Source organism: Muscardinus avellanarius (assembly GCF_963383645.1).
Source record: "Muscardinus avellanarius genome assembly, chromosome: 8".
Lineage (NCBI taxonomy): Eukaryota > Metazoa > Chordata > Mammalia > Rodentia > Gliridae > Muscardinus > Muscardinus avellanarius.
The window spans coordinates 90,480,200-90,552,288 of record NC_137794.1 but is presented as its reverse complement, the minus strand read 5'-3'; positions in this window follow the sequence as shown (position 1 = coordinate 90,552,288).

The window sequence follows — 72,089 nt, the reverse complement described above, 5'->3', positions numbered from 1 at the left end:
AAGAAGAAAGATATGGCATCAACCCTGCGGAAAATGAGAGCTTGTGGGGGAAATGGAGAGGTGTGTCAAGCTGACTGCTGATCAAGCAAAGAGGTGGGTCAACAGGAACAACGAAGGAAAGGGCCAAGAAGCAAAGAGACCAGAGAGGATATGAAAGATCTATACTCTTTGTATGTGGGTGGAGTTTGAGTGGGACAAAGCTAGCTGTGGTGCCGCACAGATTAGCCAGCTGCCAGGGGGCATTGCATCCATTCCCCCATCTCCTCAACATACACTTTCTAAGTTCTTACTATCGTGCTAAATAGATTGCTTTCACATTTATTAACTCATCTAATCATTGCAACGATCCTATGAGTTAAATACTATTATTATTCCAGCTGTAAAGATCAGGAAAACCAAGGTTCAGAGATGTTGGGTAAGTTTCTCAAAGTTACATAGCTATTAGGTGACAAGAGTGGGATTGAAACTCAGGTGGCCATCTCCAGTCTCCATACTCTCCATACAATACCCAGGGGCATTGTATCTCCGAGCTACACCCCCCAGCCATAGTTTTTAGCCTTTTTATTTTTGAAACAGAGTCTCACTGAGTTGTGAAGGGCTTCGCTAACGAGCTGAGGCTGTCCGTTAACCACCATCCTCCAATCTCCACCTCCCAAATGCTGAAATTACAAGTGTGCATCACCGTGCCTTTCCATGGCTTTCCAGTATCCATACTCTTAACTATTAAACTAGATTGCTTCTGGGGATAAGGCTTTCTGTACTTATCCTGGATAAGAGAAAATAAGCAGGAGGACAACAAATAAATAAACAAGAGAAATATAAAAGGTATGAAAAATACCAAACCGCATGACAACTTGAGTTTGACTTGGTTAATTAAATTTAGCTAGGGAACTCAGGGAGGGATCCATTGGTGGGGGACTCATGTCCTATGACACGAAGGACAAATATAGGCCAGAGAAATCCAGGCTCTGGGAATTAGCAAATGTGGGTTAGATGCTTGGAGACATGATAGCTAATTTTATATGTCAGCTTGGCTAATTATTGGGCCTGGTTGTTTGGTCAAACACTATCTAGATGTTGTTGTGAAATGTATCTTGTAGATGTGATTAATATTTAAATCAGATGATTTTAAGTAAAGACAGTAATTACAATATGTCAGTGGGTCCCATTCAACTAACTGGATACCTTAATTGCAAAGCACAAAGTTTCCTAGAAAGAAGAAATTCTGTTTCAAGACTGTAATGTGAAAATTCAGACTGGGTCCCCAGACTGCCAGCCTACCCTACAAAGTCCGGACTGTTCAGCCTCCTCAGTTCATGAGCCAGCTCTTAAATGTCTGACTCTCCCTGTCCCTCCCAGCATTCCGATTGCTTCTTTTTCTCTTGGAAACCCTGCCTGATAGTGATAATCAGCGAAGAGAGACTCAGACCCTGCCTGCAACACTTTCATAAAGCATGAAAAAGATGTGGAGACCACAGATTACACAATTCAAAATTGAATCCCACGAATAGAGACTATTTCTTTATTCTTTAAATGCAGGATAAGCCTGGCTAGAGACATGGAGAAAGTACCTACTGGCCAAGGGAACGGTATTTGGAGTCAGGAGATCAAGGTTCCAGTGTTAGTTCTGTCCCAGCAGAGCTGTGTGACCTGGACTAACATGCTTAACTCTTCTGAACCTGTAAAGTGAGAGCATTAAAATAAATATTTTTACAGTGCTTTTATTTTGAATCATCTGTGATTCTTTGAGAGCAAGTAAAAGGCAGATAAAGGTAGATAGTTACCTATCTACTGAAGACACCAGTGCATGTCAGTAAGACAGTTCTAGGAGGCAGTTCTTGTTAATCATACAATATGCACAGATAGCATGGGTCCCCAAACTCTCATGTCAATCTTCAGCTACTGTCAACCTCAGTGTGTGTTCCAGTGAATTGTCCAGAGTGAGGACACTGGCTCTATCCAAGGGCCCCACCAGGTATCCCTACCATGTGTCAGCTCAGGTAGTGGTGACAGACCAGATGTTAGCAGTAGGTCTGCTCAATGCCTCTGTTCCCTGGAGATCCATTATAGTAGTTTCAGCCTCCCAAGTATTGGGTGGTGGAACATGCTTGTAATCTGAATACTAGGAGGCTGAGACAGGAGGATCGCAGGTTCAAGGCTAGCCTCACCTACATGATGAGGCCCTCTGTAACTTAGTGAGACTCTGTTTCAAAATAAAGAATAAAAAATAGGGCTAGGGGTGTAGCTCAGAGGTAGAATGCCCCTGGGTTCGGTCCCCAGTACTGCAAAAAAAAAAAAAAAAAAAAAGACATTTATTCCTGAAGGCAGAGCCCTACCAAAGTCCTCAGTCATCTCCCAAAGTTGCTGCCTCTACATACCACTGTAAGGAGAGCCAAGAGTCAACATGAATTTTGGAGGGGACACATCCAAACCATAGTATTATTCAAGCCAGCACACTCACCCAGGATTTAGCCCTTGAGCTTGAGCTTGTTCCATGGGTGCTCAGGTGGAGAGGGTCTGAAGGACTTGAGAGGGTGGTCACTACTTCACAGCACGGAGATGCTGATGTTCTGTTCCAGCCAGGAACCCTTTTATAGCTCTATGGACCAGTGTGTGTGTGTGTGTGTGTGTGTGTGTGTGTGTGTGTGTGTGTGTGTGTGTGTGTGTATTGAACCCAGGGACATTCTACTTCTGAGCTATATACCCTTTTTATTTTTTTATTTGTTATTTTGAAAGAGAGTCTTGCTAGATTGCTCACTGCCTCACTAAGTTGCTGAGCCTGGCCCTGAATCTCCAATCCTCTTGTCTTAGTCTTCCAAGGACTGGAATTGCAGGTGTGCACCACCATGCCTGAGCACTTCTTTTTCTGTGAGTTGATTATGCACTCTCTTGATTGAGCCAAATCAAGCCTTGTTTATTTATGTGTTTGTTGGTTTGGGGTGGGTGAGCTGAGAGGAATGGAATGACAGATAAAGAAGAGGATTAAACAGTGAGGAACACACTTTATTCTTCCTTACATTTGAGCACATACGAGCCACATCTGACCTCCTCTTGAAATGGGAAAGGATTAGAAGAAAGTCCTGTTGAGAGTCTCACTAAACCAGTTCTTACAAAAATAGAAGAGCAGCCCATGCAGAGTACTTTCAGGTATTTAGAACTACAAATAGAATGTTTAAATGAGAGCCATTTTTTCTTCCTGAATGAATATTGGAAGGAGAAACATTGGGATTATTTCTTTCTATTATGAGATTAAAAACTCACCTTTTCTCTATGTTTGAATCTTTAATGTTTCTCAGAATTTTACAATTTTATGTCAGCTTGAATAAGTTCCAGAAGTTCCAGCCTCTAGAATTGCACACTAGAATACACTAGAAGTGTGTATACTTCTTTTCTTTTACCGAGTGTGGTTTTTCTTATCTTCTTAAAACTGAGAGCAAAGAGGAACATTTTCCTATTAAATAATAAATATTTGGGGGACATTTGCTATGCATTGGGTTCTGATCCAGATTATAGAGAAACCATAGTGAACAACATCAACCAAATTTCCAGGTCTTGCAAAAGTTATAATCTGGTGTTGTCATTACAAAAAACATTTCCTTTGCAGAAATTGTCAATTTATATTTGTTACCAAATTATCTATTACAACCCCAAAGATTTTTTTTTCGGGTCTGGGGATGGAACCCAGGGGCATTCGACCTCTGAGCTACACCCCTTGCCCTATTTTTTATTCTTTATTTTGAAACCGGGTCTCACTGAGTTGCAGAGGGCCTCACTAAGTAGCTGAGGCTGTCCGCGATCCATTATCCTCCAGGTCTCATCCTCCCAAATGCTGGGATTACAAGCGTGTGCCACCACGCCCGGCTCAAAGATTTTTTAATAATCAACTTGTTAAATGTTTCTTGAAAGGTAAGGAATCTTTTCTATAAAGTATCTTGCCTAGTTTGTGATTTGTCTTTTAATTTTTTTCTTTAATGCATCAAAGATTAACTGCTATATGTAGCTATATCCATAAATTTGTTTATTTGTGATTCCATTCATGCTTTAGCAAGGCCTCCTGTACCCACATAATTAAAAGTCAATGGTGTTTGTATCAGTAATTATATAACTCAATTTTAAATTCTACCACTAAAAGAACTGAGCTTTTAAAAAATTATTATATTTATCCTCAAAAACACTCTCTTGAAGTGTCCTCATTTCTGAATGAGTAACAATTATGGATAATGCTTAGAGAAACAAACAAATTTCCCCAATTTAAACAGCTTTCACCCACATTTGAGCTCTAGGGCCTCCCCCTTGGGAATTATTTACTAGTATAGCACAGGAGGAGAACCACAATTGATTTTTCTCTATGCATGAATAGCTGCATTGCCCCAGAGGACGTATTGATTTTTCTTTCTCTTTTCCATTGATTGGGAATATCTCCATAACATGTTAAACATGTATTGTAGTAAAGAATTCCTTTTATGTAATAGGACGTTTTTACATGTAGTATACACATGTTTATCTGTATATGCCTGTGTTCCTTCTGCTGTGTTTTGTTTGGTTGTTTTAGGGTTATGGGATGTAAAAAATGTGTTTAAAAATATTTTTTATAAAAAAATCTCCACTTTGTTCCTTTTTAAATTTTCCTTCTTACAGACTATTAAAAACCTTTAGGTATAATAGCTGCATTCAAATTTAACTTTTAAGAAGAAAATGAATAATCATTTTAGGTTAATTTTGTGGATCCTTCCTTTAACGATGACTTTGAACTTTTAAAAAGATACTGTTGGGCTCTTTAACTGTAACCATCAGATTTCTAAACCAATTTAAAAGTGTCTAGAAAGTTGGGTGTTTGGTGGAAGGCCTTTTGCCGAAGTTTAGAAGCAAGGTTAAGGTTCATTCTAATTTCTACTCTTTCCCAAAGAGGGCTTGGTGAAGTTGAGGCAGCTTTGTGTAGATGAATAGTGTAAGTGACCCAACAGTGTCCCCTGGTTCAAGCCCCACCTCTTTTTAACCTCATTAATCTTCAGCCAAAACAAAATTACTGCCATAGAGAGGAGGTAGTCAGCATATGACAGGCTTGAAAGGAGGCAGCTGAGAAAGCACTTCCCCCCTCAGATACATATGAGGGTGTTTCTGAAGCCAACTGGAAGAAATGATGGGGCCTCAAAAGATAATTTTGGTACTAGATTATCTAGTTTTAGTTTTTTCTGGCATGAACGTTGGATAAGAAGTGTGTCTTCAACTGTCCCTATGCATGCCTATCACCATGGTGTCCAGGGGCCTTTTCTGGTAGTTAGAAGTCTTTCGCATTTTCAGGTATAATTGGAGACCAGCCACCCACGGACCTTTCTGTGGACCTCTCAGCCTTCTCTCACACTTCTGTCGTGTGTAGATTTTGGGCCTAATTCCATGCCAATCTACATGCAAATAATTTAACACTTAATTTGATTAAAAAAGTAACAAAAACAAACATGTCTCTTAAATCTCTCATTCTAAAAGACTGCTTGTTGTAGAAAACCAAGGAAGTAAGGACATTAAATCTCATTTTCTTGTTTTAAAAGTGCTTTACATATATCACCACCAACCAGCTTGTAAATTTTAGTCAATCCTCAATCCAGTCCTTTAAAAGAGCTGAAAAATGTTCCTGTGCCCTCAAAGGACACACCTGTTATCTGAAACAGTTTTTTACCAGCTTGTTAAGCAGCTTTGACAGATCAAAGACCCCAGACAATAGACACAAACTTTAACAATAGGGTAGCCTTGAGCAAAAGGTCCTGTCAAAGCCAGGCTTGTGCCCGTGGCATTATGGCCGGCAATTGAAAATAAATTTTACTTGAATAAGTACCTCAGCCCGATCAGAGGCTCTGGGCTGCTGAAACAAAAGCAGTTGGGGATAAGTTATTGACTCCAACGACAGCCTGAATGAACTTCATTATGCCAGCCCACTCTTGGTAAATGTGTCAGGTTTTAAACTGAATTAGGTGGCAGGTGCATGGACCATTTCCCTGCTCCCCTTGAGACAGCCGACAGCCAATCATCACCTGACTCTACAGACAAATGTTTAGATTTGTTTTTCATATTGCATGGCCATAAGTGAAAGCACATTTACATCTTTTTCCCTTGTCCTCCATCGCTGATGCGTTATGTTCCCAGGAGCAGGTCGTACCCATGCTCCGGTGTAATGGGATTCATAAAGGCTTGGGCCCCCACCTCTGTCCCTCCCCTCCCTCTGAGGCACAGATTTCAGGGATAATCTGGAGTCTTTGCTCATGGTTATTGGATTTTGGCCTCAGAACAACGGCTCCTCTTCTGTTCTAGGAGATTAACATGCGAGGACACACATCAGCCATCTTGCCTGTCATAAGACCTTTGAAAAGACATCAGGGTGGACATTCCGATAGGTATTAGATAGAAAGATGAAGAGGGACTGACTTTTCAGTTGGGAGTTAGATTACACAACTCAGGTATTGTAATCTATATAAATTATTCCCCTCTAGCAAACCTGGGAACCCCTGCCACTTCCCTAGAGTTCAAGCAGAAATCAGTCATTCAGGCATTTTTCTACTGTGAAGCATCTATTTATCTATATTTGCTTGTATATTTGGCTTTAAAACATTGTTTTATGATCTTCCCTAGGCCTATAACGATAAATGCAAAATCAGCTGAACTTCAGATACTTTGATGCCAGCTCTCATTACTTAATCATGAGACAGGACTATTAAGACTCCTAAAAATGAAAACCCAGACTTCTGACCAGAGAGGGAGAAGGTTGGCATGCACCATTGGCTGCGGCATTCCTTATTAAAGTTAATGAGCAAGAAGATGCCCTTTTGTAAGTGTCTGAAAGACCAACTCCTTTCTCCCAGTGAAGTATCTTTTGCTTCTGTGATTCAGGACAAATAACTGTACTGTTCTCAACATACATCTTCAATTGCATAATAGAACTTTCCAGAAATCGTCAACTCCATCTTCCATGAATGAACAATATTTTGTAAAAACCTTATATGGAAACATCAGATTTCTTTCAGTCCAGTCTTTGTTGTCCTTTTGATGATGGCCAAGCACAATTTGGCTCAAGTCTCCAAGGGGACTTTATTCAGCTCTGAACTGTATTTGTTCCACAATATTGTTTGGCTAGATTCCGAGGTTTCATGTTTGCATTTTAATAGAAAGATAGATCTGACTCTTTTCAGTCCTTGAAAAACATTCGCATCCTATGATTTATGTACATATGAATCTGGGTGTCATATACTGTCCAGGACTACAGAGCCGATTGTCCTGGAGGGCCACCGAGGCTGCCCCCAGTTAACACAGGGAGGGGCTCTACAATGCCTCTCACTTGCTGGAGCTGTTCCTCCCCCAGCCACAGCAGATGGCGTTTCATAGTTGGTCACAAATGGCTGTCAGCGAGTGTTTGTCTGCCTGCCAGTAACCTGTGGTTTGGGGACTCCCTTAGAGAGTGTACCAGCTCTGACTCTGCTGGTAACAGCATCTGAGAAAATGATCCGTCCTTTCTTGTCAGGCACAAAATTAGCCATCTCACTTTCAAACTGTTGACAAGGGGGATATGAAAGAAATAAGGACAGAGCCAGCCCAGCTGATGTTTCCTCGGCTCTGGTTCTATGGGTCTCAGGCAGATGAATCCAAAAGCAGACTTTATGACCATGGTTGTTACCAAATAGACGGTCTTGCAGCAACCCTAGCTCTGGTACCAGTCAGGGTCTCCTGCAGAGACTTGCTTGAACTCTCCTTTGCACCAGAGCAAGAGAATTTTCTTACCCTGGGGTCTCAATCAGACTTCCTGCCAAAATGACCTTCAGTGACATTGCCTTAGGTGCAGGGGGAAGGAAAACTGAGGATGGTAGCAACTCCAAGCACCCATCCTTGTGGCTCTTGGCACACCCCCAGTTGGAAGGCAGCGCGCCAGCCCTAATGTCTTTGTGGATGCAAACTGCTACGGAGTTCATGGGGCAGTCACTAGTGAGCCAAAGATGAGGGACAAGGAAAGAGCAAAAATGAGAAAGAAAGGAGGGGAGAAAGAGCCAGGAATTTGGAAGCAGCTAACGTTTCTTGTGAACCTATTATGGGCTAGACAGGCTGCTCCTGCTGTTGATGTATTAAAGTGCAGTTCTTCCAGCAACATCTTAAGTTAGTAATCACCATCTGTGTTTTACAGATGAGAAAAACACAGCTCTGAAAACTTAGTATTGTCTTTGGGGTCAGAAAATTAGAATATGGTCGAACTAGTATTCCAACTGTAACCAATGCATACTTTTGAGAGTAAAGGGCTAGATGATGAACTGGGTGTGGTGGTGCATGCCTGACTATAATCCCAGTGCTTATGAGGCTGAGATAGAGAGGTCAATGGTTTGAGGCCAGCCTCAGTAACTTAGCGAGATCCTGTTTCAAATTTTAAAAATTAAGTAGAGAGGGCTAGAAGTGTAGCTCAGAGGTAGAATGCCCCTAGGTTCAATCCTCAGCACCACAAAAAGTGTGCGTGGGGGGAGCAGGCTCGGTGATACATTTAGATTCCTGACTTAAATCTGGCTTCCTGATCTCCCAGCTGTGTCAAATTGAGCCTGTCAGTGTTTTATTTGTAAGATGGGGCTGTTAATATTACCTATTTCTTAATGTCATTGTAGAGGATGGAATAAATTAACATATACATAGTTTGAAGAGCCCTGAACAAGCTGGGTGCAGTTTTATAATCTGTAATACCAATATTTGGAAAGCTGAGATGGGAGGATCACAGGCTAGAGGCTACCTCAGCAACTTAGTGAGGCCCTGTTTCAAAACAAAAATTATCAAAAGGACTAGGGGTATAGTTCAAAGGTAAAATGCACCTGGGTACAGTCTCCAGTAAGCATTCTACTAGAGTGGGTTTTATTTGCAGTTTTTGTGTTATTTATTTATTTATTTATTTATTTTTGGCAGAACTGTTGATGGAACCCAGGGTCATTCAACCTCCAAGCTATACCCCCAGCTCTAGTTTTTATTCTTTTTAAATTTTATTTATTTATTTATTTATTTATTTATTTATTTATTTTTGGCAGAACTGTTGATGGAACCTAGGGTCATTCAACCTCCAAGCTACACCCCCGGCTCTAGTTTTTATTCTTTTTAAATTTTATTTATTTATTTATTTATTTATTTATTTATTCTTGCAGTACTGAGGACCCAGGAGCATTCTACCTCTGAGCTACACCCCCAGCCCTATTTTTTAGTCTTTTTTATTTTTTGAAGCGATGTCTCACTAAATTGCAGAAAGCTTCACTAAGTAACCCAGGCTGGCTATCTCAGCCTCCCAAGTACCGGGATTACTGGGTGTGTACCACCACACCCAGCTTTTCTTCCTTTTTAAAAATGGTTTGAAAATCAATATTGTATTAAATTGTGTGTATATAAAGTCTTAGTTTAAAATAACAAAATAATAATACAGTATAAAACAGAAACAATATTTTCGACTTACACAGGATCTCATCCTTTTTGGAAAGCACCAACAAAACATTAGTTTGTCATGATTCCTGGCTTAATGCTTCCTTTATTGTTTTCAAACTAAGTCATAAAATGAATATGTAATTGGTGCTCACTCCAGCAATCTACAAGTTTCTTGATGTTTACAGAAAACTTAGAATGGCTATTCTAATAAAATTATAAATCGGTAGCCAGGTTCTTGGTTGATATACTTCCATTCTGGTCAAAGGATTTTATGAAGAGATCTTGCAGAATAGCTCTGTTTTCGCATGTCCCTCTTCTTTATAAACCAGTAACTAGACTTTATTTTGTTAACTCAGTACATTGTGTTGCTAACAAACATATATACAGTAAATACATTCTGAATAAATCTATTCTGTTGAGCACGAGACTAAAATTCTATTGCATTGTGTGAATGGTAACTCATGTAGTGGGGAGAAGAGCCATTGGAGTGGGATGTGGAGGGGAAGCCATAGAGATCTGTATGTATGTTTTTATCACATTGAAACTCACTACGATGTATAATTGCGATGCACTAATAAAGTAACTAAAAGAAAGTGCTTTTGTGTTCGCCAAGTATCTTTTATTATTGGTTCACTATCTCTTTAGCAGCAAATAACCCTTTCAAAATCCTTGCTATAGCAAAATATTTTTTCTTACAATGCTCTTACATTACTAGTATTGTTTACTTGTTTGATTGATTTTTTATTTTTTTATTTTTTATTTTTATTTTTTAAACAGATGAATCTAAATGTAAATGCCTGTAATATCAATTTAGTATATAGATAGGAAAATAACAGCAATTTTTGCATCAAAAAGTGGTTGATTGTTACATATGCTGCTTCATTTCTTTATTTCTTCCTTTCTCCTTTTTTTTTTTTTTTTTTTTTAGTGCTGGTGAATCCCAGGGCTTCTTGAATGCCAGGAGAGTGCTCGTTCACTGAACTATACCCCCACGCTGAACTTCTGCCATTTCTTAACTATGTAATCCTAAACCAATTACTAAGCCTCTCTCAGCCTCAGTTTCCCTAATGGTAAATTGGTATTTCTCATTAGAAATACCAATTTATAGAAGAACTACAATGATTAGATGAGTAAAGGTGTATAGAATGCCTAGTACATACCAGGCATCCTGTTATTTATGATTGTTACTATTTACTAAATACCTAAAACTGGGTTCTATCATGCAGCTAAATTTGTCAACTCAAACGTGGGTCATAGATGTACCAGAAGGTCTGGGGTATGTGTATAGACCAATTAAGCTGAAGACTGAAGCCAACCTAACTCGATCTCCTTTTCTTTCTATGACACTTCTCATATTTAATTCCCCTGAAGCAATATTCTGGGTAATGATCACCAACTGCCATGACCATTTTGTCTGGCAGAGGAATTGCATTTCTTCACCCTGGACTGCCCCTGCTGCTCAGAGCAGAGGGACGCTGGGATCTCAGAGAACCGGGCAGCGGGCTCCTTTTCAGTAGAGTGAGCTTCTGTCAGGTGAGGTCAGCATGGTGATTAAGGAAAACATCCTTCAACCCCTGTAATCTCTCCAGGAGAAATGAGAGGAGCCTCCTGCCAATTGTTAATGATAATGGTCTTATAATTCAAACACCTCATTTCACCCAGGAGGATCCCAAATGCTTTATTGGATCCACAAATAGCCTCACCCACTCTGCCCAGCGGGAGGCAGGTGGACTGAGCTTGGAATGCAGCCACTGTGGGGAGAACGGCCCTCATCCTTAGAAAATATGCAAACATAGTATCCAAGTAACTATAAAATATAGGAGTGTAAGTGCTTTCCTTAGTAGATAAGATAGGAGTAGGAACAAGTGGACAGAGGAAGACTTATATTTTATATTATTTTTAATAAAAATGCTCATTTTTATGATTCTTCGAGAGTGGAATTCCCAAATGAGCATAGCTTATGTTTCTAGATCATTAGTTCCTTAACAGAGAGGCTTCAGGGACAACAATTCTTAAAGTACTCACCAAAAAGAGCAGAAGGCAGCTCTAAAATTAGGACGTAATTAAGGAAAAGAGATGGCAGATTTATAAAAATAGCATTTGCACACAGCTTTTCAGCCATCCTTCTTATTCTTTTTATTTTTTTTTTTGTGGTCTTATTCTGATAATCTATAATTATACAACCAACTATCCCAAAATTTAGTGGCTTAAAACAACAACCACTTGTTTATAGCCACAATTTTGTGTTTCAGACATTCGGGTGGGACGTGGCTGGGAACTTCTTTCTCAACTGGCGCTGATTGGGGGTCATTCAAAGATACTCAGCGGCTGGCTTGGGGTGGTCTGGAGAGCCAAAGACAGCCTCATTCACAGATACAGAGTTTTCATGGAAAAGGCTGGGAATCTGAGCTTAGCTGGGCCTTTCCTATAGTATCAGTGGTGGGCAGTCCTGCTGGTAGCCTTGGGCCAATCCAGTTCTCTCCCCTTTCTTGCTTGAAGTTCTCATGGATAATGGCGGAGTGAGGAGGGGATACAACACCCTAAGATAGTGAGGAACTGCCTGAAACAGCCTATCCTTTGTCCCCCTGGACATGGCACACTTGAAGCTAGAGAGGAAGTAACTTTCATGGTTCCTCAGCTGTGGGACACTCAGAATGGAGACCCCACCCATCCCAGAAAGATTTCCCGAGCTTTGGGACACAGGCTCACTTGACCTTTGGGACACAGGCTCACTCGGATCCCAAGCTTCTTTTGTCCCTTGATGCTGCTCCGTAAACAATCAACTTACTCCGCCTAACTTCTAGCATGTAAATGTATTCTCTCTCACCACACTGGGACAAGTCGGTGACCGGAGCCTGCCTCACACTTGGGACCATGTCAGTGGCTCCTCTAGTTGACTTCTGGGACTCCCTTACATGGGGAGCTGCTGTCCCAAGAGAGCAGCGGGAAGGGTGTCAGTTCCTTTCAGTCCTGGCCCAGAACCACAGGCCTTTGTATTTTAGGGTCAAAGCAGCAATAGGACTCACTTGGATATGAAGGGAGAAGGCATTGACCCCAACTTCAATGGAAGAGGCACTTTCGTTTTTTTAATTGGCCACACTTTAGTTGAATGAAAGCAGTTCGGGGCAGATGTAAATTAAGGTGGATTTTTATACTTGGTCCTGACCTTGTTTTAAGGAAAGCATTCTGCTAACTTAGACAACTTTGTACTTCAACGACTGTGCAGTTGACAGGCTCAGTGGAAATACTCCCAGGACCACTTTCTCTTTCTCACTTATATTAAACAGTTTTACTTGTCCTTCTGTGTAGCTTTGTATCTTTTGTTTCTGAAATCAGTTGAATTTCTTAGCTCTATAAGTGATTAAGGGAAATATTAAATTTGAAACAATTTTAGCCATTCTTTCTTTCTTTTCTTTTTCTTTTTTTTTTTGTGGTACTGGGGATGGAACTCAGGGGCATTCTACTTCTGAGTTACACCCACAGCTTTATTTTTTATTACTTATTTTGAAACAGGGTCTCACTAAGTTGCACATGATCTCACTAAATAGCTGAAGCTGGCCGCGAACCTGTGATCCTTTCTGTCTCAGCCTCTCAAGTTATGAGATTACAAGCGTGTACCACCTCTCCTGGTTTAGCCATTACATCTTCAAACATTTTATTAGTGCTTTCTTATCTCTGTTGAATACTTCAATTCTATGTGTAGGTGACTACTTGAAATGTCCCACACTTTACTGATATTTGGTTCAGTTGTTCTCGGTTATCTGTTTCACATCTGATAGTTTCTATTGCTATATATTTGAGTTCACTAATCATTTAATTTTCAATATCCAATTTTCCAGGTGTACCAACAATATTACAGTTTTTTAATTTATACATACATACACCCTTAAAATTTTGTTTGGGATTGTATTGAGATTTTTTAACACAGATAATCATGTATTCTGTGAACAAAACAGCTTTACTTCTATCTCCCTGATCTACATACCTTTAATTTCCTTTTCTTGTCTTATTTTTTTAGCTAAGACCTGCAGTAAAATGTTAAATAGGAATAGTGGAAGGAACTTTCACAACTTTTCCTGGTCTTAAGGGGCTAGCATCTAGCTTCTCACAACCAAGTGTGATGCTAGTGGTAAGTTTTTCTATAGATGTTCTTTATCAAGTTAAGAACATTCTCTTCTGTTCTTGATTTGCTGAGTTTTTAACTTGCATGGGTGTTGAATTGTGTGGATCCCCAGGAGTGTTAGCTCTCCAGCTTGTTCACATTAAGCCTCCATCAATTCATTTAAATATCTCTATCTGGGTATCTCTTCACTCTGGATAAACTATGTTTGCCTATCTCTTCAGTTTCTCAAGGATAATTTGCCCTGTGGCCTCAGTTCTCTGATGGAACTAAGAAAAGTTATCAATTTCTCAGTTTTTCAACTCTTTTCTTATTGTGAAGAATAAAATGCATAAGTGAAGTCTCTGGAACTTTTTTCAGTGTGTTTTCAGCTAATTTGAAGGATGCATTAATTTTTCTCATTATGATTAAGGATTTATCTATATTATTCCTTTTTTACAATAATAATTCTTGCCTTATTGCCAATTTTCCTGCTTTGGGTTAGCTTTTTTACTTCACATAAATACTCCTTTTCCTTATATTTCCACTTCACTTTTAAGCAGCATATAGTTATTTTTGTCAAGGTAGTCTGACAATCTTAGGTTGTAAATAGAGAAGGTCAATTTATTTAATGTATTTATTAATAAAATGGATTTATATTTACCATTTATTATTGGTTCCTTTTAAATTTTCTTCTTTGCCTTATTTTTATTAAATATATTTTATTAATCTATTATTCATCTATTAACTTATTTGTACATTCTTTTCAAACATATTTGCAAAACATATTCTTGACTTATAAATTATTCCTTTACTACTTATACTCTCAGCTTATACTAAAATGTTAGAAAAATTCAACCACATCAATTCCCTCTTACCTTGTGCATTATTATTGTCACACACTTTAATTGTACACACATTTCTACTATAGAAAGCAATATGATTTCGGACATCTAAAACTCAGTAATCTTTTGAATTATCCTCATACTAATCTTCTCTACTGCTCTTTATTCTTACCCACAATTCCAGACTTCTCAGTATAATTATTTTTCTTCAGGCTGGTAAGTAATCTAGTGTTTTGTAAGTGGAAGTTTGCTAGAATTTGGAAATTCTCTCAGTTTTTGTCTAAGAAAAATCTTCATCTTATTTTCATTTAATTAATTTTTGCTAGCATAGAATTCTAAGTTGGCAGTTATTTCCCCCCCCCCAGCAATTTAAAGACACTGTTTCAAGTTAAGCATGGTGACACATGCCTATAATCCCAGTACTTGGGAGGTTGAAACAGGAGGATCATAGGTTCAAGACCAGCCTCAGCATCTTAGTGAGATTTGGTTTCAAAATAAAAAATAAAAAGGGCTGAGGGTGTAGCTTGAAGGTAAAATGCCTCTGGGTTTAATCATCCCTAGTACCAAAAAAATTTTGGTGCTGCTTTGAACATCTTATTTTCTTTGGTTGCTATTATTAGTTTCTCTAAATTCTTTTTTTCTTCTAGCAGTCTTACTTAGATGAGTCTTGGATGCTTTTCCTTTCTGTTTGGTATTTACAGGGCTCCTTAGACCTGTGAGTTGATATCTTTTATCAACTTATAAACATTCTAGAGCATTATTGGTTCAAATATTACTCTGTCCTATTCTCTCTTCCTGGAGATCTAATTATATCTTGGACATTTTCTTTAAAAATATCAGACACTAGCCAATTGTGCCCCAGGAGATCGTGTTTTGGATATTTTATAAGTCTTACAGGTATATAGTGCAGTGTAGTTTTTTTTCTTTACCTTCAGTATGAATATTTTATGTCATTTTTTCTTTCAACTTACTAATTTTGTCTGATGAGTTTAATCTGTTGTTCAACCCATCTCATGATTTCATATACTTTTCAGTTCTAGAATTTTCATCTTATTATTTTCTATAAATTCTAAATTTGGGTGAGATTCTTGATATTTTTGTTTATTTTTACCATATTTTTATTTACCTTTTGATCATAGATATTTTAATATCTTTGTCATCTAAATATCACATCTAGATTATTTGTAAGCAGTTCCTATTTTTTGTTTTGTTTTGTCCTGTTTCTTTTTATTAATTTTGGTCCCACAACCTTTATTTTTGGGGAGGAAAGTATTCTAATAATCACTATATATAAGATGATTGCAGAAACTCAGAATGGTGTTATTCCTCTAGACACACTCCACCTTTCTTTTTTGTTGGGCAGGTAGAAAGATTGGTTAGTGGCCATGTTAGTTTAATCACAGTTTAACTAAGACCGGATTTCATCTCTGGAAAAATTCAGTCTACATTCAGTTCATTCTTATCCTTCCCGTGTTCCAATTAGGATACTATTATATTCTGTGTGGCCCTACATCCTGGTAAGAATCAAATTCTAATCTTTGTTTTACAAGATATAGAAAAACCTTTTTTGATTTTCTAAAAAATCTTACTACTTAGGGTTTTAGCACCCTTGTTAATGCAGCCTCAGTATTTAGCCAGTGTCTTGAAAATAAGAAGAGAATAGCTATGACTTGGGGTCCCACGGTGGGCTTATGGTAAGGCCCTAGTATGAGGCCCTAAAAATGCATATATTATAATCCTAAGCCCCAGTGCTTTGTAATATTTGGAAATAGGGATGTTTCAGGTATCATTAGTTAAGATGAAATCATACTGGAGTAAGATAGTTTCCAATCCAAGATTAACTGGGTCTTGACACAAAAGAGAAATTTGAAGCAGATATGCAGATAAGGAGAAGACCATGAAGGCAGAAATCAAGGTGAAGCTTCTACAGGAAATGCCACATAGGATAAGTAAACCCCCAGGCATCAGAAGAGATGCATGGAACAGATGCTCCCAGTGTTATTATAGATGCAATTTCTGGCTGGATGACAGTATAAGTAAAATGAGCCAAGCAAGTGCATACGACAAGCTTGAATTGTAGACCCAGCTGAAGGGAGACAGCATGGATAGAGAAGAAGACTGGGGTGTTTTCCAGATAAAGGGGGATATAAGCTTTCATTGATTTGTTGGAGTGAGCTGAGGTCTGGTTAATTTTCTACTGGCCAGAGGCATGGTTCAAGGTGGTACCATACTCTGACCACAGGGCAGTCATGGTTAATTTATCCCAGGAGCTGCTGAGTTACTCCTGCAGTTGGTGCCACCACAGTATGCAATATCCTGGCCTTGAGGTTTGGTCTGGGCCTTATGGTAGAGTTGAAAATCCTCTAGGGTCTGGGCAGCTACAGGTGCTGAAAAAGCACAAGGGTGGGGTAGAAGAAAACACATACCATTTCCAGTAGGCAATCAACATGTCTCCATGCAGAGCCAAATAGGATCCGACCCAAAAGTTAAGGTAGTAAAAAGGGCAAAATTAATAAGAAGACAGAGATGCCAAATGTTCCTGTCTCCCACCAGGCATCTGTGGGTATAGAAGCAGTGTGTAGCACCAGGTGAAGAGTCAGTGCTATCAGCCAAAGTGGCCTTCAAGTGTCTGAAAGGTAACCTAGGCAACCATTATCCTCATAACCCACACATCAGAGATTTATCTACAGCAAAGCTAGTGGGAAACTAATAATGTATTGCCCAGCTATGGGTCCACCAGAATTAGTGATTTTCAAGTTGACCAAGAGCAAGTAAGCCTAGAGAATCTATTTAGGTTTTTCTTGGTGACAATTTCATCTTTACAAACACTCTGCTTTTGTGGTTTTTATCTCATGACAGGTCTGTTGTAAGAGCACAAGGGTAGAGAAACCATGCACCATTTTCCTAAGGGCAATCATCTACTGCACCCAGGATTTTATTTTGTTGTCCTACCATGGTGGTCCATGATTGTCTCATTAAGGGCCATCAGAAGGAACCAGCCCTGCCAACACTTTGATCTCTAACTTTAGTCTCCAGAACTGTTGGACAATAGATTTCTGGTTTATTTAACCACAGAAGGTACATTTCTGTTATTTTTATGTGCCAGTTTGTGGTACATTGTTATAGCAGCTCTAGCAAACAAATACAGATTCTCAACCTGTAAGATATTTGTTTCCCTGTTCCCCTCAGTGGACACCTATCAGGTGTTGCTTGTGATTCTTCTTCTCATGTGTGTCCTCAGAACTAACAAATGTCCCCAAGATATAAGCAGCTATAGCATCCCAGCTTATCTCTATGAATTTTCTCTCACTGGTATCTTATACCCAATTTTAGCTTTCTTAATAAAGATGATGTTTATACTGTTTTTAGTTTTCTTGATGGTTCTAGGTTAGAGTTCAGCTCTGCATCCAAATACTCCACTACAGCCTTGAGAGAAAGTCACCCACCATTCATCTGGTGAAAAATGATGCCTCCATACCTTTCTTAGTCTCTCTGATGGTGAGCCATTGATTGAAATCATACCAACAAACTTCTGGCATCTCCAGTCCTTTTAATATACACCACAGTGATCTCAGGTCTCAAACCAATGTACACACCCTGAGAACCACTCCCAGCTACGGGAGCTAGTTTAGTTTATCCATCATCTCTGGTGAATATACTTGGGCAATTTGTATTATATGCGAAGCTTTGTGATGGTGTCATGGGATAAGGGTTGAGTCTTCAACTCAGGATCGTTAGGATTGTACAACATAGACAGAGAGTTTTATTTAGGAAGGTAAGAAATACACATTCAATGGAGATACAGGCCAACCCCAAAGTGAGAGAGGTACTTTCGGGGTTCATAGCTCTTCTTTTATAGGAAATTTGGTGAAGCATGGGTATGGGAAGATATGAGGATGACCTCAGTCTGATGGTCAAAAGGTGCTTTCTGGTGTCTGTTCATCCTCAGGATACTTGGGTTTAGCGTGTTCTCCCGTTATCTGCCCGATAGATAAGCTGAAAAGTCCTCTAATTTAACGTTTATTGAGATATTTTATCTATCTTGTTAAAACTGCACAGGGCAACTAGAGGGTTTTTATTTTTCCAGTTAGCTCTAGTATTACAAATTTCCCAGGAATTTGGGAGAGACAGCCTGGGAGACAGAATTGATTTGGAGAATAAAGGTCTAAAGTTTAGTACCAAGCTTTTATATTAAAGTTATGTTTTACTTCTCCTTCCTCTCTATCTCCTTTCTTTTTACAGCAAGTACAAATTCCCAAAACTTATTCAAAAAGTATAAAGAACTAATTTTATAGTTATTAATTTAAATCAATAGTTTAAGTATATTTACAAAAATAACCCATTCAAAATGCTTTTACTAGTAAATCATTCCAAACTATCAATAAAGGATGTTCTTAACCATTTGAAATATCATCTCTCAACCAGATGAGAGGCACAGGCCTATAATCCCAGGTACTTGGGAGGCTGAGGAAGGAGGATTGCAAGTTCGAGGACAGCCTGGGGAATTTAGTGAGACTTTGTCCCAAAATAACACACACACACACACACACACACACACAGGAAAAGGAAAAAAGAAAGAAAATTCTTTCTAATAAACATTAATTTTACACGTATTCAGCACATAAATGAGTCAATCATTGATTGTCCAGCAATAAATGAGTTAATGAAATAATGAATGAACAGCAAAAAGCAAACAGAGAAATCCAGAAATCATTAATTTTATTAAAAAGTATATACCAGCCAGGCATGGTGGCGCACACTTGTAATCCCCACACTTGGGAGGCAGAGACAGGAGGATCACGCAGGTTCGAAGCCAGCCTTGCTGGCTTAAGAGACCCTGTTTCCAAATTTAAAAAAAAAAAAAAAAAAAAAAAAAAAAATATATATATATATATATATATATATATATATATATATATATATATATATGTCTGGGAGTGTAGCCCAGAGATAGAAGGGTTTCCAGGAACCCCAGTACCACACAAAAAAGTTTATGCCATAAATTATTTGGGATTAACCAGTGTATCTCTACTTTAAGGTGGAGACTAGAATACATCTTTTATATAGTCAAAAAATAATCATAATTTCTCTCGGTTTGTGTGTCTCAGCTCACGACACGGTGAAGCCTCCTCCTCAAGGAGACTTGTCTCACCAAAGGACAAGGAAATTAGCTGACTTCCCAAACTTTCTTCTTTACAGGATCAAAATATATTCTTGTATTTATTCTTAATTATTTGTCATTCTTGAGTCAAACACTATGAAGGAAAATAAAATGTTCATCTTTGAGACTGGATATTCTTTTTAATTAACATGACTACATATAGGGATACTAATTAGATTGATATAAAACTGATGGCAAAGCCAATGAGCATAAGTATTGACACTTAACAGCATTAAATGAAAGAAAGTAATGAGCCAAAATGATTCCCAAAGCAGAGCCTAGAAACTATCGACAAACTTATTCATGTAAATGAGACACTGATTTGTTTAAGCCACTGCTATGAAGCTTATGGAATTATCTACTTACATCAATCTGACATATATTTTATAATACATAGAGTATTTTCATGCTTTTAAAAAGAACTTTAGTTTTCCACCAGTAATAACTTTTTACAATAGGACAGAAAGAGGGTTCAGATGAAGATAAACTTTTCTAGGCACCCACTAAAAAAATTACAAAGCTTGAGGTTTATTTTATTAAGGCTGTAGGCCAGATGTTCTTGGCTGCTTATAAGCATTTAAGTTCTGTTTATTCACAGAAGTTTAATACCAGGAAGAGCAATCAAGTGCTTCATGAGGTCCAAGTTTTGAGATGGTAGTAGTCCTAAATGTAAACCAGTCAGTTTGTTTATTGGGAAATAAGAGATCTTAAAACATTTACATTAAAAATTAAAACATACAAGTAGATGTTAGGAAAATACTGAGAAAAAGGTAAATATGGGAATAAAATTCCATTTGGTACCTTTATGTGATCTCAAAACATACTTTCTGGACAACCAACAGCTAAAGTTCCTTAACTAAACCTGTATTTTAGTCATTTCAACTAAGGAATGAAAGGCCTATTTTTGTTTAATTATTTAGATCTTCAACAAATGTTTGTTGAATAATTGGATGATTCTTTAATGTTCAAAGACATTTGAAAAAACTGCTTAAAATTTAATACTAAATTAATGATCTAATAGCCTGAGTTTATGACATTAAATAATTTATTCTGACAAAGTTTTTTTCCTACCAATTAGAAACTTTGGCAGGTATGTTTACATTTTATTCCCTGTCAATTCTAAACAGTTGAAGTAAAAGAATAATTTTTAAAAATGTAATTATTTTAATTACTGTACATTTAATTAATGTATAGTATTTTAAACATCCTACATCCTGAATATGAGTTTAATAATGTATTTAAAAATTAGCAACATACAATTTTTAAGAGAAAGCAAAATTATCAGAAAAGATTCTAAAGAAAACCATAACTAACATTTTGATACACATTTGTCCAAACTTCTTTTAGAAGACTACAATGCACGCAATGTATGTAAAATCTAAAGAGATCATTTTACACATGATATTTCATAAAATTTTTTTACTATTTATGCAATTTATTTTCTTTTTTCTTTTTTTCATTTTTAAAATTTTTTATTGGTGCATTATATTCATACATCATATTGGGGTAAAAAACTTGTGTGTACAGATATGTACACATCACTGATTTAACCCCTACCCAATTCCCACCCCATTCCCTCCCCGTCCCTTCCTCCCTTGCTCGGCTTAGTGGTTGACTTCAATATGTTTAAGTACATTGTGTGTTTTAGAGATTTTCCTCTTCCCCCCTCCTTTCTCCTCCTTTAGGTTGTCTTGTTTGCTCCTCCATAGGATTTCCTTTTCCATCTAGAGTTCCTCCTATGACCCATTTCTCCCCTAACTCTCACATATTAGGGAAAGCATCTGATTTCTTATTTTTTGTGACTGACTAATCTCACTTAGCATAATGTCCTCCAGTTCCATCCATTTCCCTGAAAATGATGTAATGGAGTTTTTTTTTTTGATGGCTGAGTAAAATTCCATTGTGTACATATCCCACAGTTTTGTAATCCATTCATCTGTTGATGGACATCTTGGTTGGTTTCATAGTTGGGCTATGGTGAATTGTGCAGCTATGAACATAGATACACATGCATTAGTTTGGTAGTTTGGTTTCTTTTCTTTTGGGTAGATACCCAGAAGTGGTATTGCTGGATCAAATGGTAGATTTGTTCCCATTCTTCTGAAGATTCTCCATACTGTTTTCCAAAGTGGTTGCACTAATTTGCAATCCCACCAACAATGTCTTAGAGTTCCCACTTCCCCACATCCTCGCCAGCATCTATTGTTTGTGTTTTGAATGATGGCCATTCTAGTTGGAGTTAGGTGAAATCTCAGGGTAGTTTTGCTTTGCATCTCTCTGATTGCCAGTGATGTTGAGCATTTTTTCATGCATTTATTGGCCATTTGAATTTCTTCTTTTGGGAAGTGTCTATTTAGTTCACTTGCCCATTTTGTTATTGGATGCTTTGTTTTCTTAGTGTTGAGTTTCTTTAGTTCTCTGTATATTTTAGATATTAGTCCTCTATCGGTGGTGTAGGTGGCAAAAAACTTCTCCCATTCTGTTGGCTCTCGATTGAGGTTCTTGACAGTTTCCTTTGCTGAACAGAAGCTCTTCAGTTTCATGCAATCCCATGTATTGATTCTCCTTTTAATTTGTTGTGCCTTTGGGGTCTTGTTGAGAAAGTGTTTATCTGTGCCTATGTGTTGCAGTGTTGGACCTATGCCCTCTTCAAAGAGCTTCAAGGTCTCTGGTTTGATTTCCAAGTCTTTGATCCATCTTGAGTTGACTTTTGTGCAGGGTGAGAAAGTGGGATTAATTTCCAATTTTCTGCATATGGTTAACCAGTTTTGCCAACACCATTTGTTGAAGAGGCTATCTTTTTTTTAAACTAATATGTTCATTCTTTCAATTTATTTATAGATTGCATAGATATGTATACATGGAAAATATACACAATGATGAATAAGAGTAATTTTGACTTCTTTATTGGTCTTTATACGTGTGTGTGTGTGTGTGTGTGTGTGTGTGTGTGTGTGTGTAGTAGGGATTAAACCCAGGGGCATTCTACCTCTGAACCACAGCCCCAGCCCTATTTTATTTTTTATTTTGAAAGAGGGTCTTACTAAGTTGCTGAAGATTTTGCTAAGGCTGGCCTTGAACCTGTGATCCTCTTATCTCAGCCTCCCAAGTACTGGAATTGCAGGTATGTGTCACCATGCTCAGTTAGTCCTTATACTTTTAATTTTTCCCCTATGCTTTCTAGGACTCAGATTCAAAGTTAAATGGGAATAAGGATGCTAGACATCATTATTTTATTATTTATTTATTTATTTATTCATTTATTTATCAATTTATTTTGCAGTACTGGGGTGAAACCCAGAGGCATTCTATCTCAGAGCCACACCCCCAGCTCTATTTTTATTCTTTATTTTGAAACAAGGTTTCACTAAGTTGCAGAAGGCCTCACTAAGTAGCTGAACCCAGATCCCAGATCCTACTGTTTCAGTCTCCCAAGTACTGAAATTACAAGCATGTGCCACCACGCCTGGCCATTATTTTATTCTTGATATTAAGTGCTTTAAATATTTTACCATATAGAAAAAAAATTGTGTTTTTTTAAAGAAACTTCCAAATAGATGTGGGGTATTAGTAAGTGGCTTTCCTGCATCTTTAGAAATAATCATTTCTTTTACTCTTTGTTAGTATAAATAAACATCATAGATTTTCTAATGTTAACCACATTTACATTGTTAAGATATTCCCTGCTTGCCAGACATGGTGGCACATGCCTGTAATCCCAGGCATGAAATGCTCTGACCAGTCGTGGTGACTCAGGGAGAAGCTGCCCAAGGGATTCTGTGATGATGATTTTCACTTGGACAAATGGACAGTAGACTATCATTCAGTCAGATACCCAGAATGCAGAAAGATGAATCATAGGCTAGAAAGGCTAAATATATCTGAAGTTGCTTTGTTTCCTATTTTCTCTCTAGCTCCCACACATGAGAAGAAATATGACCCTTGTCTTTCTAAAACTGGCCGATCTCTCTTAGCACAATATTCTCAAATGACATAATTTTGTTCTTCCTGATGGTTGAATAAAATTCCACTGTGTGTATATACCATGTTTTTTTTTTTAACGTATTCATCTGTTGACAAACACCTGTGTTGGTTCTATAATTTGACTATTCTACAATGGGTATGCACGGATCACCACAGTATTTTGGGAAGATACCAAGGAGTGGGATAGCTGGGTCATATGGGGTCCATTCTTATTTTTTTGATAGGAAACAAGAGACTTTAGATGAATGAGGAATAAGAGCATTAAAATAGTGGAAGGGGATTGGGGGGAGGATGTGGAGGGGGGAAGGAGGATTGAGGAAAAAAGCAATTCAAATATTATTATGTCCATATATGGGGGTATCACTAGCAAACTCACTAACATGTCCAAGGAGGAAGGAGGGGGACTGAATTGGATGTGGAGAGAAATACACCAAGTGATGTGTGTATGCATGTCTGTATCACTTTGAATCTCATTATAATTACAATGCACCAATAAATGTATTAAAAATGCTTGGTACAGGATACTCTGAATTTCTGGTGCCTATCATCTAAGAAAAGAAGTAAGGAATGACCAGAGATTAAAGTCATCACAAAGGGGATGGGAATGGGGTCTTTTGAAGAGTTCATTATTCACTATATGAAAACAAAAATTAATTAAGAAAAACAACAAAAAGAGAAAAAATATGACAAGTATTATTTTATATTTTATTTTATATACACATTATTAATATTATTTAACAGATAGTTATATATGAAGATGAAACATAATGCTTTACTACATGTAAACTCTGTAGAAAGATTACATCAGACTCACATATCCATCATGTCACTCACTTGTTTATGTGGAGAGATACTAGAAATACATTCTGTTAGCAATTTCAAAATATAAAATACATTACTGTTGACTGTGGTCATCATTCTGTGCAGTAGGTCTCACAAAATTGTTCTTGCTGACTAAGAGAAAATGAGCTAGAAGGTGAAAACACATTTTAGCAAAGGGGAAACACAAACAGCTAACAAGTACAAGACAGATGCCCAATCAATTAATAATCAGATAAATACATGTTTAAAAAGTAATGAGAAGAAACTGCACAACCATCAGATTGGCAAAGTTAAAAGTTTCTAAATACCAAATAGGATATGCAGACAAGCAGGCGCCCTGCCTTGCTGGTGGGACATTAGGCAGTCCTTTGTGTCTAGAATCTTCATTCCCAGTCTATGACCCAGAGAAATTCTTACTCCCTAAGATAAGGCACAGGTACTAGGATGCTCCTTGGTCTTAAATTTCTTCCTCCTTAGGGGGTACTGAAGATTGAACACAGGGCCTTCCATAGTAGGCAAGTGATCTACCACTGAGCTACACCCTAATCCTTTTAAAATTTTGTTTTTTTGCGGAACTAGGTATTTAACCCAGGGGTATTCTACCTTCAAGTTACACCCCCTGCCCTGTTTTTTTATTTTTTACTTTGAAACAGGGTCTTAGTCACTAAGTTGTGGAGGGCCCCACTAAGTAGCTGAGGCTGGCCGCTAACCTGTGATTCTACTGTCTCAACCTCCCAAGTATTGGGATTACAGGCATGCACCATCATTCCTGGATTAAAATTTTATTTTGAGAAAGGAGCTTACTAAGATGGCCAGGCTAGCTTTGAACTCCTTCTGCCTCAATTTCCTGAGTAGCTGGGAATTACAGGCATGTGTACCATACCTAACATTAATACTATTTAACATTTAAAAAGTCTTATTGAAGAATTACATTGTAAAAATATTTAAAATTCATTAAAACATTACCAACAAATTGGTTTATCTCCTTATAGATTTCTCTGATTATTTTTATAATAGTCATATTTTAAAAGCAAATATAATATCAAAATATGACAAATATTGTATATTCTATATTTAATTTGCTTTATTTACTGTAAAGTACATATGATATACATGTCTGTATGTATACACATATATATTTCTACAATTATATTTTTAATCATTGCACACACCTCCATACTGTATTTTTTTTTGGTGGTACTGGGGTTCCTGGAAGCCCTTCTACCGCTAGGCTATACTCCCAGACCTATTTTATATATTTTTAAATTTGGAAACAGGGTCTCTTAAGCCTCCGCGGCTGGTTTCGAACCTGTACAATCCTTCTGTCTCCACCTCCCAAGCGCGGGGATTACAAGCATGCGCCACCACACCTGGCCTCCATATTGTATTTTAATCATTAGGTTATATTTTAATATATTGTGATTATATTTCTTTATTTTATCCCAGCTTTACTGTGTTGTAGTTGACAAATAAAATTGTCTATATTTAAGGTATACAATGTGATGGGTTGTTTGTTTGTTTGTTTTGCAGTACTGGGGATGGAATCAAGGGGCATTCTACCTCCAAGTTATGCCCCAGCTCAATTTTTTATTCTGTATTTTGAAACAGGGTCTCACTGAATTGTGGAGGGCCTCATTAAGTAGCTGATTAAGTGGCTGAGGCTGTCTGATACTCTTGTCTCACCCTCCCAAATGCTGGGATTACAAGCGTGCCTCACCATGTTGGCTTAACAAGACCAACATGCATATACATTGTGATGACCACCATAAGCAAGATAATTAGCATACTCACCACTTCACAGTCACTGTGTGTGTGTGTGTGTGTGTGTGTGTGTGTGTGTGTGTTTAAAGATATATTCTCTGAGCAAATTTCAAGTATACAAGACAGTATTAATTATATTCACTGTAATGGTTTAGATTTAGAATGCCCCCTATCCCTCATGGAAACAAGCTTGTAATGTTGAAAGCAGAGCTTACTTACTAAGGAGGGTTCCCTGGAGGTGTGGACTTAATGACTATATATTGTTTTCTTCTCTCTCTCTCTCTCTCTCTCTCTCTCTCTCTCTCTCTCTTCCTCCTCACTTCTTCCCCTGCTTCCCACTGCCTGCCTTGAGCTTCACACTTTGCCCTCACATGAACTGAATCAAAATCTCCAAAAAAACTGTGCACAAGTAAACCTTCCTCTAACTTCTGTGGTCAGCTGTTTTGGATTATAGCTGTGAAAATGTTGATCAAGACAGTCACCAAGTTGAACATTATAGATCCCGACTCCGTTCATCCTGCCTAACTGAAACTTTATGCCTTTTAACTAACATCTTCCCATTTCCCACCCTCCCCACCCCTAGCAGCCACCCTTCCACTCTTGGCTTCTGAACTTGACCTCTTTAGATTGCATGTGTAAGTGAGATGGTACAGTATTTATCTTTCTGTGCCGGGTTGATGTCACTTAGTGTTGTTCTCTAGGTTTGCCTTGGCCTTTAAGCAATGGCAGAGGGTTGGAGGAAGTCCACATCTCCCTCACTGGAGGAAGAGACAAATAAGACAGGATAGATGCACATCATGGACTATTGTGCTGCAGTGAGAGGTGATGAGATCGATGTAAATTTAAAAACTTAGTGCTCAAGAAGAAGAATCAGAAATAGAGAGATTCAAAGCTCTGTGTGTTTTATACAAGTCCAACAATTATGCTAAATATTTTACAAGGACATATACAGATCAAACACCTTGGAAAGGTTTCCTGCAGCAAAAGGGAAATGCAAGTGGAAAGGGGGATCAAAAGAATAAGTAAATAAACCATGAAGGGAGCTCTCCAATGGTAGTCTGACTCAAATAGAGGAGAATGACAGCTAGTTGTCTATTTGTGTGGGAAGCTAGCAAGCATGGGCTAGATGTCCAAGGTCCATGAAAGCTTACTCTTGCATTTCTGCCCTGTCTTTGTCTACAGTCTGATCGCTTGTTCTTAGAGATACAAGGTGACAAGTATGATAAAAAATGTATAATAGACTGGGCTCCAGCATTTGTCAGTTCTTGACTGAAATGTTAGCTCTACATAATGATAATTATTATTATGTTGTTATTTATTTACTTTTGGTGCTAGGGATTAAACTGAGGGCCCCTCCTATGCTAAGCACGTTTTACCACTGAGTTACACCCCAACCTGTTTACATAATTATTCATTATATTCTTTATGGCAGATACTTTCTTAGACTCCTCTCAATTTTTTTAACCTATAATCTGGTGCCAATGATACTGAATAAAGTTTTGTAAATACTAAATAGGAGAAGACATATATAATATTTAACGTAGTATTTGACATATACAAATATATGAATGTACATATTTTTATACATACATATACTATTTATGAAATATATATATTTGATATATACTACCATATCTTAGTAGTATTTGTAGTTACTTTTTCCTAGAAATCTCAGTGACTTTCTTAACCACTTTTATTCTTGTCCTTTTCGACATTTTTGTAAATGACTTAGATGCAGACAGTGATGCTCTCCTTAGCCAAATGGAAGACAATACAGTTGAGAGGGCAGATCTTGATCTAGAAAGGAACATGATGAACTGATATTAACAAGACAACATGTAACACAGACTAACATAAAGTTGTATAATAGTGTTGGGGGTCTGCTTAACTGCCTGACAGAACTTCTGATGAATTAGCTACATGTAGCGCCAAGTGCGTTGGCATCTGCACAACCACCTGACAGAACTTCCGATGAATCAGCTACAGGTAGCACAGAGCACAGGTCTGCAGAACCGCCTGAACTTTGATGAATGAATCTGCAACATGTAGCGCCAAGCGGATATGGAGGGCATAACTACTCTCCTTGCCCCCGCTAGCCCAATTTGGTAATGTTGAGCCTTATTGGCTCAAATAATGTTTCCGTGCTCGTTAGCCCCTTGTGCATTGGACAATGATTGGCTGCAAGTTATGTGCTTTGCACATGCAAGAGTGACCTTTATCTTGATAGGTTAGAATAGTTTCCTGTTGGAAATCCCCCTGTGGGTTTTTGCTTTAAATTGGGCTGCCTGAGAGAAATAAACGAGACCCTGCCTGACACGTCTCCCGGCTCGTGTGGTTTGTCTGGGCCGTCGGTACTCATCTTCCTGTCAGCCCCGCCACTGTCAGGTGGGCCCCGACATAACAGAACAAATCCAGAGCCACAAGAAATGAATAAAAGCAATAGGTCAACAGATCCTAAGGGGTTTAGGCCAGTATGAATCAGCAATGAGGTTGTTGAGAGTCAACATGGTCATAGATTTTATCTATGGAATCAGGTAGAGTTTCCCTCAGTAAGGCATTTATAGAGATGGGGCTCAGTTTTGGGGACCTTGCTATTATAGGAAGAGGGGAACAGGAGAAGGTAGAGGACTGTAAACTATCACATGAGAAGCTGCTGAAAGAACTACAGGTTCTCTGCTCAGAGAAAGAAAATTTGGATTGAGCTTTCAAAGAAGAGATCATTAGGAAAAGATTGGCCTTACATAAGAAGGTCCACTCACTGGAGCCTGTAAGGCTTTTAAAGGGGTAGATTTCACTTAGCATGTACTTGTCAGAACTGACCAATCAGAGAAGGCCCCTGTAAATTCCTGGCAGCCAGGGAGAATCTTATAGTAGTACCCTGGTCTGGGAACATCACCCAGGCGCTGCCCAACACAGTGCAGTGGAGGATCACCACATGATCTCTAAAGCTTTCCCTTCTGAGGTTCCAGCATTCATTTTCAAGTCCTTATCTCCTGCCCAGATCCAAAAGCTTTCAGGGAAAAAGTGTTTTCAAGATTACAATCTTAATCTCCTAAGGTTTTCAGAGTTTTGCAGGAATACAAGTATGTCCTGAACCACAAATGCCTGTATATTTTTCAACTGTTCCCATTCCCAGAATAGTTTTATACTCTCTATTAAATAAAGCCAATAGCTCTCTCCAATCTTTTGCTTGTGCTCCTCTAGAGTGTAATCTTCTGCTCACTAATGTGATGAAGATGTTGACGTGAAGGTCTCTAGTTTGGTTTCATTAAGATGTAACTTCAACCATGTATTAGGTGCAGGAAAACTCAGAATTGTTTATAATCAAGTGATTTGTCCCTTTTAATCTCTAGAACTCTTCCTCCCCCATTGCTCATGACTTTTCCAAACTGGAAGCAGAAGGGGAGCTGATTTTCCAGTAGCTATGACCATGTGCTTTCCTGCCTGTACCCCAAAGCTGTCTTCGGAGAGTTGTTGGGTAGTCAAGCCAGTTAGGCTTGTGGATTGCGCTGTCTAGGAGGGTTTCCCAGTGCTCTCTGGACCTGAGCTAATAAGCAATTGGAGAGCAGGAACCTTATCTTATAGATCATTTCCCTCCCCGCACTCCCACAGCCCTTGGTGCATAGTAGGCAGACAATATGTTTACTGCCTGAATGAGAGAACAAGCAGCTATGGACAAATGAGGGGATGGCTGGCGGCCGACAGATGGCACAGAGGAAGGAGCTGCTCTCTGCTCTGAGTCGAGCCTGTCAGGGCTCAGCTCCGGCTCCTGAGCTAAATGTCTGTCCCTCACCAGACCAGCTCCCCTCTGTGGAGCGTGACAACCATGGTGCTTGTGGGTAGAACGTATTCTGGGGGAGATGATGGCTGCCTGATACGAGAGATGATATCAGAGATTAGTTAACCGTATGGGCTGAGTCCCAGGGGAGGTGTGTGAAATGAATCAGATTAAACAAAATTGATAATGTGAATGCTTAATCAAACAGACAAAGGTAGTCTGCGCAGCTAATTAGGGGCAAATAGAGCGTCCCTCTTGTACCTCATTTAACTGACAAATTGTGCAGACAGTTTTAATGGGAGTCTGTTTAGCAAAGAGAAGGCTGTATAGTTGACAGCTTGGCAAAATGTGGTTTCTGTAACACCACATGATGCTTATGGAAATTAGCCTGGTGCAGCTGAGCTCTGAGCAGTCCTGGGCTGTGCAAATCACAGCAAAACGGACCTTTCACAGCCCACTGGTCATTCCATTCTTAAAGGCAAAGAAATCTTTTTTTTTTTTAAGTATTTAGAAAGGTTGAAGTATTTAGGTTCAGAAAATTAAATGAAATCTGGAAGCTGGGTGTGGTGATGCATGCTTGTAATCCCAGTACTTGGGAGACTGAGATTGGAGGATTGTAGGTTTGAGGATAGCTTCGACAACTTAGTAAGGCTTTCAGCAACCTAGTAAGACCCTGTTTCCAAACAAAATAAATAATTAAAAAAGGGTTGAGATGAAAAACTGGGAAGTAAAATGCCCTTGGGTTCAATCCCAAGTACCAAAAAAAAAAGAAAGAAAGAAAGAAAGAAAAACAAAGAAAGGAAGAAAGAAAAGAAAAGAAAAGAAGGTATTTGTAAGCTCTAGAGAGCAAAATATGCCAAAGGTAAATAATGGATATGGTCTGTGAATGGCAAAGGTCTTTAATTTCAGTACTTGGAAGACTGAGACAGGAGAATCGCAGGTTTGAGGACAGCCCCAGCAAATTAGTGGGATTCTCAGCAACCTAGTGAGACCCAGGGGTCTCACTTTTCTTTTCTTTTCTTTTTTTTTTTTTTTTTTGTGGTGCTGGGAATAAAATCCAGGGGCATTCTACCAAGCTATATTCCAAGCCCTATTTTTTAGTGTGTATTTTGAAACAGGGTCCCAATGAGTTGCAAAAGGCCTTATTAAGTAGCTAAGGCTGTTGGCAAACCTCAATCCCCCATCTCAGCTGTGCACCACCATGCCCAGATTCCCTATTTCAAAACAAAAATTAGGGAATGTAGGTCAGAGACAGCACACCCCTGGGTTAATTCGTTAATTCCCCAAACTAACACTCTCTCTCTCTCTCTCTCTCTCTCTCTCTCTCTCTCTCACACACACACACACACACACACACACACACACAGAAACACAAATATAGTTTGCAAAAAGTTTCAAAAAGTATAGACACATTGTACCGGAATCTTCCAGAATGTTCACCACGTTGTGATGCAGGGCTCACCCCCCAGCCTCTCAGGTCCTGGCGGCTGATCTGCAGCATCCCCTCCCGAGGTCCACAGCTCTCACAGGCCTGTGCAGGAGGACTAGCATGTTGCCCCTTGGGCCACCCTGGCTGTGAACTGTATCAATTGCTGCTCCCTGGAGAATGAGAAAGATTAAAACTAGCATCAGTGTGGGGCCCGAGGCTGGCAGGGCCTTCCTGTGACTCAGTGTTGCTAACGCCATATGCAGAGTTCAGTGGCAGGGAAGTGGACATTCCAGAAACGAATGGGCCGCCAGGCCTGGGTGTCAGGGATGAGATGGCATTGTCTACACCAGGACCCGGAACTTATGTCAGGAGTCAGCTTGTGGAGAGGAGCTCGCACCTCCGCAGGCGCCCACGCATGGCTGCATCTACCCCACTACAGGGAATCCGGCAGTGCATGCAGAGTATTGGTTTAATGAAGTGATTTTTGTGAATCACTCCACCAGTCAGACATGGTCCTTTCCGGAAAATGAACAGTTTTGCATAAAACGGTCCATTAGTGTCAATGGAGAGGGGCTGACCTCTCACAGAGCAGAGGGCTCCCCTGGAAGCCTAGTCAAGTGGAACTACCCGGACTCCAAGACTGTCACTTTACCCCAGGGGATTACCCTGCCCTGTGAGGCACTAAATACAGAGGCCAGGGTAACAGAGCTTTGTATTTTATTTCATTTCATGTTATTGGTGCACTGTGATTATACACCACAGCGAGGCTAAGAGTCATGGAAATATATACATGCAGTACTTGTCTGTTTCCTTCCAGGTTCTGTCTTGCTCCCCGCCTCCGCCCATATGTAATACTAACATTGGTATCGATAACTTCATACAGGAACAAAGGATTGTATGAACGATTTCAATCATCGATTTGCCCTTTCACCTCCCTCTTCCCTCTCCAAATCCTCTTCCACTATTCTACTGGTATCTCCCCTTGTTTATCTAAAGTCTTCTTTGTTTCCCAATTTTTCTCCACAGCTTTCAATTTTTGAAAAATCAAGATAGCAAAGTTGGATAAGTGCCTTAAGAAGGACTCAAATACACGTTTTTTTTAAGTTATTGCAAATGTTTAGTTAATTTAAAATATTTTTAATGATAATGATCATGCTTTCCTCACACCAAAGCTGCACACACACTCAAAACTGTATTGGCCCTTCTACAAATCCAATTTATTCTTCTTTGTTCCGAGACTGAGTCTTTGCTTCTTGAACAATAGATCACTGCAGGCAACTGAGGCTTTGGCAAAACACTTCTGTTGGAAAAGTGGGGAATGTTATTTGGAGCCACCATGAAAACAGCTTCTATACATTCTTTATTTTTTGTAAATTTATTTAAATTTATAAATTTATTGTTCCTTATAAGAGAAGGAAAAATATGGATGAGAAAAGATATTTCTAGGCATGGTGGCACATGCCTGTATTCCACATTCTTGGGAGGCTGAGACAGGAGGATCATAGGTTTGAAGCCAGCCTTGGCAACTTCACAAGGATCTCAGCAACTTAGGAAGAACTTGCTTCAAAATAAGATATAAAAAAGGGCTGGGGGTATAGCTTGGAAGTAGAATGCCTCTGGTTTCAAGCTCTAGTATCAAAAATAAATGAATAAACAAACAAATAAATAGAAGATATTAAAGAAAAGGGAAGAGGTCCTGCAAAGAAAAAAGTTATTACTGATAAAATCTTATAAAAAATCCATTTACATCTAAGAAATTAACATTGCTTTCCATTCTGGGCAGCTTGACCATGGCTAGAATCCACTTTATGTACATGAAAGTTTGCAAAATCTTCTGAATTCTAGGATTTTTAACTTAAAGGCATAAATGTACCTATACCAGCATCGAAAGTCGAAAATAAAATATTGAAGCAATAGTCTTTAAAGAAACATAAAGTAAGTAAAGTGTAGCTTTCTGCATGTGGTTCTGGGGATTGAATCCAGAGGCATTCTACTTCCAAGCTATACTCCCAGCCTTACTTATTTATTTTTTTTATTTTTATTTTTTTTGGTAGTACTGGGGTTCCTGGAAGCCCTTTTACCTCCGGGCTACACTCCCAGACCTATTTTTACATTTTTATTTGGAAACAGGGTCTCCTAAGCCAGTGTGCGAGGCTGGCTTCGAACCTGCGCGATCCTCCTATCTCTGCCTCCCAAGTGCCGGGATTACAAGCATGTGCCACTATGCCCGGCTATTGTTTTTAAATTTTGAAATAGGTTCTCACTAAGTTCCAAATAGCCTAAGTTGCTCGGCTGTCCTCAAACCTGCACTCCTCCTATCTCAGCCTTTCAAGTACTGGAATTACAGGCATGTGCCATTACACTAGGCTAAGTGTAGCATTTTGATTACATAATTATTAATATCATGTATATAGTTCTGTAAATAATATTATACTTAATTACCCATGCAAAGAGCAAAACTTCCTTCTCAGTTCAAATTTGAAGACAATTGTAATATCTAATGCAAAAAATATAGCTTAGAGCCCTGAAAACAGGCCAAAGATTGAGAGAAGCCATGCCTGGAAATGCATATCTACTATGGTCAGGCCAGCATCCATGGGAACAGGTGCTCTGGGCAGTATAAGCAAGAATAAAATTGTATTAAAACAAAAATAAACAAACAAAAACAAGAAAAAGGAAAAAGGATATCGGAACTCAGGCAAAGAAAAATTGAAAGAAACCTGTATGTTTGCCTTACATATTTTTATTTTCTTTTCTGGAAAAAAAACTAAGACAAAATTACTTGATAATTTAAGCAAAACCTTTCCATCTTTCTACCAGTATCTTTCCTAACCCATCTTTACATTTACTGGAATGATTCTGTCTGTACAAAGCTGAATTTTACTTACAAAATTTAGCATCTGACATTTTTTAAAATTTTTTGTGCTTTCATTGGTGCATTATAGTGTCACATCATAATGTAAATCATGTTGACAATGGCATGCATGTACATGGTACTTGGTTCCCCCACCCCCACTGCCCCATTTCCCTCCCTCCCAATACAGAGTACCAAGACTGACATTGGCATTATTCACATGTATGCACAAAGTCTATGGTAGTATTTCTATTAATGAACCTCAGTCTTTCTCTTCCCCTACCCTTAGATCTCCTCCTTGGCTCCCCTGAGGTTTCTCCTCATCATCTGGAGTCTCTCTTGTATCCCAATTGCTCCCTATTCTGCATATATTAAAGGAAACATATGACCCTTCACTCTCTGTGACTGGCTAACCTCACTTAATATAGTGTTCTCCAGGTCCTTCCATTTTCTTGCAAATGATGAAATTTTATTTTTCTTTATTGCGAAGTAGAATTCTACTGTGTGTATTTCCCATAATTTTTGAAATCCATTCATCTGTTGATGGGCACCTAAGCATCTGGCAATTTGTTGCAACTAATATCTTTGATAATAGTTCCAAGGTAACCTTTCTCCATTCTGGATCTTAGGATTCTGTTGTTGGTTTGTTTGTTTGTTTCATTTATTTACTTTTACACTCGGAGCTGAACCCAGGATCATTCTACCTCTGAGCTACACCCCATTTATTTATTTATTTATTTATTTATTTATTTATTTATTTATAATTTTGAAACTGGTCTCACTAAGTTGCTGAAGCTGGCCTCAAATGTGTGATCCTTCCACCTCAGCTTCTCAAGTACTGGAGTCAGAAGTGTTTGCCACCATGTCCAACTCTTAAATCTGTGTTTGAACAATGGCAAACTACCTAGATAGCAAAGAAGAAATACAGACACCCATCACACTGTCTTTTTCTCACATGATTAATTGACAATTTTACTTTTTTTTTTAACATTTAAGTGGATGTAAACATAAGCTATTTGTGATAGCATTAGGTTATAATGCATGGCACATGATTTATTGGTAACTATATGTAGGTTCTATTAAATAAGTGCTAGATCCAGGCGTGGTGGCGCACGCTTGTAATCCCCGCGCTTGGAAGGCGGAGACAGGAGGATCGCGCAGGTTCGAAGCCAGCTGCGCTGGCGTAAGAGACCCTGTTTCAAAAAAAAAAAAAAAAAAAAAAAAAAAGGATAAAATAGGTCTGGGAGTGTAGCCCGGAGGTAGAGGGGTTTCTAGGAACCTCAGTATCACCAAAAATAATAAATAAATAAATAAATAAATAAGTGCTAGTAAATTGTGATATTTTACTATTAATTCATATTCTGAATTATTACCCAAAATTATTTTCAAAAGTATCAAAAAAGTACATGCTTCTAAAATATTTTGAGCCAAATAATTTTCAAATAATTATTAAGGCACAAAACTATGAAGAATTAACTCAGTTTATGTTTTTCCTACCTCAGTTTGTCGTTCCAAATCATATTTTCAGAACTTATTTTGACAATATTAGTATTCATTTATTTCAAAGAAAAAGTTATTCATTGATCACCAGTCCTGTACAAATTCCAATTGTTTGATTTACTGTATATTTTTTCAGTTTTTCCAATCAATCTATAGTTGTTCCACATAAATTTGCAAAACTTCAGAAAGGTCTAGGTTGTTGTTTATAAGGCCAAGCAATAGAGTAGCTTGCCCTAGTACTAATGAGTTATCTTAAGCAGCGTAACTGCCCATGCTAGGGGCTTGGATCTTCTTCCGCCATCTGAAGTGATGAGCCACTCTGCCATTTGGATGGCCTCCAGCTATTATCCTTGGGTATCATATCTTGAGAGGAAGGGTGAATGAGGGAGAATAAAAAGCATTTTAAAAGCCAGGAAATTAATTTTATTTAAATATTTCATTTAAATAACAAAGAGTTTCAGATTCCTCCCTCTCCCAACACACATGCACACACACACACACACACACACACCCTAGCCCTTTAACTTTTGGTCTCTTCTGTTTGTCATCAGCAAATCTGAAGTTTTCCTGGACCATTTCACCCAGCAAGTGGGGTGAGCTGCCAGCCACTGTCTACACAGCACTGCTTGAGCTAATTGATAAACTTCTCCTTTCTATTATCGGGGCTAGCCTTCTGTCTACAGCCATACAGCCTATTGCCCTGCAAGGCACTGAGATTTCCTTGTGGAATTCTAGCAGATATTGGAAATTGTGGTGGCAAATTAGCAGGGGCCACAAACCAGAAGTGACAGCTCCCATGCCCTGATGGGGGGAATGTAGCAATCCCCTGCCCACAGCAATTGGCCAGGCTTATCATATGGACTAATCACAACAGATCTGGGGAAATAATGGGCACCAGATGTTATCGCTTTGTAGGCTGGAGCTCTCCAGAGACCACAGCCATGACAGGAAAGCTCCCGCAAAACAGGAACACGAGTCTGTCGCTTATTAATCAAACTGTGAGGCTGGATGTGATCATCTTCTCCTTCCTCAGCACCAGGGTTTCTCTCTGCTATGTTAATGAATAGGCAAATTGTTACAGAGAGAGAGAGGGGGAAAGCGAGGGAGCGAGCAAGAGAGAGAGAGAGAGAGAGAGAGAGAGAGAGAGAGAGAGAGAAGAAAAAAGGAAGCAGAATATATCTATCACACATGTATGCACACAATTCAATTTATTACCTATCAGTGTATTTCTCACAAGTGAATTTTTTTCTTGATTCAATTGCATTCAGCACTGATTTATTGAAGACTTTCTTAATTAAATCTTTGTTTTTTTCTTTTTTATTTACTATAATTACCCTCAACTTTAAGGAGATTGTATATTTCTAACACACTAAGAATGGAAAAAGGGGGTCTTAATGATAAACCAAAACATTTTCTTTGACATTTTAAATTCATTATTATTTTAATTGTTATATTTATGGACCACTGGACTGATAATTTGTACATGGACATAATAGATAATGGTCCAATCACAGTAGTTAGCATTTCTATTACCTTAAACACCTTTTTGAAATTTTTGATTAATGTAATAATCATACATATTTATGAGATACAATGTGGTATTTCAAAACATGCATATAATATGCACTATCAAATTAGGGTCAGTAACACTGCCGTGTCTGTATTTAGAGTCTTTGAACTCTTCTCTCCTCGTTATCATACAACATATAAGAGGTTATTGTGAACTGTAGTCACCTCATTGTCCTGCAGAACACTAGAACTTATTATCTCTATCTAACTGTGTTTTCAAATCCCTTATCTAACCTCTGTCAGTCCCCCTCCCCATTACCTTTCCTGGTGTCTATTGACCACTCTTGGGGTTGCCATTTTTAGCAGCCACAAATGAGAAAGAACATGTAGTATTTGTCTTTATGTGTCCGAAATACTTCATTTAACACTCTGTCTCCAAGTCCATCTATTTTGCCACAAGTGTTCGGATGTCATTTTTTCTTATAGCTGAATAATATTTCCTTGTATTAACAGGTCATATTTCCTTTGCCCATTCTAGGTGGATTTCAGACCTCAGCTATTTTGAATAGTACTTGATAAATATGGGCACGTAAGTATCTATTTGAAATGATGATATGATTTCCATTGGATATAGACCCATAAGTGGGGTAAGTGAATCATACAGCAAATCTGTCTTTAGTTTTTTGAAGAACCTCCATACTGTTCTCCAAATTGGCTGTAGAAAATTCCATTCCCACCAACAGTGTATGAGTCCCTTTTCTCTATATCCTAGGCAACATTTGTTACTTATTTATCTATTTCTGTCTTTTTGATAATAGCTATTCTAAGGTAAAATGATATCTCATTGTGGCTTTGATTCACATTTCTCTGAAAGCTAACAATTTTGGATAATTTTTTCATAAATTTGTTGGTCACTTGAATTTCTTCTTTTGAGAAGTATCTATTCATATCCTTTCTCATATTTTTAAATTGGATTATTTTTATTGTTGTTGAATATTTTGAGTTTCTTATATATTCTGGCCAAATCCTCATTTCTACTGACATTCCTGACAGTTCTCCATGGATATGCTGTGGTTCTGCAAATTTACCTCATTAGAACCAAACCCATCCCTTCTTTTCCCAGTCTCTCTCTCTCCCTCATTTCTCTTCCTTCCCACTGCCACTGATTTAGTTCAATTTCTCATCAAATATTCTCTTTTGTGGAAAATGATTGTCACCTCCAAAATGGCCCTTTTTTTGGTCTGTCTCCTTCCTTCACAATCTGATGCTGGGTAGCTCATTCGCTTCCATCTTAAGTCCCAGCTACACTTCCCCCCAAAGGAACATCTCTCCTGGCTTCCTTTCAAGCTCTGTACCTTCACATGCACTGGCTCGGATCGGGTGCATTAAAGGGATGGAGGGCAAGACAGGAGCCAGGGAAGCAGTCAGGATGCTATCAGAAATCTTTGAAAAAGAGTAAAACATTAGATAATTGAAATAACTAATAAAAAGAAGATATTCTGGGAATAACTTACCACATTGAATATTATTCAAGTCACAAATATAGCTCTCTTAGTGTTGAGTATACATCTTAGGTGAGATAATAGTAAATTAACAATACAGATATCCAATATCTGTACAGTAGCTAGTATGTGCCAAACACTGGTTCATTTAATTCTTAAAACAACCTTATGAGGTAGGTACAGTTATTACTACTTTTAAAAAAATTTTGTTATAGAAAACTTACAAAGTGATGAGACTAATATCATAAACTTTCATGTGTGTCACCCAACTAAATAATTGTCCAAGCAACCTATTCACTGTGACTATACCTCCATCCCTATTATTTTTGTGTGTGGCACTGGGGATAGAACCCAGAGTCATTCTATCTCTGAGCTATACCCCATTCCTACTTTATTTTCTACTTTGAAACAGAGTCTCGCTATGTTGCTGAGGTTAGCCTGGAACCTGTGATCCTCCTATCTCAGCTTCCCAAGTACTGGAATTACTCCTTCCCCACTTTTGAACCAAATCTCAAAATATAATTTTATCTATATTAGCGCTCTCTCTCTCTCTCTCTCTCTCTATATATATATATATATATATATATATATATATATATATTGGTGGCACTGGGGTTTCTGGAAGCCCTTCTATCTCTGGGCTACACTCCCAGACCTATTTTTTAATATATATTTTAAATTGGAAACAGGGTCTCTTAAGTCAGAGCGGCTGGCTTCGAACCTGCGCGATCCTCCTGTCTCTGTCTCCCAAGCGTGGGGATTACAAGCGTGCGCCACCACGCCCGGCCTATATTAGCTCTATTTTTAAAACAAGAAAATGAGTCACAGGGAAATTAACAACTTGCAAAAGGTCACATAGCAAATAAGTGGTAGCACTCAGATTTGAACTCATGGCTTACCACTGGCAGCTTTCTGAGTTTATGCTTATATGTTGATGTCCTAATTACCATTGCTCCAATATCTTGGACTACACAAAAGATCGCTACATGCTACAGGTCCAGGTGGGTGGGGTCAAGGAGAACCTTGGTAGCTGACAGCCACTAAAATAAGAATTATTTCTAGAAACCAGCTAGAGCTTCTGGGGATCATATAACAAGAAAAGTCCAGAGTGTCTCCTGGGGATTCAGCAAGTTAGGTCCAACTATTGTCCTCAGAAAACAAAAAACAATGATTGAAAACATGAAAGGAACATCAATGAATGTATCAAAATTCAGGAGAACAAGGAAACTCATGTCCTTACCCTTGTCTTCAAGGGACTCCCAAACTTTGAGGTGTTATAGAAAAATGAATGAGGGAAGGTTTGCATAGCTGAAGGTTTTCACAGCTGCCAAAGCAGATGATCTTGATCGGGGATGGTCTGATCCATCATTCATTATCTCAGGATTAGTCCGGTGGGAACTTGCCCCAGATCAGAAAGCTTCTGTTGCCTGGGAGGGAGCCACTCATCATAAGATGTGTATCTATCAGACCTGTTGTTGCTGGAATCCAAGGTGACTTGGACCAAAGGATAAAGATGCAAAACAGAGGCAGAGATGCCAAGTCTGTAATCCTGCCTTCAGCCACTCATCGGATATTTGAAGATAAAGGTGAAGAGTGCATCCTTGTTCTGTGTCTATTCCCATCTTCTACCATGTCAGGGCTCAGAACGTGCATCCTTAAACTATGGTGCCTTGGCATACTGAACATTTGAAGCTGAAGGAAACACGAAAGAGCAGAAGCACAATACAACTCTCTAAGTCTCTCTTCCTTTGACTTCTCACCTTAGTTCTCTGTGGCAGGTCATAAAAAGATTTCTTGACCTGCCCCCCTGGAAGAAGGTCAGAAGACTCTCCTTCCAGAGGAGACCCAGAGGCCAAAGAGCATCTCAACAAACAGGAATCACTATGTCCCTTCAAATTATTACCATTGTCTTCACATCATACATCCTTTCATCCTCTGTACTATTATCCATAAAAACAGTTTTTCCTGGGTCTTTGTTTCTGATAGCCCTCATGTCATATGAAATTTATATTAAATCAATTTATTTATATATTTTTTCTGGCTAATCTGTCTTTGGTTATTAGGAAGTCAGTACCACCACCTTGTGATGGATTAAAAAAAAATACTGATTGCCAGGCACGGTGGAGCATACTTGTAATCCCTACGCTTGGGAGGCAGAGACAGGAGGATCGCACAGGTTCAAAGCCAGCTTTGCTGGCTTAAGAGATCCTGTTTTCAAATAAAAAAATATATATATAAAAATAGGTCTGGGAGTGTAGCCCAGAGGTAGAAGGGTTTCCAGGAACCCCAGTACCATAAAAAAAATTACTGATTTTCAAAATTAATCCTCAAGAGTCACAGAGAGTCTCCCTTAAATTGTCTACCTCTTTTTTTTTTTTTTTTTTTTTTTTTTTTTTTGGTCTCATGGCCTAGTAAGAAATCATTGCTCTTTTTAAAATTTCTTTTGGACAGTCCCAAAGAGTTGGTGGTGTGAACTAGGAGGTGAAAACTGGAAAGAGATGGATATCCAAGACTCAGACAAAAAGCCAGGCTTCTGAGTGACCCTCAGGACACAGCCAGCTACTGGTGCTGGTCCAGTCAATCTGAAAGTGTTACCCAAGACTTTTGTAACGCAGGTCAACAATTCAAATATGACTCTCAAGCAGATTGTAATCAAGAAGTTCAAAAGCATAAGGCTGCCGGGTGTGGTGGCACACACTTGTAATCCCCGCGCTTGGGAGGCAGAGACAGGAGGATCGCGCAGGTTCGAAGCCAGCCATGCGCGCTGGCTTAGGAGACCCTGTTTCCAAATAAAAATGTAAAAATAGGTCTGGGAGTGTAGCCCGGAGGTAAAAGGGCTTCCAGGAACTCCAGTACCACCAAAAAAAAAAAAAAAAAAAAAAGCATAATGCTGGTTCTCAACTTCGTAATACTTGGCTCCATTTGCTTCTCAGTCATTGATAGCTTAAAAAAGTTATAGATATTTTCAAGCAATATTTTTGGTGTTTGTACTCAAAGTTATCCAAAGATACAAAATTAAAATGGACCTGACAAATTTGTACCTTGTGATTATTTAAACTAGTACCTAGGATAAAGTTAACCTGCTGTTTTCTCTAAGGGGAAAGTTTCCCATGCATCAATAGTGTAAACAAAATTGAAAGGAGCATTTCTCAGCTAATTTTGCAGGTAAATTGTTTTGTAACAACCTTAGTAGAAATTGATGTGATAAAATTGCTGTGTCACAATCAGATTCCATCTATTGCTAACATGTTGTCTTTAATCAACAAATCTAGTTCTTAGATGCTACTGTTAGAGAAACCTCTAATTCTGTCTCTGTGCTTCCTTGAAAGTAAAAAAAAAGGCTTCTTTTTATATAAGACCTTTAGAAACCAAACTTTGCCTTAGTTTAGCCAGAACTTTGCAGAAAATTAATTCTTGTTGAGGAGGCTTATTGTTCTATACAGGTTTCCCCCTGGAACATACTGGTGATGATTCCAGTATTGCCCTTTCATGTCCTCAAGGTGCCTACAAGCCAGAAAGGCTTCTCCAGCTCTTCCAGATAGACAGCAGAAAGCAAACCACTGAGCAAGGATCCTCCCCTTGCTCATTTCCCAAGATGACTTTGAAGGTTGAAAAGATCCTTCCTGGGTTTCCCTTGTTTTTTAGTTTTATTTTTATTCTCTACACTTTCTCCTGGCACTTTGTTTCTAAAAAACACACTTTCCTTGAAATCCTGGCCAAAATGATAGTAAGAAATAAAAAATAATAAAGGAAGGAAACCATTTTCATGAGTAGATGAAGTGATAGGGAGATGACCAAGAAGGGACAAGAGACTGCTGGAGAAGAGAAGGAAGAGATAGAGGATGGGGAAGGGAGGGAGGAAAAAGCACACTGAAAAGGTGGAGAGAATTCAATTCAACTGGAAGCAGGAAGGGAGGGGGGAGAGAAAATACACACTTGCAAAGCAAAGTGCCCTGGGGTGGAAATGAAAAGGAAATAGAACAAAAATGAAGGCTTCATGTATCAACAACTCCTATGAACCTCTGACAGGGGTGGCTCCACCTCTCTTACATTTCCTGAAAGAAAACTACTTTCTTTCTTCAGAATAGTAATTTCCAGTTGTATGGCTTCCCTGTTCTGTCTTTATTCCTGCAATCTGAAAAGTCAGAAGAGAAAATTATCTTCACATTAGCAACTCATTAAAACCCCTCAGTATTTGTAGCTGCATTGGGCCAAAAGCTGAATAAGTCTTTTTCTTTTTTTTTTTTTTTCTTTTTTCCTTTCCTTTTCTTTTCTTTTTACATATCTAAATGCCTACTTGGAAGCATTGTTAGCCCGGCATCAGGCTAGGAGCCCTTCTGTCATGCATATGGCTAAGTGGGTAGGGTGGGGCCCTTGTCCCAGTCATCCATCATCTTCCATCAATGTCACCACCACCTACAAGGAGGTGGAGGGGGGACCCAGCCAATGGACAGTCAGTCACTCAGGCCTGACAGCTGGCCCTCAGTCCCAGGTGGGAGTTCTGCTCTGGGCTCCCAAGGCATTAGCTACTGGGCCGGCTCTTTTTTGCTATGACCTATCAGTTAGTTAAGACCCATCAGTTTGCTAAGACCTGTCAGTTAGTGAAGACCTATATGTTTGCTAAGACCTTTAAGTTAGTTCTGGGAAACTCTCCAATTTCAGAATTACTAAGGATATTGGTGATTTTGCCAGTACAAGTACTGGTCAGGTTCAGGTCAATCAATGGTAGATTTGCTTTCTATTTATGTGAAATTATGGTGGATCATTATATAAGAGTTAAATATCGGGCAGTTCCAGCAAATGTGGTAGTGCTTACATGGATGGAAAATATATTGTTTATTTTAATGTTGAAATTATATCAAACAAATCTAGGTTAAATTGTGGCAACTGGCTAATTTGACAAAATACTAACAAGTATTTTGTCATAAACCTTTTCTTTGTCATAAACTCTCTTCCTGAAAACCTTCCATTAGTCTCTCTCTCTTTTTTAAGTTGAGACATATAAATTATACCTCAATGTAAATGAAATAAAGTGTATGATTTTAAGTGTACAATGCTGTGACTTTTTATTCTCTATGTAATAAAATTTACACCTCTTAGATTACATTGTGAATTGTATGCTTCTTTTTCCATCATATAGCTCATAATACTCAATTTTATAGTAACTTTGATTTTTTTTTAATCTCCTTTGTAGGTCATAAAAACTTAAAAAAAAAATCAGTGAGATCAGGCAAACTCAGATAGTCAAAGGTTATATATATATATCTTCTTTCAGGCAAGGAGAATGGAGAGAAAATAAGGAAAAAAAAAGGAACTTCAGATAAAAGTGGACAGAGACCAGGAGAATAGTGGAAGGGGATGGAAAGAAGTGGGAGTGGGGGAATTGGAGACTTGACGAAAGAAACAAAAATAATGATATATTTATATATGAAAGTATCACTGCCAATCTCTGTAACATGTACCAGTGGGGGAAGGGTGAGAACCAGAAAGAAACAGACCAAGTGACATGTATATATAAAAATGTATCACTTTGAATCTCACTATGATATATAATGACAATACAACAATAAAAATATTAAGATTTTTTAAAAATCAGAATTCATACATATAATTTTTCCATTGCCTATCATGACATTTTGTCCATAGCAGATACTTCGCTTTTAAAATAAATTAATGAAAACGTTCTTAAATAATTTTCAAGTCAGAATTGGGCTTCTTACTGTACCATAAACCTGTAATCCCAGGGAGGCTGAGACAGGAGGATTGCATGTTCAAGGCCAGCCTCAGCAACTTAGTGAGACCTTGTCTCAAACTAAAATAAATAAGATGAAATGAAAAGTCTAGAGATGTAGTTCAGTGACAGAGCACCCCTGGATTCAATCCCTACTACCACACATGCAAAAAATTTAAAATTAAAAAACACATCTTATACTTAATATGGGCCTTAAGAAACAGTTCAAGGGGTAAATAAATACAAGAGAATTAAATGGGTATAGGAGAAATTATATGAGAAAATATTTTAAAGGAGAAAAAAATCCTAGATATATTTCAATCATGTTTAGCAAAATTTAAATGGGGTCTGGCTTACTGGCTCTTCTGTTCCATAAAGAGGTACGTGCAGGACATCCACTTGATTTGATATAGACACTTTGTTTAAGATATATAAAAACTTAATACTGAAATGGAGACTTTGTCCCAAATTTAAACTCTGGTCTTTCTTTGGGCCGCCAAGGTCCCAGTGTGGCTGAGATGATCAGTCTTGCAGGACCTTGCATCTTTCAGGAAAATTAATGACACAATTAGAATCAAAGAAACAAAATTCAAACCATTGAGCCCAGCCCCGCTGCCTGCAAGATGCATTGTTGTTAATTATCTCTGATGAAAAGGAGTGTGTATCATGTGAAGAACTGCAAGAATTTCAGAGTTTATGTAGAGAACTAGATATTCCCCCATCATAAGAGAATACAGGCGTAGAAGAGACGTTGTTTTCATGGTGTGAGAATATAATTAGATCTTTTCTACCAAAGGAATAGCTTGACATAGGCTCCGTTTTGTAGAACCGCCATTGTGTAACCTTGTGTGTGCTGGTATTTTTTGTAAAGATGGCATTTCCTCAAAATTAACTCTCCCCTCCCCCCCCATGGAAGGCAGCACACACTTTAGCCAATGGTGTAAATTGTGAGATCACGCTCCCACCAATAAGAGCACAGCACAGAAGCCCGGGCTCAAAATAAAATCCCTAGAGTGTTCTGCCACATTGTTCCTGCCACCTGATGTTACTGGCTCCAGGATCTCTTTTTGCAAAAAGCAAAATTTACCTTGCTGAGCTGTTTTCGAATATATGTCTTTTCTTAGGACACCATGAAAATTTACTTCTAACAGTGGTAGATCTGACTGATAAACCATATTTTTAAATGTGTAGTAGCTTTAACCCAAGCTTATTTTTACTTTCATCTAGCATCTTCATCTTTTTATTTTATAATCACTTTGATTTTACCATACTCAAACAGACAGGATCTACTGGGTTGAACTGAAAAAACACTGCAAGAGTTTGAGACTTGAAAGGAGGCCCATGCCTTGGGTCTGCACGGCATCCCACAGATGGCTCATCCCCGCCAGTGACGGGTAGCTTACCACCTTACCAAGGAACACATTTGAATTGTGGAAAGACCTACTGTGAGTACAATAGAAAACGGCTGTGTTGTCACCTTCATGCATTAATAAGGAACAACAAACATGGAAACCACTTATATTCCAAGCATCCTGCTAGCCTAAAATTTATGGCAAAAATAGACACAATCACTGCTCACAGCCTCTCCATCTTCTGGGGGAGATATAATTTTATTTTATTTATTTTTTAATTTTGGTGGTACTGGGGTTTCTGGAAGTCCTTCTACCTCCAGACTATACTCCCAGACCTATTTTTACATTTTTATTTGGAAACAGGGTCTCCTAAGCCAGCGCGCGCAGCTGGCTTCGAACCTGTGCGATCCTCCTGTCTCTGCCTCCCAAGCGCGGGGATTACAAGCGTGCGCCACCACGCCCGGCTGGGGGAGATATAATTTTAAATGAATAATTACACCATATGATAGAATGATGAAATGTATGCAAGGCATTTCAAGAGCAGTGAAAGAAGGAACTAGAACTGGCCAAGGGGTCTAGGACTGCTGGAGAGTTTCACAAAGCCGGCGAGAGATAGCAAAACCTTGAAGAATGAACCAGAGTTTTGCTGCTAGGGAAGAGTGTGAACAACACACTTCTCCAAGGGACGTTCATTTTCAAGGTATATAGAAATTTTTTATGTCACAGGTTACAGTCTACCCAACTCAAATTGGCCAAAATAAAAATACGAGCAGGTTTGCCTTCAGGTGTAGTTTGATCTAGAGTCAAACATTTTTTATTTATTAAGTTTCTGGCTCCATCTTTCTGTGACTGTCAAGAGTTTTCATTCTTACATCCTCAGGCTGGTTTGCTCCTGGCAGCGAAGTGACAAGAGCAGTTTTAGAACTCATATGTGTCACTCACTCTCCAGGAAATGTGAGCGCAGTCTCAGGACTCACTTTTGCTCTTTGGACCTCATTGGGTGAAGTACCTATCTCTGAATTTATCTCTGTTAACAGGGAGTATAGCGCCATTGCTGACACTCCTCTAACAAAAGTCAAGTTAGCCAGAGAAGAGTAAAACAATTTCATTTAACAAAGCTTTTCATGATACAGGAGCCTTCAGGAATGAACACTCAAAAACCCAGGGGAAACTGTAATTTTGTGCTTAGGTTCTATGAAAACTGGACAACCAGCTAGAAATGTGATTGGATAAAAGGGGTATGATCTTATGGTAATTAAATAAGTAAGGAACCCCTACCAAAGCCTGTATGTTCAGAATCCTTTTGGCCTTTAGCTATGATATTTCTTCCTTCAGGTACAAGAGAGTTCTTCTATCCCATGGGGATTTCAGAGGCTACAGGGGGAAAGAACAGAGAGCAGAGAGTACATTTCTAGGTTTTATGCTTTGCTTTATGGGAGAGGAGTTCTAGATTCTATGATCTACCTTGGGGAAAAGGGATTTTTTTTTATGACCTGTATCAGGGGAAGAATGGGGGAAGGAAGGAGGAGGATGGGAACAGGTCAGAGGGGCTTTCTGCTTCTGATATTGTTCTGATCTTACCTCTTTCAAAGTACCCAGCCTGCTGAAGCTTCATACTTAGAGATATCATTCTCTGAGCCCCAGTGCAGGGGAAGAGCTTGAAGTTTTCAGCCAATCAAAAACTACCCAATCCTCATTACATGACTAAGAATGGGGGAGAGTTAAGTTCCTCAGGGGGTCATCAAAATATTCCTGTCAGAGCCGACTGTGGTGGTGCACGCTTGTAATCCCAGCATCTGGGAGGCTGACACAGGAGGATAACAGTTCACGGACAGCCTCAGCTACTTAGTGAGGCCCTTTGCAACTTAGTGAGACCCTGTTTCAAAATAAAGAATAAAAAATAGGACTGAGAGGTAGAATGCCCCTGGGCTCCATCCCTAGTAACACACACACACACACACACACACACACACACACACACACACCATCCAGTCAGGATAAAGGAGAATGGACAACAGGGACAGTTAACAATGTCTTCTGTACAAGATCTGAAAAGTGTTTTTATGTGTGATCTTACTATGGAATGAGAAGATTCAGATTTGTAATTTAATAATAAAATAAATTTATAAGTATAAATGCATAATGTAATTTAGTTGGAAGCTAGGGAACATTTGGAGAATTAGCTACTGATAAGATTAGAAGGAAGGTAAAAATCCTATTTAGAAGGATAATGATATATTAGTTCAGCTAAGCTTCTAGGACAAAGAGCCCCCAAACTGGAGTGGCTTAAAGGAGACAGAAATTACTATTTATTTATTTATTGGTGGTACTAGGGGTGGAACCCAGGTACTTTCCTACCTCCAGTTATACTCCCTGACCTATTTTATACTTTATTTGGAAACAGAGTCTCACGAAATTGCTGAAAGCCTCACTAAGTAGCTGAGGCTGGCTTTGAACCTGTGGGATCTTCCTGTCTCAGCCTCCCAAGTGCTGGGATTACAAGTGTGCGCCACCACACCAGCCAGAAATGACTTCTGGCTTAAGCAACAGTCCTGAAAAACATGGCGGCTTTGCCCCATGGGATCACTGCAAGATTGATTCCTTCCTTCCTTTTCTGTTACTCCAGCATGCCCTGGGGCATGCATGGTTGAAGTTGGCAAGGAAGGAGAGAAAAGTGAGGGCAGTAATTTCCTTTAAATACATATATATATGACTTCAGCCATCCCACTACATACATGCAACGAAGTGGGTGTTAAAAAATCACCAGTGCTGTCAAGAGCCATTCCTGTGAAATGTCACGTGATGGGGTAGAGAGCAACCAATTTCTGCTTACGTTTTAGTCAATGTTCTTACCGCTGCAACCCAAACACCAGACACCTGACACTTAGAGGAAGAGAGGTTTTATTTGCTCACTAATGTGGAGATTTCAGTCCATATATACACGCAGTCTATTTTACAGGGACTCCAAGCAGGAGCCGGAGCTAGGAATATTTAGGGCATCATGGCAGAGAGCAAAAGGAACAGAAAGAGGGTAAGGACCAGATGCTACAGCTGGGTGAAGCCAGAACCCATTGTTGCACCCAGTAATGCACCCAGGGACCCTTCCTCAGCAACCAAGTCCTGCCTCCAAGGTGGCTTCCTCCAGTGCATGAGGCCTGGAGGTGTTCTAAACCCAAACTCTAGCCAGGAGTGGCGGCACAGAAGTGGTGTCTCCGCCTCCCAAGGACATACTAGTACTTGGGAGGCTGAGACAGGAGGATCGTAGGTTCACTGCCACCTCTCACTAAATTTCAAATGACCCCAGCAACTTTGTGAGGTCATTTGAAATTTAGTGAGACCTTGTTTCAAAATAAAAGAATAAAATAAGGTTGAAAGTTTGTAGATCAGAAGTAGAATGCCTCTGGGTTCTATCCCTAGTATCACACACAAAACAAACAAACAAACAAACAACAAACAAACATGAGTAAATCCAGGCTCTAACCATGCACTACCATGCAATAATATACCTGCAACACAGTGTGTCTGAGCGGGAACTGCCAGAGCTCAGTCACTTACCAGCTATCTGTGCAGCCTTACCCACCCGTGGTCTTTCTTCAGCTTCTTAGTATTCAAAGATGTGGCAAGTGCAATCTCAAAGACTTGTGAGGTTCAGTGGAACATACTCTGCGACAGGTGCTCAGCAAGGGACACTGGTGCTTGTCTCTCCACCCAGGGCTTATTTGTAAATTTGCTTTTATTTTTAAGCACATCTGCATGTTGATAGAAGAGGGAAAGAGCTGAATGGTTTTACCTAGAGAGTCTCTTCCCGGTCCTGGCCCTCCACCTAACTCGGCCTCAGGGGTGCCCAGTGACTGAAGACCCACAATCTCCTCGCAGCTGGTAGAGGTAGCACATTAGGAATTCATTTTTTCCTGTCATAATAACAAAGTACAGAGTGGCAGCCTGGGCGTAGTTTCGTGTGGGAAAACCCACAGAAGGGCACAGCTGGAAGAAGCTGTGCTTTTCTCTGATATTTCTTGTCCAAGAAAGCCATCCTCAAAAGGAAAAAAAAAAAAACACAAAAAAACGTCCCTTTGGTTGTCTCATTTCTAGGGGGCAAAATGGTTTTGTCCCAACACCCCCTGAGCCTGCTTTTCTTGAAAGGTGGCTTGAACTCCTCTTCCGGACCCTGGGAGAAGGAAATTCCTTCACCGTAAAGCCAAGTTTGCCTGGCAGAAAAGCAAAATCTCAGGCAAGAGTACAGGCTGTCTCCATGATTTGCCTCTTAAAAAATTTCCCAGAAGCCGGGGATGGTGGCACATGCTTGTAACCCCTGCGCTTGGGAGGCGGAGACAGGAGGATCACGCAGGTTCGAAGCCAGCCGTGCTGGCTTAAGAGACCCTGTTTCCAAAAATAAAAAGGTATAAAATAAGTCTGGGACTGTAGCCTAGAGGTAGAAGGGCTTCCAGGAACCCCAGTACCACACACACACACACACACACACACACACACACACACACACAAAAAAAAAAAAAAAAAAAAAAAAAAACAATCCCAGAAAATTAAATTCCTGGGTTATGTTGGAGGTAGAGACTTAATTGGAGAAAAGTTAAGGAAAGAGAAAGGAGATGCATTTTTAGAGTAAGTTTTTATCATCAATAACAACTCATCAGTAATTTATCATCAATAATGAAATGTAATCTGATGATATACATATGTGAATAGGAGTATATACATCCACAGCTTTGCACAAATGTCTCCAAGTAGAGTGTAATGGGTCGTCAGGAGGGAAAACAAAATCCAGCTGTGCATGAACTAACATCTGGTGGCTAGAGTGCCATCCTTATCAGTAAGCATCATTTTGTATAAAATGTACAGGAAACTGAGCATGGTGGCGCACTATAATCTTAGTACTTGGGAGGCTGAGACAGGAGGATCACAGGTTCATAGCTAGCCTCAGCAACTTCGTGAAGCCCTCAGTAACTTAGTGAGACTCTGATTCAAAATAAAATAAAATAAATCTGAGGACTTATATTTAGCCCTTCAAAGGTAGAATGTCCCTGGTTCAAACCCCAATTCCATTAAGAAAAGATATATGATGTGGTATATTAGGAAATGGATATGACAGTATAAGAAAATCCATAGCCACTTAAGAAGTGAAACTGGTGAAATGTCTTTAATCACCAAGGTAACATAGAAAAGACAGTGTTCTAGGGGCCTTGGGAGAAGTTTAAAATAGCAGATGGACTCTTCCATTGGACATGGAGCCACAGGGACCCTGATACTCTTAGAAGCCCACAAAAATTACATTTTACCTAAAAGAGAGAAAAAAATCCCAATCAACATGCTTAGAGTTATATAAGAGTAGTTGATATGATTAAGATGAGAGGGGCCCATGAAAGCCCAAATGACCAGAGTCCAGGATGTGTGGCCCTCAAAGAGAATCAAGCTTTAAAAACAAAGAGACTATAAAAATCAAGAAGATAGAGTTAGGAAACTTGAAATGGAAGGTTGTATTCAGTAATTTATCATCAATAATGAAATCTAGAAACATATGCAAAAACTCCAGATTTTCCCTGGTGGGTATACTATGATCTCCATTGATCTAATTTGATACTTTTTTATTTGTGACTTAGAATAAGTCCACACTAAGGCTCTTATCGTGGCATGTCATAGACCTTTCTTTTATCCCTCCATGGTGGGAATCAGCTAATGCTTCCACCTGCGTTTGGGCTTTCGATGCCAACCAGCAGGGGGTGCTAGAGAACAGTCCAGGCCCCTGTGTGTGCAGAGGCGGCTGAGCAAGCTGAAGGAGAGTAGGCCCTCAGGACACCAGAGCCTGGTAGAGTGAGGCCTTGGAGGCCCCACACAACACAAAGACTCTGATTTGCCATTGAGAAACAACTACTATTCAGAGTCTACAAATTCATAAGCAAATATATGACAAGCGGCATGTTCTGTTGGTATCTTTGGGAGCCTCAGCCTACGGTCCCAGTTTCTCCCATGGACTGATGGCCCAGGGAGGCCTTGGAGGGAGGTAGACAGGGACCTTTGACTGACTGTCTCTCTCCTAAAAGAACTCAAAGCCCATTTTTTTGGTGAAAGGTTGAGTCCCAGGCTGCTCTGAAGAGGGCGAGTTTCTTGTTTTGTATTCATGTTTTGACTCAAATGAGAGTTGATTTTGAACACTCGTTTGACATAAAAAGGACTTCCGCAAGTCAATGACTCCATGAACAGCCAATATATGGAAACTTCAGAGGAATTCTATGTCTTCTTGTTGAGGATCTAATAAAATGCTGCGCGGGCTACCGCTGCCTGGTAACAATTTTAGTAGGGCATTCCCTGAATGGCGGTGGCTTCTCTCAGTTCAGTGGCCAGTTTGGGGAACCCGGTCTTGAAGTGGCATTTGCTGCCTTGCTGCTGCCTATTGTGTTAAAGAGGATTTTTTTTTTTTTTTGGTCCCGATTGTAAATGTTTTGAATTTAAAAGACACCCAAATTCATTAAATGTGTGAAATGATGGGAAAAAAAGTGTGAAATTGTAACAGTCGGTTTGTAGTTGATTAATAGAAATCTCTTCTAACAATCCCCAGAACCTTCCGGGGGTCATTGGAACAGAGCAGCTGTACAGACAGCAGGAGCGGCTTTGACACTGCCCAATGAAGGCTGCCTAGAGTCGCAGACAAGCGGGTAGAGGCCCGTGCACTCCGCACTCTGCCGGCCTCTCAGAGACCATTGGAGGCAAGGTCAAATGAATATGCAGATCAACCAGCAAGGTGCTGCCTGCTCTTGGTCTTGAGGGGGTCGTTGTTAAGACACATTGTGGTTTCAAAGTGGATGAATCACTTGGAGCAAACTGGCCCACTTTGGCCCCGGGGAACAGTCTCGATTCTTAGCTTGACCATCTGTACCATAGGCCGAGATTCATAATCTGATGTGTGATGGCAACTTTGGGGTGTCTTGAAAGGGGCTATTTAATGAGCACAAGACTTGGCAGTTGACTGGAGTCTCCGGTTCGCCGTTTGCCACCCCTCCTCAGATACAGACTAGCCTTGAAGGGGACAGGGAAGGGAAAGTAAAAAAAAAAAAAAAAAAAAAAATGCCTTTCTTTTGGGAAGTACACTTTTCCATATTTTTTGGCCTCTGCCCACCCCAAACCTGTCAGGTCTTTTCTTTTGAAACTCCGCTGCAGCCAGGATTTTTGCCTCCGAAGAGGTACAAAGGAAACATCAAAGTAAATGTCCTCACAGTGACATAAGGATAGAATAATGGTGACCCAGCAGCTAGAGACTTGGCCAAATGCTGAAAGTAATTCACGCCACTCACTAACAATGGGAGATGTGTGACAATGATATATACCAGGAGGCCAGGACAACCACTTTGCAGGGCTTCGATGCCCCACAAACCCAATTGTAGGCAGATCAATACTGTCATAAGACAATTATCAAAGACCATCAGCACATCATATTTTCATACCATAAACAGCTCAAGGCGCCAGGGATGGCTTTCCTACAGAAAGCACATAGCATAAATTTGAAGGGTGTGAAATTGACATGATTAATAATTATAGTTATTAGCACATGTGCCAGCTGCTCATGTATGGTTTATCCCTTGATTTATGGTGCCATAAATGCCCATCTCTCCTTCTGATGCCGAATCAAGGGGGCACACAACCGTGGGCAGAATGAGTCTTTCTCATTGCCAGGAGTTTCATCGCAAATAAAAGAAAAAAGTGGGCTGAAAATCTCCGTGGATCAGGAGACACCTCGGTGAGAGGGAAGCTGCCTTTGTTTGCCTGGCTGCTTTATCGGCTGCTGAAACCTGTCTGCTCAATGTTCTCCAAGCCTTTGAAGTTTGGGCGGCAGCTAACAAGGGGCTATAGTTTTCCAGCCCCCCTCACTCTCGGAGCTGTTGCCAGGCTGCAAACAATCCCTATACATATTACAGACGAAACCACCAGGACGAGCGGTGGAAGCAAAAGCTAATCTTGGGGAAGCCAACAGTTAGAGCTTTTATCATCAGATGCAATCTGAGAGGTTTTCCTGGACTTCGATGATAATTGTTTTGTTTCATAGGGTTATACACAGATCCAGACATGAGTAGTGTATCAAAATATATTTTAGAATCTAGTTCCTCAGCCACTGCTGTCCTCTTTGGCACAAAGAGACAACTCAGGAAAGACCTAAATCTAAACACATGAATTTCCCTCACCCTTAACCTCTTAGATCATGAATTGTTAATATCGATTGCTGCTCATGACTCATACGATGCTAAATCATGAGCTCAGGAAAAAGAGAATTCATAAAGGACAGCAACGAATGTGAGATCTATTTTAGCCACTTGAACAACAGCTTTCTTTACTTTTTCTACCCTGCAAAAAGTAAGGACAAAACAGGTAGAAGATTCAGAAAAGTTCTTTTGTTTTTGTTTTTGTTTTCATTTGAGGCTCATTATTAGTCAAGTAAATTTATAGACATTAAGGAGGTAAATAAATGTATTAAAAGGAAAGGTTTTATAAAAGGCAAAACTTAAAGCATATCCCAGATATGGAGATTATAGGATTATACAAGTTGCTAAAAATAAATGAAAATGTCCTTTGTAGATTTTCGCAACAAACCCCAGAAAATCTTGAAGACTTTCCCTCTCCTGCTGAGCTTTCCCAACCTTCTGTGCTGGGTCAGCTGCTCCAGCCAGACTGGAAGCCCAGCCTCCCGGCTTAATCCAGCACAGGAGAGAGCTGCTCCTGCTCCTGCTCCTTTCTGAATCAACCTTTGGCAGCTCCCATACCTGAACCAAGACCAAGATATGATATGAAGATCACTTATGTTGCTAATTGACAACTTGGGCAGAACATGGGTATATACTCGTAGACTTTCAAAATGATGCCAATTGACTTTATAGATCCCTGCAGAGCACTCAAATTCCCAAATATTAACCAGGTGATGATTAGAATTCTTCATGGAAACAGAACAAATATAAGAGAATATCAGATCCTTCCAAGGACTCTTTGAAGGCAACAGAATTCCCAGTGGTTGCTTTGGAGGTACATTTATTTTATTTATTTATTTTATTATTTGCGGGTCTGGGGATGGAACCCAGGGGCATTTGACCTCCGAGCTACACCCCCTATTTTTTAATCTTTATTTTGAAACAGGGTCTCACTAAGTTGTGGAGGGCCTAATTAAATAGCTGAGGCTGTCTACAAACCACGATCCTCCAGTCTCAGCTTCCTGAATGCCAGGATTACAAGCGTGCGCCACCACGCCCGGCTTTGGAGGTAAATTTAAAATGACTGACAAACTTCAGGTCTCTTATATTAAAAGAAGTAATCCCAGAGTCAGTGAATCCCAGGTAGCTTGAAAAGAGATGTTTTTAAACAAGTAGTGTATTTTTTAACCCACATAGTAGTTTTGACTAATGAACATAGATAATAATGGAAGAGTTTTTGACTGAAAGCTCAGGAGGCATAATGGAAGCAAAATGCTTCACATTTTAATTAAAAGAAAATTTACAATAGAAGTACTTTCTAAATGAGTTACTTGGTTTAAGTGTAGCACTGTTATGTACATCAAATTAATGTTATTAGTAATGTATCTGAAGCAAATCACAGGCATATCATCAACCTTAAATTATTTTTCTAAATTCAAGAAAAATAGAGAAATTTAAAAGTAAAATAACTTAAAAATTAGAACAAATAGTGAATTAACTAACAAAAAATCAGTTTATGTTCTGAAAGATCAAGAATTTTTCATTTGTTTTTAAAGAGTTATCTATATGTAAAGACAACAATTTCTGCTTGTTTAAGTTGCATGATTAAGAATATAGATTTTAGCAAGAGTAAAGAAAAGTGCTATAGAACTAAGTTAATGAGTAACTTTTTATTTTATTCATTTTGCAGTACCAGAGATTGAACCCAGGGGCATTACACCTCCAAGTTACACCCCCAGCTCTATTTTTTATTCTTCATTTTGAAACAGGGTCTCACTAACTTGCGGGGGCCTCACTAAGTAGCCGAGGATAGCCTCAAACCTGTGATCTTCCTGTCTCAGCCTCCCAAGTACTGGGATTACAAGTGTGTGCCACCACATCTGGCTAATGGATAATTTTTCATGTGGTATATATCATAATTTCAATGCAAGAGGAGGAAATTTCAGAGTTAAGACTAATAAAATGTTCTACAAAACATTATACATACAGACACTTAAAGTATTACTGCCCGAGGGGTCATTTCAGATCTTAACAAAATACTTCACAAATGTAGAAACTAGATGATACCCAAAAGGTGCTTTGGAAAGGGTGAATAAATTTTTTTCCAAAGATTAATTATGAGTAAATTTTTTGGCAATGTCTAGAAAAAAAATAAGTATATATATTACTAAGAAAGTGGAAGGATTCAGATCCAATGAGTTCAGAATGAGAGAATTCTAAAGGAAGAAAATCCAAATGTGAAGAGAGAATTGGAAACATGTAAGATGACAAAATGACCCAGCACCGTTAATAATTTATTTCCAGGCCATGAGTGTGCCCTGGGTCCCCATAAAAATGCTTCCCAGCTACAGTCTAGAGACTCAGGAGCCTCCTAAGTCTCTTACTTCTCACTCGTTAGTGCCCGCTTGCTTTCCTTGACCTCCAGCGTCATTTTGAATATGGTTTCCCCAACTTTCATTCTTACTTTCTTTTTCACCTTCTTTGTTTCTCCTTTTTTTTTTTGTGTGTGTGTGCTAGGAATTGAACCTAGGGGTATTCTATCTCTAACCTTTTTTTATTTTGATTTTTGTATTTGGAACGGGGTCCTCAGCAACTTACACTATGTGATCCTTTCTCAGATTTCCAAGCCAAATTCTCTTGACTTCTCTGTTTATCTTAAGAGCCATCAATGTCATACCACTGAATCCCAGCTGCCAAGTGTTTGCCCAGGAGGGGAACTCAAGTTTTGGGTAGATGACATTTTACTAATAAAATTTGTAAGGTAGCTGGAATGGTTTTGCTAATGGGTCGTTTCATCTGCTGTCTCCTAACATAAGCACTCCAGAAAACACTTAATTTGGGCTTCCTGATATTACAGAGACACATTTGGGTTAAGAAAGAATGGAAGCAGCCATCACTTGAGTGCCGGTGGATTAGCTGCTACATTCTCTGTGTATTCACATTGCAACTTTCTGTCACACAGGATAGTTCAGTAAGTCCAAGACCTGGTCTCTCCAAGAGAAGGAGACTCCTGCCATTGTCTGTGATATTTGACCAAACAGAATGACCCAACTTTGAATTCCTTACTTCTTGGTTGATATTGACACCATATGGCAAGATACAGCCAAAGTGAGAGATTTTACTCAGTATTACAAGAGAAACTTGTATTAATTAAGAATTTCTGTGATTGCAGATTGATTCCTTGAGGCTAATCACCAGCTCATAACCATGCTGAGTCTCAGACTTTACTGTAATCTCTAGTCTGGCTTATTGCCTGCATCTTTGAGAATCAGGAATAAGTCTGTGTTGGGGACTCAAATGACATTCACAATGTCACCTTCGACTACTTCCCAGGAGAAGTGCAGTATCATTTTTAGGTCTGTAGCTGAATCCTAGAGCCAGGCTTGGTAAGGTAGATTTAATAAAACTGAACCTAATCTGTAGCCCAGAAGTAATTTGGAGTGACAGAGAATGAATTAAATAGAACATCAATGCTGACACGCTTGGCACATCATTGTGAGAACAGGTTTAGGATCTGTGTCAACATCTCTGGGCAGCCAAATTTCCTTAAAAGCTGTCAGAGACCAATCTCCTAATGGTAGTAAATGTTTTTCAAAGTTGAACTATACACATGTGGCCACAGAAGATGCCAATCAACATGTAGTTTGCTCTTTGCCGGGAGTGAAAGTCCTGTGGGGAAGAGGGCAATCATTGCTTGGGAGAAGGATATCGTAGAAGATTTAGTCCTGGCCTCAAAGAACTTGTTATTTGTTGGGGAAAATGAGCCCAGAACTGAAAGCATTCTAGAAATCATAAGAATATTTAAAGTATATAAAATTAATGTCAAATGAAAGCACAAAAAAGCAAAAGCAAAATCAAACAGACAAACAAAAGATGCCACCTGAGTTCTAGGGAGAGAGTACAAGCACAGCCTTACAGAATGGAAGGCATCTCAATTTGGTCCTGAATGGCAGGAAGGGTGAGGAGAGCCTTAATGGTAATAGAAGAAGGCTACTTGAAAGATGGTGCAAAGATGTAGAAAGAAGGGCAAAAAGCTAAGGCTTAAACCACAGAACTCACCAAACCTAAAGCAGACCCATCGCTACTCACCTACCTGAGATTCCAAGTGGCAGAAACGGTCTTGTTGGTGCCTGGCCTTAAAGACTGTGTGAATTAAACTCGAATCTGTCAGTTGAGCCAATCCTACTGTTGTCCACTCTGGACCCCTTCCGAATGTCCAGATATTGTTAGTGTTGTTTCCCTGCAATGTTCTGGGTGTCCTCAGAAAATAAGGCCTGTGCCTGTGCTGTGGGTTTTTGTCTTGTGATTTAGAAGCAAATTCTTTGCAGAGTTGAGTCTTGGTGCGGATATGTGACCATCTTGAGGTGGCCACATTTTCTCATCTGTGGTTCTTCTAGGAAAGATAATGACCCAAGTATCTTTAAAACAGAGGCAGTAAAGATGACAGCACTCTTCTACCATCAAGGAAGGAATGTTGGTAGAAGTTGCAAGGAGTGTGGTGACTCAGGTTGCCTGTCCCTGTTGGGTGGCCACGGAAGTGGTGACCCACCAGAAGTAAGAGGAGCTAACAGGAACTTCTGCACCAGTCAAAGGTTTCAGCTGGAAACGCCTCCTCTGTCCTCTCATCCTAGGCTGTGATGAGGACTCACATGCTGTCAGTACAGAGCTCCTCATATGTGCCCAATGGATAATGAGATGCTATTCGTTTCACTTAGGGGCCAGAGGATTCCTTTGTCACACCCGCCATCCTGTAGGCTAGACATTCATTTTAAGATGGCTACTTCATCATGTTTGCAGAGCATATAGGCAGCTTCCCCACATGAGCCACCGTGCCCTGTGCCTCTAGTGGTCTGCACCAGCACAGCCTGAGCATGGGGAGGCGTCGGATGACTCTACAGTGGCAGCTCCTCAATACTTCATGGTGTCACCAGCTCAACAGAGTTTCAGAATGCAGTGAGGTTTTCTTATTCTTTTTTGGTATTGTCCTCTGCCCAACTTCCAGAAGAAAAATGGGGAGAAAGTCTATTTCATGACATCTTGACAGGGTTTCCCACTGTACTGCAATTTTTTTTTTTTTTTTTTTTTGGTACTAGGGATTAACCCAAGGGCATTTTACCTCCAAGCTACACCTTCAGCCTATTTTTATTCTTTATTTTGAAACAAGGTCTCACTAAGTTGTGGAGGGCCTCACTAAGTAGCTGAGGCTGGCCTTGAATCTGGATCCTCCTGTCTCAGCCGTCCAAGTACTGGGATTCCAAGCGTGTGCCACCAAGCCCAGCTGCATTGTAAATTTTAACAAGAATTCAGTATGATGATCAGGCTCAAGTTCAAACTACTCTACCTATCAATCATTCTCCAGGAGAGCAATCAAAACCAGAAACAGCATGAGAGTAGCTTGTGGATCAGATAGCAAATAGCTAATAGCATGGCAAAACACCCTTTCATTGCCTTGATGGAATACAAAATAATAAACACTAATAAGACTCTGGACAAATATTTATTTATTTATTTATTTTTGTGTGTACTAGGGATGAACCCAGGGACATTCTACCTCTGAATTACACCTATAAATCTTTTTTTTTTTTTTTAAAGCAAGTTCTCACTAGGTTGCTGAGAGTCTCACTAAGCTGATGAGACTGGCCTTGAACCTGTGATCCTCCTGTCTTGGCCTTCCAGGTACAGGGATTACAGAACTGTACCATCACACCAGTTCATATTTTTTTATTTTTAGTTGGGCCCAGAGTAGAAACAAGGAAGTGTATCTTAATATCCCTGGTACGTGTATATGAGGGGCGGTAGGAAGAGAATGGTGTATATCATCTTAACTCTGATGATTGTAACTTCTGATGAAACATGCTGAGTTACTGCACACACTTTATCAGTTATAGCCTTTCCTCCTTTATAAAGAAAGGAAAAAAGTTTTCTCATAACCCATTGATTCATAACCCACTAACTCTTCCACTATGCATTTTCCTCTAGGTTATTAGAACTTTTACTTGTAACCATTTTCACTTTTCAACTTATTTTCCTTGGGTTTAGTTTACTTCTACCTTCAGTGCAATTGTGAAACCAAACTGAAAAATGCATTATCCATGTCAGGCTAGTAAGACACCACTTAGTGAACTGCTCTTGAACTCTTGATGGGTTTAATCCAACTACGGAGGATCAGAAACTCTGGGTCAAATCGGCACGTTCCTATTAAGGCATTGTAAAGGGACTTGTTGGGTAAATGAGACACACAGGTTACAATTTCCACCCCTGAGCTGTTGTCTGGCTTGTAGTATGATGATGAGCCAGTAATACAAGCACTTCGCTGGTCTAACTCACTGTCCGGAATTTCTATCAGCTTGTGAAGCACCATGAGCTTATACCCCAAAATTTAGGGCAGAGAGGAAGGTCTAGACTACAACAGCCTATAAAAAGTTGGTATCAGCCATTTTAGATAGATAAAAGGAAAACATGGTAATTTTAAATTAAGTCCTTTATTTACCCAGAATCTGTGTTTGTCTGGATGCATTTGTATCTTCAAGAGTGTTTATAGGGCCAGTCTTGGTAGCATACTGCTATAATCCCAATTCTTGGGAGACTGAAGACAGGAGGATCACAGGTTCAAGGGCAGCCTCAACAATGTAGCCAGACTCTTGGTAATGTACTGAAGGTGTAGCCCAGAGGTAGAATGCCCCTAAATTCAATCCATAGCCAGCCACACACACACACACACACACACACACACACGAGAGAGAGAGAGAGAGAGAGAGAGAGAGAGAGAGAGAGAGAGAGAGATATTATGTGGTTGGGTATGGTGACTCACATCTGTAATACCAGTACTTGGGAGACTGAGACAGCAGGATTGCAGGTTCAAGGCCAGCCTCAGCAATGCAGCAAGGACCTCAATGACTTAGTAAAAAAAAAAAAAAAAAAAGCAAAAGCAAGCAGGGCTGGGGGTATAGCTCAGAGGTAAAGTGTCCATAGGTTCAATACCCAGTACCACAAAGAAAAGAAGGAAAGAAGGAGGAATGAGAAAAGAAAAGAAAGAATGTTTAAATGTTTACAGGGAGGAAGTGGAATGTGCAGCCTCCTCATTGTCTTTCTTACTTCGAGAACTGCTCAGTCTCCACTCAAAGGTACCTTCCCCAGGAAAAGAACCTGGACTCCCCAAAGCAAGTTGGATCAATCCATTCTTTCCTAACCCTGGCACCTCACACTGCTCCAGTATAAGATTGATCCTATTAGAATTATTTGCTTGTTGGCTGAGTTTTCTCCAACACTGAATTTCTGTAGGACAGGGACTATATCCTGTTCCATTTTAAATCCCTAGCCCACGACACAGCGCCCGAGTCTGGCTTATTAGTGAAATGAATGTCTGAATGAACAATGAGACTAAAGACATATTTACAGGGACTTCCGAGGAACAAGACTAGGATTCCCTTGGCAAATGAAAACGTTTTTAAACAAGGGCCATGTCATTCTCGGTGAACTTTTTGGCTCCAGATCAAAAAAACTCTAGAAAATGTCCCGAGAACATTTGAAAAACCCCAGGCTCTTGACTGACAGTGAGGAAAGACTGGTGTCAAACCCACCTCGGGAGATCAGCGCCTAAAGCATCCTTGGCCTGCCAACATCTACTGCGATTAGTGATTGGACACCTGGCCCTTCACCCACTAGAGACTCTACTTTGCTTATCATATGTATTTTCGGATATTAGGATATTCTTTTGAATATTCATTGAGCATCTACTGTGGTCCACTACAGAACATGAAACACAAGGGGGTACAGACCCATTGCCATGGAACCACCATCCAAATGATGTATATCAGGAAGTTTACAAAAACTCTCCCAAAGTTTTTCAAGAATTTGCTAATGACTTTAGTAAGTGAAAAAAAGGAGAAGGCCATGAGCCATAGTAAATAAATTTGGCTTACTAAATTTTGTTGAATTGTTTCTCCTGATGCATGCTGGCTGAGTGTTGTCAGCTTTAATCCTCTGACCCATTCTTGAGGCCGTGATGGTGACAGTGTCGAGTCAGTCCTGCTTCTCAGATGGCTCAGGGGTCTGCAAAGACATGCCCCAAATCAGACTCCTCCTCAGAACTCAGAGCAGTGTAACTGTACCCAGGAGTTAGTTTTTTCTCTGCTCCCACGTAGATATGTTTCTCTCCTATGTGCTTTGTAAGTCTCTAAAGCTCTTTGCACACCTTTGCCAAAACATTCTCCTTTGCCCATTCTTTTTTTAATTTTTTAAATAAATCTGAGTATTGATTTTAATCAGAGGAATATGAACGAACAATGTAGCACTGTTACCAATTTTAGTCTGAAACAGAATGGGAGAGAATTTCTATCTTTAAAGTCTTTTTAAAGTGTTGCATTAAATAAACACATATATGACTACTTATGTACTAGTAAATCAATGTGGTAACAACTAAAAAAGAAAGAAACAGCAAGACCAGAAAAACAGCCAGCAGAGATGCCAGTGTTAGATAAAGGCAATTTACTAGACAGCTGGGATCATATTTACTTAAGTGAGAAGGGATTACAATAAATTAGAAGGTTCAAAGATCCACTATAGTAGATTGGGCCTAGTCTGGAATGTCGCTATTAAATGAGAAATTGAATTTCAGTATTTAGCCTTATTATAAATTGACCTTAGATTTTCTCCTAAGAGTCAAAGAGGCACTCTTAGCATTTTCACTTGTGTGAAAAAAGACACATTAATTCTTGTGTCCATTGAGGTATTTGTATCATGATACTTGTCTATTCAAGCCTTTTTTCCAGTAGACTATTTATGTTGAAATGTGCATCTGCTCAGCTCACCCAATTTAAAACAAAAATTTGCATAATCTGTATTTGCATAGCAGCAAGTGGGTGGAGTTTAGGCAAGGGCACAGATGAACATAAAAATCAAATATGGGCAGGAGAAAACTCAATTTCATTATAAAAAACCATGTTTGTTTAAACATAAAAAAGCTGTGTAAACAACCCAAATGTGTTTACCATAGTTTAGCCTACAAGGCTCCCATTTTGTTCTCATCCTTTCAGCAGCCTGGTTAAATGAATGCAAATAAACTTGTGCAACTCACAAGAGACTTCTGATTTAAAATTTACCCTCAGAAAAATATAATAGGATAAATAAGCCATGGATGGGAATATGTGCACTGTCTGGGGGAAAAAGACAAAAACAGCAATCATCCAAAGATATAAATAGAGATTTTTTTGGTGGGATTATTCAAAACAGAAAATGAAGAAAAGTAAGGAAAAACAGTCCAATTTTTTTAAATGTAAGCAAAAAAGGAAAAAATATTTTAAGGAAAGATATAAAGATTTAAAGGTGGAAGCAAGCTAGACTAAAAGGGAAAATGACATGGATTGACCGTAAGGTTGCAGGAATAATGTTAAGGAGGTAACATTCCTATAACAAAGAAAGGGAAAGAGAAGAATTATCGAAAGGGATTTTTGTTTGAAAAAAATAAAAGTTTGGGCAAAAATAGAATGCTCATATTGGTTGTTTCTAAGTATACATACAAGAAGTGCAAGAAGTAAGAGTCCAACTCGATGCATAGCTAATATTCTGTGCACCTGAATCTTAAAAAAAGTGTACTGTCATCTGTGGTCAGCAATCGAGACCATAATGTTGGGTCTATCATAACACAAACTGTGTATTAATGGAGCCATTAATCACCATCAAAACTGTATTAGGAGTGAAGATAGCCAAAGAGAGCTTAACTGACAGCAAGTGGCCATAAACCTGTCCAAAAACTAATTTGATTACCATCATGCCAGCATCTGTGCCACTTATGAGGGTTCATTTTTTTGATGAAATTAAGTAGACAGGCCATTCATGCGTATAATAGACATCTAAATCATGGTAAACATGTTGCTGGCAACCGAAGTGGTTAAAGAAAGTGTGAGATTGTTTGGGTGTCTGAATATAGAACCAACTCGATGGAGAGCATCTTTTGCACAACAGTTGGGTACAAAATGCCATCAAAGAAGCCTTGGATGAAGCCAATGCCAAGTGGGAAAGAGACGGATTCGAAGTCAGCTGGTGGGATTCAGCGAACGTTGGTTGTTTACAGGAAGGGACGTTTTGCCAGAATAAACTCTCACTCTTTATGGGTCATAAATGTTCCCAGCAAACAATCTGTTTTATTTGGAGACAGTTGGATCTGTTAGGTTTTAGTCCTGACAGACGGAATTGTGGGATGTTAATGACAGTCTAGAGAGAGGGTGCCCGGGAAGTATATCTTAAATAACAGAAGAATGGACTTGGGTACAAAGGAGGGCAATGGCCCACCCATTCCTCACTGTTCTACTAAGTGTTTAAAAAGAGCCTGGCTTTCCTTATCCAATTTGTGCTCATATGACTTTGTCTCAGAACAAGTCTGATTTTGCATTCTGCATAGTACTAATAATCGATTCCTTTAATGAAAGCATATCCCTCTCCAAAGATTCTTTGTGTGTGTGTGTGTGTGTGTGTGTGTGTGTGTGTGTGGTGCTTTGGGTGGAGCCCAGGGTCATTCTACCTATAACTACACCCCCAGCCCTATTTTTTATTCTTCATTTTGAAACAGAGTCTCACTAAGTTGCAAGGGGCCTCACAAAGTAGTTGAGGCTGGCTTTGAACTGGGATCCTCCTGTCTCAACCTCCCAAGTACTGGAATTAAAAGTGTGTGCCACCATGCCTGGCTTCCAGAGATTCTTAATTATCCACAGTATTAGAAGGTCTATAATGCCTACTGACCTGATATTAGAAAAATAATACAGGCCAGTGTTTAATTTACAGAGAAAAATGATTCACTTAAAGGTATGTTTTATGCATAAAATACCAAATACTTATGAACATACTAAGAGAAGTGTAATTTAGGCATATGAAATTAAAAAGAAACGATCACATAAGCTCATGTGCCATGCCAAAATAGGCCTCTACATTACAAATCTAACTCCTGCTTGCTCGATACTCTGGTCCTTTGAGACAAAGCTGTTTCTCTCTGCACATATCTATTTACTCTATTGCCACACATATGTGGGAAAGCTTTGAAGAGAATAAACAAACTCAAGAAAAAGGAATTTTTTTCTTTAGAAACCAAGACTGAGGGCACTTCCCCCATGAACGTCTCAGGATGAGAACAGTGGAGTTACGCACCTCCCTCCAGCGCCGGGCAGCGCAGTGCTGCCAACGCTGGGAGGGAGCCCAGGCAGCGGGGAGCTGCTGCCGCTCACACGCTGATGGCTTGTAGGCCTCTGCGTCTTACCTGAGTTTGCAGATGGGCCATTTCCCAGGCGGGCCTGGCCAAACACTCCTCATTAATCATGGCTTAAACCTCTCTCAGTGGGGAGACCTCAGGTTAGACATCATTTGGAAACAAATTGGGTGAAAAATAGCTCTGACAATAAGGAGCCCACAAGGAATTCCCCTGCGAGGGCTTCAGCAGTGTGAAAACAGGCTCTTCCAAGACACTAAATGATCTGTCAGTTAGCAAATGACATTATAATCCAGTTTTGTGTCATAGGCGGCTTTCAGCAGTTGCCGCGAGCTCCTGCTTTTCGCGGCTGTTGTGTTTCCTAGCCTCTAGGCCCACTTAATTTACAAAGTGCATTTGGACTTAGAACCCAAAAGATGTGTGCGTGTGTGTGCCTGCGTGTGTGCCTGCGTGTGTGTGTGTGTGTGTGTGTGTGTGTGTGTGTCACATACACAAAATCACATGTGCACAGGGGCTCAATAGCAAAGCACCTGGCAATACGCTGCCTCAAGAAAGATTGCATGTGCTCCAATATTTTGGTGGAGCCAGAAGCCTCATAAGGCACAAGCCTTCAACGCAATGCTTCTGTATGATACACCGTATACCAAAGCAAAAGCTGGCAATCATATGGCCAGTATGATTTATTCTCTATGTGGGGAAAATTCAGTCACTTTTCTTCAAATGCATTCCAAGCTCCAGAGCCTTGGATAAATTTACTCTTTCAAGATTATTTTCTTAAAAATAACTGTATGTTTGCCTTAAGGTGGCAGATAGCTCTCCCACCACATTCTCACCATTATTTATACTCATAGATTATATCGGAACTGACTGTAAACCAATACATTTTGTCTTTCATCTATTATAATTCTCATCCCAGCTTGATCTAGTGGAAGAAAAATAAAAGATAAATGTCCACCATACACTCTTGGCACCAGGATTCCATTTATAAAAAGAATGCTTTCCAGGGCACAAAACTTGGTCACTCACATCCCAAGCCCGCCCAGTCAGTTGCCACCCTCCTGGAAAGGGCAGGGGGCGTGTGACCTGGGAAAGGGCACAAGGGTATTATCTGAAGACCATTTTGTTATACTCCAGGGAAATTTAGGCAACACATAATATGCCCACGTTCCTTAGTTTATGCAGAAACAGCCCATTTTTCTGAAAGTTTTGACTGGATTGGAAAGTTGCCCACCTTCCTCTATAAGATCCTAGAAAATCTTCCCTGAATTTAACTCTTGAGGGGAGCCTATACCTTGAAGTTATAGATCTATTTTCTTATTGCCTTGACTTTAAGAGATGTGTGGAGTGTCCAGACCTTTTATTATTTATGAAGGGAACCATCTTCCCACTCCTTAACCTTCTGTCCCCCTTCCTTAATCCCCCCCTCAGAACCTCTCCACTTGTAATAGGTGAAGAAGAGAATGTCTTTTTGGATAATGATAATACTAGGTATTGATTACCCTCTATTAGTTTTAGCACACTGTAAGTCTCTCAAAATATATGCATAGCCTAAGCAAAAAGGAGAGCTTAAAACCTTGATCAACTGGAACAAATCTTTGCCACTTGGCAGAAATGTAGACTTATAATAAAATTTAAATTGAATTATACAAAAATATCCTTGCACACTTGAACTTGTGGAATGAGGCTGACATTTTCTATAAGAGGAACTTTGGGTTGTAGAGATGGAGGGATGCTTTAATTCCATGTTCAGCAAGGAGGCCCAACTGGAAAATCAAGGAGAAAGGACTTAACATTTATTGAACAGCTACTCTGTGCTAGGTACTGCACAATGTTTTATTGCTATTTTCTCATTTTAATTTTTACAGCATCATTATGAAGTTAATGCTATCTCATTGTTTTATCAATGAGGAAATGGAGGAGGCATATGCCACCCACCCGAGGTCTTCATCTACTCTTTTATTAATGAATGATTCAGGGGAGTTGATCAAATGTCTACTCCTGCCAGGAGGCTTCACTGGGAATAGAGAAGCGAAGAAGGCAACCAATGCTCTGTCCCCAGATAACTACTACAGAGACAGGAGCCAGACAATAAGATAAGACCATCTATAAAGTAATTTTAGAATGGCAATGGCCATGAAGAAAATGCCGAAAGCTAACAAGGCTGCCGGGAGCGGTTTGAGGGGCTGTGCTTGTAGCAGACATTGAGTGTTATTTCTGCCGATAAACATTTTTCAAAAGCAACCAACAAAGATGATAAAATTATTTCTTGCATCTCGAGGCCCTGGTTTACACATGTACAGTTAGTTCTTCACATCTGCAGCTTCTGCACTCAAGGTCTCAACCAACCTTGGATTGAAATATTTTGGGGAAAATTGCATTTGTACTGACGATGTACAAACTTTTTGGGTCATTATTCTCTAAACAATAATGTACAGTAGAACAATCATGTACACAGTGTATACATTTTATTAAGTATTATAAGGTATCGAGAGATGATTTAAAGTATTCAGAATGATGTGTGTGGGTTATGTACAAGTCCTATGTGATTTTAATAAGAGACTTGAGGATCCAAAGATTTTGGTGCTCACAGGGGGTCCTGGAACAAATTCCCCATAGATACTGAGAGATTACTTATTTGCACATGTTTAAAGAAATAAAATACTAGAAATATAATTAGGGCTAGATAAATGGCATTCTCTATGACAGTTCCTTCTCTTCCTCCAGTGGTAAATGTGATGACTTCGCCCCCCCCCCCAATTCTTTTCCTTCAAGGCATTTTCTGCTTTGCTACATGATCACCCATAAGTGGTACAGAATCTTTTCTTTTTTAACCTTTAAATGAACCATGTTTTTCATTAGTTTTCTGCAACTTGCTTTGTTCACTCAACATATCTTTTGTGTGATACATATAAATAAATGTAGTTTATTCATTTTTAACAGCACTACAATATTTAGCTATATCAACAATAACCTATTTACTAGCCGGGCGTGGTGGTGCACGCTTTTAATCCCAGCATTCGGGAGGCTGAGACAGGAGGATCGCGTTTCACGGACACCCTCAGCTACTTAGTGAGGCCCTCTGAAACTCAGTGAGACCTTGTTTCAAAATAAAGAATAAAAAATAGGGCAGGGGTTGTAGCTCGGAGGTCAAATGCCTCCTGGGTTACATCCCCAAACCTGCAAATAAATAAATAAATAAATAAATAAATAAATAAATAAGCTACTCATTCCTTTGCTGATAGACATTCATGTTACTTCAATATTTAGTTATTATATTAAGAGTCTGGTTTTGAGATAAGGAGTGAATTCGCCTATCTTACTGTGAATACCGAAGGACCAATGTGAGGAATCGTTTACATATCAATTTTTAACAAGTACCTTCTAAAGATTTAGGGGATCCTAACATCAGAAAAGGTATGTTGCTAAATGAAACCTTCCAATTTTTAATGTCTTTTCACCTTAATCAAATATGTTCGACCTAGAGTCCTTACCCAACATAAACTTTGTGACCATATTAAACAAACAATTCACAGTTACTTGAACACTGAATAAATAACTGAATGGCTAAGTCATTGCCTTAACCAAACTTTTTCTTGATCTCTAAAGTAATTGTTGTTTGCTGAATAATTAGCCTCATTCTAATTATTAATTATTGAGTTACACCTATGTGCCCAGAAATTATGCATATTAGATCAGTTTATTACTCTATTTTATCACCTTCTCATTTCACAGAGGAAGAAACTGAGATTAGAACATTTAAGTGTGAGAGTTCAGAACTCTTTCCTGTCATTATTTCATAACTCCTATAAAAGAAGCCACACTATTATCTCTTTTGGTAGGTGAATTCTATAATTCTGTGGTCCTTAGTAACTCATGGGCCAGCATCAGAGTTGGATTTCTCCTGGTAAATCGATAGTATGAGCTCATGCATCTTTTTGAACAACTGCTTTTCTATAAGCTATCGTAAAAGAAAATTGAGAGCTGGAATAGAATATAGGTTCTCAGAAAACACACAAGCGACATTATTTCTTCAAAATTTTTCATTTAACTGAGATTCTTGGATTCCTCTCCGTAACCAGTTCATGAAGGCACATTTCAGCTTACAATGTAAGATTTATGAAAAGAAGTAGAATTTGGCATGGAGCAGGCAGTCTATGGTTTCAGAAACAACATATTTAATAGTTGAGAATTCATTGACAAGAGTTCCTATTAAAAACTAAATATTTTTACCTAAGCAGGACAGGTTCTGAACCCAAGTAAAGAGGGAATCTCCAGGGATTTGCTGGGAAATAAAACTGGGAAGGTTAAGAAACCTTCTGATTCATGTGTAGCAGCTTCTGTGAGACAAAAAAATATGAAATAAAAAATTAGAGAAGTCTGCACTTGGATGTTAAGTTCCCCACCCACCAACACTTTTACTTTACTAGAGGAGAAAAATATTTATGCTATTTCCAAAGACCTCTCCCTCCACATCCTTCCCATGCTGTGATTCTCTTCCTCTAGAAGTTGGGGGAGAAGCAAAATGACAAAAACCAAGGAGGTTATAGAGGGTTTTCTTCATACTTGTCTCCAGCTAAAGAATATCTCAACATGCTGACTGTGGAAGTTATTCAATTTCTCCAAAAGTGAACACAAATTTCTGTTGTATATTCCATACCTCTAAAAGAAATGCTGATTTTACAAAGCATCCCCGTACACATCAAGAGGTAGTAAATGGCCATCATTGGTAGAGTAAGTTGAGAGCGACCCTATAAACATCAGTACGGAACTCCTGATTATACTAATTATAACAATGATTATTATTATTCTACTAATAATTTTTGTAATAGTCTATACACACACTGTGTGCTGGGCATGGGGCTCAGCACTTTACATACCTTATGTCATTTGATAAGTGATTTGACTTTTTGTAGTAACTATTGATTATTACATAGAAAGTGAAGTACACCATGCCTATTGTAGTGATTCCTTTGATAAGAATGCTTTGTAAGTGGCATCGCAGAGGGAGGATTCAGTCACCAGCAGGCTATCTCAAATCCCACTGAATACAAATCATTACACTTTGAGAAATATTCAGATTCAAGTTCTCCTTCCTCCTCCTCCTTCTCTCCTCCTCCCCTCCTCCTCCTTATCTCCTCCTCCCCTCCTCCTACCTCCTCCTCCTTCTCCCCTCCTCCTCCTCCTCTTCCTCCTCCTCCTTCTCTCCTTCTCCTTCTCCTTCTCCTTCTCCTTCTCCTTCTCCTTCTCCTTCTCCTTCTCCTTCTCCTTCTTCTTCTTCTTCTTCTTCTTCTTCGTCTGTGTATGTGTGTGGGGGGATACTGAGTATTGAACCCAGAGGCATTCTACCTCCAAGCTATACCCCCCAGCTCTATTTTAATTTTTTGTTTTGAAACAGTCTTACTAGGTTGCTAAGGATCTCACTAAATTGCTGAGGCTGGCCTCTAACCTGTGATACTCTTCTGCCTCAGCTTCCTAAATATTGGGATTACAGGCATTCTTCACCATGCCTGGCAAGTTCTCTGTCTTACACCTCAGATGGGCACACGATTCTCATTCTGTCACCACTGTGGTTATATTCGTATATTAGTAGCAAATGTAATTTCTGACTTCCTTCCCTGGAGTTGTGCTCACCCATGTGACTGTATAGAAAAAGCTATGGAGCTAGGAATATTTGGGGCTGGATCTCATAGATCCCTTCTATTCCATTCCTGAGTGTTACCATTCCTGAGTGTTACGGAAGCCAGCTCCATGCTTTCTTTCCAGAGCAGTGACTGAAGAATCAAAGCTAATTTTGAGAGAAGAAGAATCTCTAATTCTCCGAATGGTGCCTCCCAGGGAGGAAAATCAAAGGAAAGTTTCAGCGCTCATGGCCCCATGAGAAATGAAGGAATCTACACAACAGTCCAAATGGCCAGTTTGCCAAGACCATGCTATGCTCTAAAAAAGTTGTCAGAATCTCAGGAAGGGGAGAGGTTCCAAAGAGGCACAGAGCCAACATAATTAACAGAGCTTCAGTGGCAGATTGCCTTTGGATTTCCAGGCCTGAGCTCGGGGGCGGGGAAAGCTGGGCGGATCCAGCAATCCTCCCATCTCAATATGTTTGCACCTTGATACCAGTCCCTGGAGACCCGGGGCTGCCGCCAGCCTCACTCACTCATCACGCAGAATTAGTGGGTATGCAAGTGATAGGGCACAGCAGCTCGGCACAGCAGTTACCGAGCGGGAAGATTTATTGCTCTATTTGACAGTCTGTTATTCACTAACTGAGCATGACACATCTGGGATTTGGAATCATCAACTTGACATCTAACAGGAGAGCAAACCTTTGGGAGGAGGACAGAGGTGGGGGAAGTGGCAGTCTGTAGAGTAGATTTCCATATTCTCACTGACCCCAATGGCTGGGCTGGGCTTGAGGTCATCACCAGATGGAAGGGAAGAAGCAGATACACAAGGGGCCTTGATCTGGGTGGTGTAATGAAGCTGTAGGTTTCTGTAAGGAAGAGTACTTTGGGTACCCACAGGCGTGCACATCTTTCCTGGTCACACTGGGAAGACTTTTGTCACGCATGTTCCCCGAGGAGCATGGAAGAGCTCCTATTCATGGGTCCCTCCCTTTGCAGCTGACCCAGAGCACATCTGCTGGAGGAGAACTGGCCTTCCTGCTTGAAGCCACTCGTCCAGCTAGAGTATCTGGCTAACAAGCTGGCCCACTGCGCCCTTCACATGCCCAAGCCCTGCCACACCTGCCATGGGCTGAGGTTGGAGCCAGGCAGTGCCTTCAGCCTCTGCTTGCCCCTTGTATCAAACAAAGGTGAAAGCAAAATCTTTTCTTGCCCAATATGAAATGTAGGTCGCATCCACAGAATCATTGCAGGCTTCACCTCTGTGATGAAAAAGAGTGGAGCTCACTAACAATCAGACATAATTTATTTCATCTTCATGAATCCACTGGGAGC